At 42.2% G+C, this 60,948-nt stretch overlaps 2 protein-coding genes across 2 annotated transcripts; one reads left to right on the forward strand and one right to left on the reverse strand.

Annotated features, from left to right (window-relative positions):
* Positions 1–867: 867 nt before the first annotated feature.
* On the reverse strand, positions 868–1,901 carry LOC136460488 (protein argonaute 4A-like). The gene is made up of 5 exons (XM_066460159.1): positions 1,859–1,901; positions 1,568–1,641; positions 1,293–1,387; positions 1,146–1,177; positions 868–1,058 (listed from the first exon to the last, which is right to left on the reverse strand). The coding sequence occupies exons 1-5, from the start codon at positions 1,899–1,901 to the stop codon at positions 868–870; spliced, it is 435 nt and encodes a 144-aa protein (XP_066316256.1).
* A 42,103-nt stretch (positions 1,902–44,004) lies between these two features.
* LOC136460489 (inorganic pyrophosphatase TTM2-like) lies at positions 44,005–57,137 on the forward strand. The gene is made up of 12 exons (XM_066460160.1): positions 44,005–44,091; positions 45,208–45,550; positions 45,883–45,997; positions 46,089–46,284; positions 46,403–46,516; positions 46,655–46,828; positions 47,254–47,448; positions 47,603–47,725; positions 47,823–47,935; positions 48,050–48,164; positions 48,271–48,531; positions 57,072–57,137. Exons 2-12 carry the CDS (start codon positions 45,214–45,216, stop codon positions 57,135–57,137), a joined length of 1,809 nt encoding a protein of 602 aa, XP_066316257.1. The 5' UTR covers positions 44,005–44,091; positions 45,208–45,213.
* Positions 57,138–60,948: the final 3,811 nt, after the last annotated feature.

Raw genomic sequence — 60,948 nt, forward strand, 5'->3', positions numbered from 1 at the left:
AGCAACTCTAGTGGAATGCTCGTGGCTAGTTGGAGTGCACCTTGTGCTTGATTCTTGCGGCACGTGACTTTTATTTTTCCTATATTTTATAATCATATCATTTCGTAACTTCTCTTTTTTCACTGATTCTTTTTTTGAACGCAATTTTTTTGGTGATTCATGTGGTAGTTTTTAGGGTTTGAGAGTGAAAGATATGACCTTGTCCAACTTTCCTTATAATAGTACACTATTTTTGTTTAGGTATTCTTTTTAAGATATGGAAATCATCAAATCAAACTATGTTTTTGCTAATTCTCAATTGAGTTTACTATTTATACTAATTATAATTTATATGTTCGCTTTATTTAGATGTTTTTTCTTCTTATTCATTTGGAGATCAAATTGCCAACTTTCATAGTTTTTTATTTGGATTTTCCATTTACTTTATTTACATAGACTCTTTATCTACACATTTTTGCTTTCCAATTCGTGTTGAAATCAAACTAATTTCAATTCAACCTAATTTCTTTCTTAATTTATTATTTGAATTTACTATTTATCCAACAAGTATTATTAGGCATGGGCTTTTAGTTTAAAATCTAGTCTCTTTGCACGTCAACAAATCCAACGGTATATTTTTTTTATTTTTTCTGATGAATCTTGTAATTGTATATCCTCTTAGTAAACGTGGTCATTTTAACACTACTGTAATCTGCAATAACATAATAATAGATAGATAAATAGATGGGGTAGAAATATAGTAGTAGCAGCTAGGTCCAAAGGCAAAAGCACATTCAGAGCAGGTTCAGCTGTTCGGACATGCAAGCATGTGTCCCGGTCCAAGAAGCACCCCGAATCATCAACATCGGCCCCACCGCGCTGCTTAACTCAGCAGAAGAACATGGAAGACTCGACATTATCATGCAGCCGAGGCAGCTCCGGAACCGGCGGCGCTTGGCCGCCACTGGCTGACGACGCCTGGCCGCCACTGGCCGACGACGCGGTCTCTGATGCGTCATCGAACCTGACGAACTGCCGCACCTGCTTAGCCGCGAAGTGCGCGTAGTAGACCGGAGCAACTGCACGAGTAAAACATTGGCTCTGATCAGTAAAGCAATGAACCTGAAACTGGAAATCACGAGGGCAAGCAAGTAGCTTCTGCATACCGACTGATATGGCTGAGGTGCTCCTCTGGTACCTGGAAATGTCACAGCATTTGCAAATTGCAATTCAGATCACATCATAGGAAATAGGAATGCAATTTCTTCTTGTTTTTCTTTTCTACCGAGTACAAGCAATGTCAGTGAGCATACACATAGGAGAGGCAGTGGACGAGCTCCTGCAGAGCATCGGGAGAGAAGCCGATCTCATCGTGCAGCACTTGGTAATGTGCTGGCCTTGTTGTCCCCTGGAAATAACACAAGCACATCGGCTGGATTAGGAGGGGAGTCGCTGGGTTGGGACTTAGGTTCTTGGGGACACCCATTTAAACCATCACCAATTGCACCAAACGATGAAGCGGCTAGCATGAAGCATGGTGCAGCAAATCATAAGCCACACGTGCATAGAGATTAGAGACCGCACTTACAATCGTGCCGGCATGAGCACACATGTAGAAATCATAGTTTCTGGGGTGGCAGATTCCCGTGTCCACAACAGTACCTGCACAGAGATTTCAGGATGAGGACACACAAGGTTCTAAGGTGTCGCCGTATAGGTACGTTCGACGGTTCGTTGAGAAGATGGAGTCCCTCCGTCCCAAACCCCCCCCCCCCCCCCTGAACCCACCAGCCCGCCGGCCGCCAACCCGGCGCCGCAAGGGCCCCCCCCCCCTCCACCTCTAGAGGTAAGGGTCCGGCTTCCCTCTCTCCCCACGCACCACCCTTCTTCCCCCGCGGCAACCCAGGGCGTTTCAAGACCATGCGTTGGTCGGACAACGTCGTCTACTCCGACTACAAGAGCGAGGCCGAAACTGCGCCGTCGGCGAAACCATCCTTCCTCATCGTTGTCCGCCGGGGCTCTCCGGCACAGGCAGGCCTGGAGGCAGGGACCACTTCCCAGCCGCACACCTGTGCCGTCGAGACGCAGCCAGCGGAGACTGTGCGGGAAGACGCCCTCCCAGCGCGTCGCAAGCGGGGCCGGCGCAAGCGGAAGCCCAGGCGCCCATCCGGCGGGTTCGGGTCGGCGCAACCCCTCGGGCGCATCCCCGCCCAGCAGCGACTTGTTGACTTCCAAAACTTCGGGCTAGGGGCCTGCTTGTTGACTTCCAAAATTTGTCATGCCAAAGATTTGGCAAGATAAAAGTTGGGCAAAAAAATTACCAAAGATTTGCAAAACTAAATGTGAGAGTTTGGCAAGTTTTGGTAGCAAACCAAATGCTAACCAAAATCATAGCTTGCCAAATCTTTGGCATGACAAATTTTGGAAGTGAACCAATCAGGCCCTACGTTTCCCTTTTCAGAAGCAATTCAGTCTAGGATCGTAAAGCCCTTTATGCACCCCAAAAGCTAAACTTGAGATAGGTTGAGTTTCTTGTCCAACTCCATAAAGATAAGTCAGGCAGATCTGTTGGAAGTGGATAGTTAATTAACTTTTGAAAGCAGAGGATAGCATAGAAATGCTCGCAAAGAAAAAAAAAAGAACCAACTATAACCAAAGCACACCATCAGACAGGCTATTTTTTCGGAAGTCAAAACTCAAGGTACTACTTTTTCAGATTCCCACACACCGATTTACATTCAAAACCAATAGAGTTTTCAAGTTCTACGTGGACTTGCAAAATCCGGGAGCAGAGAGAACTTGCAGACACCCACCATTTTTCCAGTACAGGTTTCTCATTTGGGTAAAGATATTACTAACAACGTTTGTTACTCTTGGGAACAAACTACAAAAACCCAAGATCACCACAAATTGAAGCCAAGATGCCACACAGGATATGAAAAGACACGATCCCAAAAACAACTCACGGAATGATGTTTATCCAACAATAGAACGCAACATGTGTGTCATAAGATGCAAGCATCAGGCCTGCTCCAACAAGAAAAGAGATAAGCAACCCGAACCATACATCCAATCCAAGATCGTCTGTGCCGGGAGAAATCAGACCCACGCAGCAGGAGGTAGTAACGCAAGGCGTAGTCTCCTACTCCTACGCGTCAGAGAAACGAAGAAGAACAAGAGCAGGAAGCGGCGATGTACCGAGACCAATGGAGCTCGAGGACAGCCGTGGAAGGCCAGAAAACCCTCCTTGCTCCTCCTCCACTTGTCTTCGGGAGGCTGCAAAACCGCTCCTCTTCCGGGGGCTCGTTTAGTTGCCAAATTTTGTATGCGTAAAGTTGACAAAATGTACTGTAGTGTTATAGTAGCATTTCGTTTGTATTTGATAATAATTATTTAACCGTTGACTAATTAGGCTCAAAATGTTCATCTCGCAAAGTACAACCAAACCGTATAATTAGTTTTTAATTTCGTCTACTTTTAGTATTCTATGCATGTACCGCAAGTTTGATATGACGAGAAATCTTCTTTTTACATAGTGTCAAAGTTGAGAGTTTTGGAGGAACTAAAGGCTTGGCCAGACTAAGCTCCTGTTTGATTTCAAGATCCTAAAATTTGTAGGAGCTAAAAGTTTTAAGAGCTTCTATGATGCTATCAAAACCTCTTAAAAGAGTGTTTAGTTTTATCTCCTAAAACTGACTAAAAGCAATAAATACACTAGCAAATAGACTATGCAGCCTCCTCTTTACTCCTGCTCCTAAAGTTTTGTAATAAAAGAGGGGTAGCGAGGTCAAAGATGGACTTTAGGAGCTTTTAAGAGAGGGTGGAGCTCCTAAAGCTTTTGGCCCCTCCTTTAGAAGCTTTTAGAAGAACATGTTTAATTCTTTAGATAAATTCTATCCAAATTTTAGCTCCTAAAACTTTTAAGAGGGATAACCAGAGCCTAAGCCAGAAAACCCTCCCCCCCTCTCTCTCTCTCTTTTTTTTTTTTTTTTTTTGAGCCTAGACTCCTTATATAGACAGAAGTTGCCTTCTGGTTTCTTGCATTTGTGTTGTGTGTCGTTTCAGTTTGTCTAGTCTCACTGACATGTAGACCCGGGATACCACCCACCTGGCCAACTCAAAATACTCAACTACGTGAAAATGAAGAGGTGTACTTGTATTATTACTACCACCAGGCACCAGTCATCACCAAATTAATCTACGGAAAATCTATATGTCATTCGAGCGATTCCCGTCGTCGCGTCACTCGATTTTTTAAGCCGTCCGATGTGTGCGCGCTTGATCTGGTGCGTGCGTCTGTCTGTTGTTTTCTTGTTTCGCTGACTTGTGGGGCCTGCTTCTCAGCATCTACTGTTTGTAGGGATGCAAACGATCAGGAACTATCGACAGGAGGCCAAATCACTTTCATTTTCATATTTTTTCTCAAAAACAAAATCGATACGATACTGTCGAAAACGAATACGGCACCGATATTCCAGTAATTTCGAAAACGATAGTGGTCGATCGAAAAATACATCGATAATGATCAGAATCCATACGAGCGATATCCTCGAAAAGATAAACATGGCAAACTGTAGAACCTGAGAAGAGCCATAAAACTCAACCTATGTAATATGACAATAGTAACAAATAAAGCCATAATTGACAAGACCACAAGCTAAAACCATAGTTCACACTATCTTAGGGTCTCAAACAAGCTAAACCCCATATTTTCTTCATGTTCGTGGTGACTAAGTTAGGGTGCAATACATGATTGGTTGGTTTCCTTCTTGTTCCTATACAGATGAAATACTTGCCATACATTTCCTTTCCAAAAAATATTTGCCTTATGTGCTTACGTGTGCAGATGAGATGCTTAGATGTGGGTCAACTGGACCTAAAGTATATGTATTACATAGTCTATAAATAAATTAGGATTTAAAGCCTTTGAATCAGTAACTACCGACGGTAAATTATTGACTAAATATGACAATCTTCGAAAACGGTCGGAAGAAGGCAAAATCATTTTCACTTTCATTTCCGATTATTTTTATCGTTATCATTTTCATTTTTTCTATTACCGCTACCATTTTCATTTAGGCCTGAAAATCAGAAAAAAAAACTCGAAAATGATTTCCGAAAATAAAAAATTATCATTTTTGTTTTCATCCCTAACTGTTTGGACGTTGGTAGCACTCGATTGATTTTAGCCTATACTACGCGAACCGTTTTACTCTCCGCATGCAAATCATTAAATATCTCTTTCTATCTAACATTTCCCGCATGCAAATCAGTCTCTTCCTCTCGCCTGCGTTCTTCCTTTGTATCCAAATCTTTCTTTCCCACACTTAATTTTGTAGTTATTATAAACCTATATTGGATTTACACCGTAGTTATATTAAAGTTACAGTGATTATTCTGGTGTAACTTCTAGATAGAATTGTTGTAACTATATATATAACTATTTGGAAATTCTTTGTTTTGTTCATCTGTTCTTTAAAATTTGTATGTATGTCTAATTTTGAATCCATATGGAGTTCTTTTCATCTGTAATCCATAGAAAATATCTGCTTAATTTGATAATCTTATTTTTGTTAATTTGATTTTGAGGGGATAAATCGAGTGTTGGTAGGCTCCAAATCACTCAGGTGGGGTGTCTTAATCTATCCATAATAATTCTCATCTAATTTTTTTACCCACCTCATACTAGGATCCTTGAATTTTGATAGTGGGTCATGGTAAACTCTTAAAGTGAAAATGAAGAGGTGTACTTGTAGTATTATTACTGCCACTCAGGCACCAGGCACCAATTAATCTATCCATAATAATTGTCACATATTTTTTTACCCACCTCATATTAGTCCAGTCTCGGTGGGAGTTTCCAATTAGTCCAGTCTCAGAGGAAGTTTCACGTCATAGTTTTCAAGACGGTTGTGACAACTTTTTAGATGAACGAAACAATCTCTCTCGGTGCACAAGTTTCTTTCACTGTTTTATAGACTAATTGTAGCATTTAATTCGTGAATGGTGTCATGATCAAATGTGCAATATAAACTATGTAGTTATTTTATTCTTGCACTAAGTTAAAAAGTACTGCTTGAACCAAAGCCAAAAATGTCGACTACTCAAAAAGATTGCATAAGAAAGAAGATAAATCTAGAGCCACAAAGGTTGCTTCTTTACTCAGTTTTATTAATTGTTTTTCAGCAGAGAGGAAGTTTGCTACTTGAACAATCATGGCTTCTAGTACAGACGATGGCCACATGCCTTTAGTAGACGATGGCAGCACAGGCTGCTGGCGACTCATCCCTTGGCTCATTCCATGATGGTGCCGGAGAGGATGTCGGCTTTTGGTTGCAGCACGAACGCGGATCGGGGAATGGCACGAGAACGGGCACCATGGTGCGGCCAGCCACACTGGATCGGGGAAAGCAACGAAGATGACACGGAAAGGCCTCAGTGCACGTTTCATCCGGTTTCCAACATCTTGGAAACGGTGTGAACTCGTCTCACCGTGATGGAACAATCGTCATCTCTCCTCTCGATTTCTTTGCCATATCATCATTTTGCTAAGGTGACATCTTATTTAATATGAATGAAACTCCTATGAAATACTCCCTCCGTCCCAGAATAGAAACATTGTGGGATATGTGCAGGTTAAACTTTCTTAACTTTATTAGGTTTGTAGAAAATACGTGCAACATTTATATCTCCGAATAAATTTATTATGAAAGTATATTCAACGGTCTATCTAATTATACTAATTATATAATATAAATATTAATATTCTTTTATATATAATTGGTCAAAGTTAAAAAAGTTAACTTTTCGGAAAGACTTCTATTTTAGGACAGAGAATAGTCATTGAGACTGGCGACAGGATCCTTAGATTTTGACAGTGGGTCATGCTAAACTTTTAGGCCTTGCTCGCTTGACTTATAATTCGTACTTTTCAACTTATTTTTTTAGCTAAAATAGTATTTTTCTCTCATAACAAATCAGCTGAATGATATTTTGGATTTTTTTTTCAGCGAAGCCTTAAAAGGGCACGCTGTACTGCTCCTGCCATTCAATTTTCGGATCGGCTCTCTGGTGAAATTCTACTTTCTGTACCAACCGACGGTACCTGTTGATTTGCATGTCTCTGCGTGGCTTATGTACACATTGAGTTCCGTCCTCAATTACCTCCTTCAGTGCGTCTTCCCTTCGGAGACGATCGTTTCGTTTGGGTTTGTTTAACTTACTTTTTTAAGCTAATAAACAGTATTTTTCTTTCACAATAAATCAGGCAACAGTATTTTCAACCATAATTTATTAGCTAAACAAACCTAAATAAACAGGGCGAATGTAGATATATGAGTCTCGGGAATCTCAAAACCATATATGTATTTAGTAGGCACCGTACCACGTAGTAAAAATAAGTATGTCTATAAAAAGTTCAAAATAGTTCTTAGTTTCCTTATCATACAATGTAAAGTACATCGCGCATTCATGTTTTAATAAAAAAATTATTTATGTAGTGTATCATTTTCTAAACATACACATACACATGTGCCTGTAATGAGGTTTTTAATAATAAAAGAGATATATAACATGTGTATGTCCACTAATTACAATAAAAACAAATATCTTTTATGATTTATTAGCAAACATGCTCATACATTGCAATAAACATTGATTATCTATTATTGATCTCATCTACCACCATTGCTTCTGGTTATAAAAGCGGCATCCTGACGCCTCCAATGCCAAAGGTGAGGTCCCCTTCCGTTGACCGACTTACTATGTAAGATACCTCATTATAATGTTTTTGCCACTTATATTATCCACATATATGGGCTCTTTTGTGGGAGAGAGTCCTGCGTACATATATGATGCACATATATGATGCACACGAGAGGTACTAGAAGAATGTTTGTGAAGATGGAGAAGCACACCAAAGGTTGGATGCTATAGGAACCTTTATATTTCTTCTTTGGGCACTGGTTGGTTGTCAGACTGTGTTTAGCCAGATAGATCATAGGAACCTTTACTCACTCGTTGTCCTCCCATCTAGCTATACCTTACTAGTTATCTTGTGTGAGTCATCTCTATCTTCGTGTCTTTGATATTGTTTCATCGCCCTTCCTATCCATTATTCATTTTACCCTGCTATACTTTAATAGCTAAGTTATGGTAACACTAATATCTCTCATTTATTATTGTTCCTAGCCATCATTTTCCTTATGGCTTAATAATGATACCTTAGAACATTCATCAGGTGAAGTGCTATAACGGTATTCTATGCGCTTACGGAATCCTCTACTTGAGCATAAGAAGTGCCAACAAAATGCAAGAGAGAAAGAAAAGATGAGAGGACCTGTTTTGATTTAGAGATAGCTCGGGGCCTCCTGATGTGCTAGAATCCATCGCACTGGACCGGTTCACCATAGGTTGAGCCGAGCCATGGCCTATTTGTTCTCTTTTTATTTTTTTTAGAATTTGTGTTTTCTTTTTAATCGATTGAAACTTATAAAATACTATACCCTAATAAAGAGCAAAAATTTCATCCAATTTTTTTGTCCACCTTCTCCTTGTGTCCTGTCTTTTTTACTTGATCGGGACTTATAACCCATATTCAAACGAATTAGAACAACTGGCGTCCTAGCGACAATGGATATAGGATTCGATTCTAATATGTATTGGGTTGCACCCAAATGTATCTGGTATATGACCTAGACTCATGACCCAGTTCTTATATAAGTTTGAACAACTTGCGCCTAGCGATGATATAGGAGTCTTATTCCTATACGTATTGGGTTCCGTTGCAAGGTACGTTTGCTAGTTGATAATAAATTATAGAAAAATCAGGAAAAAGGTCAAACCAATTTTGTTGAACTCCTAGTTTACTAGTTCTACATAGCGAACATATAAAACCATATGTTTTAATACAATTTGTTTGCTGAAGTTGTAGATCTATGCTTTTATGTAGTTAAATCATATAGGTACTTTATGTTGTCCAAATGTATTCAAATTTTTTATGGTAGAACAATGTTCATGTGTAGGCTTTATGATAAAAATTTCATGCCCTAGTAGATGCATATTGACTTAGTTTTATCTTGTGATATGTTGTTTAATACCACCCTCAATCCCAAATTATATGTCAGTTTTGGCTTTTCTAGGTATGTAGATTTTGCTCGGCAGCCTAGATATACCATATGTCTTGATACATAATAAAAATTATATATCTAGAAAAGCCAAAACGACCTATAAATCGGAATGAAGTGAGTAGTTTTAAATTAGTTAAAAATAGGTAAAAATGGGAAATGTGATTCCACTTTGTAGTGTTGCTATTGTTGTGCCTTAGGAACACAAAATATGACTATAGTGTTACATAAATATTAAGTTATAGATTTATCAAGGTGTTACATGCTTTATTGCATTTAAATCTAGTTTTAATCATAGTAATTAATCTATTCATCAAAATTTTGAAATTCACACATTAGCCATGTTTAGTTTAGATGTACCACCCATAAAATTTTCATCTTCGAATAGATGTTTGGTGCACTAGCTTTTTATTAGTGTTTATGTTTAATTAAGCGATTAAGGATAACATATGCTTATAATAGGCTTGTGTGCCTGCCTTCCATACCATTGTGCCACATGTCCACATGTTTTTTTTTGAGAAATACACAACACAACGCAGACGCCCACAACATGCACGCACACTCACCCCTATGAACACACGTACGCAAACGCTACCCCTATAAGCAACTTCGAAGGACTGAACTGGCATGTCTCGAGATTCACGAAGTCACCACTGACATCTCGCTATCGACGGGGATGTCGCCTACCACTGAAAGCATAGCGTCGTTAAATCCTGGAATAAATCCAGGAAAATGCGAGCACACGTGCCAAGTCAAGAACTTGAATCCGGGTGGGTAGGTATCGACGAAATATAGTCGGCAGTCTACCAATGGGTATGCCCATAGTAGTAGATAAATTGGTGGAGGTGTACGTGATGGGAATTAGATGGTGACACAGAACGCAAGAGACAACGATTAGGCAGGTTCAGGCCGTCAGCTTGACATAATACCCTACATCATGTGTCTTTGGTGGATTGTATTATGAGATGAGATATGAAAACGAGGGGTCCCTACCTGCCTTATATAGCTCGGGGGTAGGGTTACATGTCGATTGCATCTATCCTGATCGGTTACAAGATATGTGTTTACAAGGAATACGATATCTAGCATATCCGATCAAATCTTCCTTCATCATCAAGCATGCTTTACGTAGTCTTGTGGTGCACAGCCGACCTATGCCATGCCCCATGCGGCTTGATCTTGTGGGCTGGGCCTCCCATCACGACTCGGCTCATGTACAGTCGGTGAGTATCGGGGGTCATACCCCCACAGTAAATCCCCGAGCGCCTTGTATCCACTGAGCAACACCGTCTTGAGCTTGTTTGAGCTGTCCAACTTGCTGGTGATCACTAGGAGCAAGCTTCCGACCAGTTTAACTGGGAGCCAAACTTTTGAAAGAAGCGTCCGAGCAGTTGATCTTGCGTCCGGGCAGTTCAAACCGGTGTCCGAGTAGTTCAAACCGTTGTCCGAGCAATTCAACTAGGAGCTAAACTGGGACTTGCTCGAAGTTGAGGTTTGTCAGAAGGATATAAGGAGCTCAAGTGAAAAAATTTGAAGCCTTCACCTTAGGTGAAGTATGCCCACTTAGGTTCCAGGCGGTGAAGTTGGACGCTTAGCGTCCCTGACTTAGTCAGCACGGAGGAACTTAGTCCCTTGTATGTGACGGTAGATGCTGAGCATCCATGCCTTAGGCAAAAAGGAGGCTCTTAGAGCCAAGCATAGAACTTGTCATCCATGACTTAGTCATGGAGGAAAACATTGTGTCCTAGAGATAATCACATTTACCGCGAGGTGAAGTGTGCCCACTTAGTCCCCGAGCCTGACAGTAGGTGATTTTTCACATGGTGCTAGGGTCCAAAACTGTAGACTCTAGATGCCAAACCAGTCCCCAGCTTAGCTAAAAAAAAATCAATGTAGAAAAATAGTACAACCATCGCTAGATGACATGTACACACATAGTCCCCTGAGCCTGCTAGAAGATGAAAAAATAAATCTTATAGCAGGGTCAGAGAAAAAATCTATCCAAGATTTCCTAGATAAATCTACGAAACAGTGCTTAGCACTTAAGTTCGCTTGGCGGCCCACGTGTGATGTGGCTTTAGCTGTGGATCCACTAGGCCCATTTAGCGTCCCAGTGGCACATGGAGAATATGGGGATGGACGTGGCGCGGTAGGCACGGTTTCCCAAAAACCCTAGAAGACAAAGGGTCAGGGGTCGAATCACTATAAATCCACCGTGGCTTCGGGGCGCACACTCCCCATTTCTCCATCGCCTCATTATCTTCCTTGCGCTCACACATGCACGCACATCTCCCAATCTGCAACTGCTCCACCACTAGGGTAGATCCAAACACCAAGTGACCTCCACTCCTAGATCTGTTCAATGTGCCGAAGAGAAGCCATGGGAGTTCGAAGAAGGCAGCCCGCGAGGTCCGACAGGACGAGGAGTGGGTGCTGTCCGTCAGCAATGAGATGGCATTTAACCAACTGGTGGTGCACGGTGTGCTGCTAGACTGGGTGATGGTGGGGTGGCGCCTTGCGGCCGGTGAGGACTTTCCCTACACCTTGGACCGATGAGTTGGTCGTGTTCAAGGATTACTTCTTCCGTAGATTTGGTGTTCCAATTCATCCCTTTCTTCATGAACTGATTGCCTACTATAGCATCAACCTTTGCAATCTAGGCCCCAATTCCATCTTACATGTCGCCATTTTCATCAATCTTTGTGAATCATACATTGGAATATGTCCCCATTTCAATCTGTCCCACCACTTTTTCTGTCAAGTCAAGGGAGGGACTGGTTCTCGAGTGGTCAGGGGAGCTTATCTATAGCTACAGGATGGGATGGTGAGCTAGTACATCTTTGTTCCCTTGAACACGAACATGAAGTACTAGGCTTCAAAGTGGTTCTATATCAGGCAGGAAGAGCCATATGTGGCATGCGACATCGATTAGGTTCTGATGAGTAACTCTCGTTGGTCGAACAGGCCTAGTTCCAATGGGATGGAGTAGGTGAGGGAGCTCCTAGGTTTGATAAACCGCATGAGGCTCAATGGAGTCATTGTGGCGATGAACTTCACCTTCCAGCGGATCCAGCGCTGTAAAGAGAGGGCGCACCCCGAATTTGAGTTCTAGGCTGATACTAATAGGACCATGAGGTGCCCAAGGAGGTTGATCGGGACAAAGTCAAGCATTGGATCACGACATTGTTCAATCTCACTAGTCAATTGTCCGTTAGGGATCAACAGAGGGCCTTCAGCATCGAAAACCTTCCCCCAGCGGTAAGAGTCTTCTTATGGTGTTTACTTGGTCTTTTGGTTATGCAATATATTCATTTGTACTATTGAAGATTCATGGCAGGACCAGGCTATGTACTTGATAGGTACTGAACTATTTCAGTATGGGGGTTGGCCTGATCTTCACGATAGTAGGTCATGTTCAAGATAACTTGCAACAAGGTAGCGGAGATAAAAGGGTAATTTCCTGAAGAACAGCGGAGTAACTAGCTTTATACCTGACCAAGGTTGGAGGCGACCAAGCGATGGGGAGAGAGACACCGAGACCATGAAGACTTTGACTTGATCTCTGAACGACCGCAGAACCACAACCGGAGCTAATCCACATAAGGCGGGGCAGCCGTACTAGAACCCGCAAAGCATGAACTAGTGGATTCTAGAGGAATCTCTTCATAAGTCCAGGAAGAACAAGGGTTTGAGTAATCATTCGGTAGCTTGGCTGCAATATCACTAGAATTATCAAATCATCAAAAGTTCTTTTCTAATAGCCTAGAGGTGGTATTTATACTATGAGAAGTCTCTAAGATAGATGTGAACTGAAGAAGCCACGTTAGGAGGTGGAAGGTCAACTGGCTAAGCATTTACGAGGTGGTCTTCAGTTTCTGTGCGTCTTCTAGGCTTCTGTGCAATCTTTAATGTTTTGGTCATAACTCCTTCGGTTTTGCACGGGATCTTTAGCTTCATGCAGACTATTGAGTTTCGGAGCAGTCTTCACTAAAACTGGTCGGACGCCATGCTGGATTGACTCGAACATAGCTCTTCTCTCTAATTCATCCTTGATGTATCCTTGTCTTCCTTCTCGTAGAACCTGAGTAATAACAACATGCACGACTTAGGTAGCTCGAAATTACCATCAATGTTTAATTGAAATGCACAAAGTAGCGCGTGCACCTCTTGCTGTATCTTTTGGGCATGGCTATGGGTGATTGGTCCAGTATGAACTTGGAGTGGTGTATCAGCTGGTGAGGTGGTCGAAGAGGTCACCGAGGTGGTCGAAGAGGTCGCCGAAGTGGTCGGAGAGCTCGCCGAAGTGGTCGGAGAGCTCGCCAAAGTGGCCGGAGAGCTCGCCGAGGTGGTCGACGCTGGCGTGGTCACATCATCCTCCCCCCTTGAAAAAGAGTCATCCTCAACTCTTCCAATCCAAAGAATGGAGATAGGTCAGCCATATTAAAACTGGCACTCACACCATAAGTACTAGGCAGATCAACTTCATAATCATTATCATTGATCTTGCGTAGCACTTTGAATGGACCATCAGCTCGGGCTTGCAACTTGCTTTTGCGTTGTTTAGGAAATCTGTCCTTGCGTAGATGCACCCAAACCAAGTCTCTTGGTTCAAATAACACCTTCCTTCGACCTTTATTGGCATGCTTCTCATATAGTCTTGTCATCTTTTCAATGTTTGTCCAAGCTCTATCATGAAGGTTCTTGACAAACTCGGCTCGCTTGCTTGCATCGAAGTTTACACGTTCCTACATAGGTAAAGGCAAAAGATCTATGGGAGCAGTGGGTTTGAACCCATATACAATTTCAAATGGACAAAATTTAGTGGTCAAGTGTACTGCCCGGTTGTATGCAAACTCGACATGTGGCAAACTTTCTTCCCAAAGTTTCAAGTTCTTCTTGAGGATAGCTTGCAGTAGCATTGATAGAGTATGGTTCACAACTTCAGTTTGTCCATCTGTTTGTGGATGACACGTCGTAGAGAATAGCAACCGTGTTCCAAGTTTTCCCCACAAAGTTTTCCAAAAGTAACTCAAAAATTTGGTGTCACGATCAGAAACAATGGTTCGTGGCACTCCATGTAGTCGTACAATTTCTTTGAAAAATAATTCAGCGATATGTGAAGCATTATCGCTCTTGTGGCATGGGATAAAATGTGCCATTTTGCTAAAACGATCAACCACAACAAAGATGGAATCCCTTCCCCGCTTGGTTCGAGGTAAACCAAGAACAAAGTCCATGGAGATATCTTCCCAAGGCACACTAGCGATAGGCAGAGGAGTGTATAATCCATGAGGATTCACACGAGACTTAGCTTTGTGGCATGATTCGCAATGAAGAACATGTCTCTCCACATCTCTTCTCATCTTTGGCCAAAAGAAGTGGTCGGTAAGGACTTGTTCTATCTTCTTGGTGCCAAAATGGCCCATGAGTCCTCCTGCGTGGGCTTCCTGCACAAGTAAAATTCGAACAGAGCAATCTAGAATACATAGTTTGTTAGCTCGAAACAAAAACCCATTATGCACATGAAAGTTTTTCCATCCTTTGCCATCTCGACACTTAGAATATGGTTCAGCAAAATATGAATTAGTTGTATATAAACCTTTTATGCTTTCTAATCCAAGAATCTTAGTGTCAAGTTGGGTTAGCAAAGTGTGACGTCGAGACAACGCATCTGCTACAACATTCTCTTTTCCTTTCTTGTACTTGACAATATAGGGAAATGATTCAATGAATTCACACCATTTTGTATGTCTTCTATTCAGTTTCAGTTGTCCTTTAAGGTGTTTCAATGATTCATGATCTGAATGTATCACAAATTCTTTAGGAAAAAGGTAATGTTGCCAAGTTTTCAGACTTCGAACAAGAGCATATAATTCTTTATCATAAACTGAATAATTTAGAGTTGGACCACTTAGCTTTTCACTAAAGTATGCAATTGGCCTTCGTCCTTGCATGAGCACACCTCCAATCCCAACTCCACTTGCATCACATTCTATTTCAAATGACTTACCAAAATCTGGGAGTGCAAGGACTGGGGCTATTGTTAACTTCATCTTCAATTCTTCAAATGCCTTCTGTTGTGCTTCTCCCCACTTGAAAAGCACTTCTTTCTTTGTTAGCTCATTGATTGGTGTAGCAACAGTGCTAAAATCCTTCACGAACCGCCGATAGAAACCAGCAAGTCCAAGGAAGCTTCTTACTTGGCTCACGTTCTGTGGAGGCGCCTAGTCCCGGATAGCCTTGATCTTTTCTTTATCTACCTCCACTCCTTGTCCTGTAACAACAAATCCAAGAAAGACTATCTTGTCAGTGCAAAAGGTGCACTTTTCAAGGTTAGCATAGAATTTCTGTTCACGTAGGACAGCAAGCACACATTGAATATGTTCAACATGTTCATCAAGAGACTTGCTGTAAATTAAGATGTCATCAAAGTAAACAACAACAAATTTGCCAATGAAAGCTCTAAGCACATGATTCATCAATCTCATAAATGTACTTGGTGCATTGGTTAACCTGAAAGGCATTACTAACTATTCATGCAACCCAAATTTTGTTTTAAAGGCTGTTTTCCATTCATCTCCTTCTCTCATGCGAATCTAGTGGTATCCACTTCTTAAATCAATTTTAGTGAATATGATAGCACCACTAAGTTCATCAAGCATATCATCCAACCGAGGGATGGGGTGTCTATACCTTATGGTAATGTTATTTATTGCTCGGCAATCCACACACATCCGCTAAGACCCATCTTTCTTAGGAACTAAAAGGCCAGGAATAGCACATGGTGACAGACTTTCTTGTGCGTACCCTTTTCTCATCAATTTTTCCACTTGTCGCTCAATCTCCTTGGTTTCTTCCGGGTTGGTGCGGTAGGCAGCACGGTTTGGGAGTGAAGCACCGGTCATAAGATCAATTTGATGTTCAATTCCTCTCTTAGGTGGTAGTCCTAGTGGCACTTCATCCAGAAAGACATCCTCATATTCCTGTAACACATCAAAGACAACACTTGGCAAAGTAGAGGGTAAGTCATTAGTGATAAGAAAATTGAATTTGTACAGGAGTACATAGAACACAGCATTGGGTTCACTCAATTCTTTTAAATCCCCCTTCCTAGCCATCATCACTAAACCCTCTTTTCCCTTTGGCTCGATTCTTTGTAGCTGTGGAGTTTTATTTGGCTTTGGAAACACTCCTTTACTATGTTTGTGTGTCACTCGTAAGTGGTTCTCGCTCTCTCGCTGTTTTCTTTTTAGATCATGTCTCACAATCTCCTCTGGTGACAAGGGAAGCAAAGTGATGCGCTCTCCTTTGTACATGAGAACAATCTTGTTGGCGTGACCACAAATCTGAGCATCTCAGTCATACAACCAAGGTCTTCCTAACAGCAATTGGCATGCTTCCATTGGAACCACATCACACTCCACATGATCATTATACCGCCCAATAGAGAAGGGAACGGTCACAATATTTGTTACACGCAGCACACCACAATCATTTAACCATTGCATCTTGTATGGAGAAGGGTGGCGCCGCTGTTTCAGTCCCAATCTTTCAACTAATTCTCAACTTGCAATATTATTGCAGCTGCCATTATCAACAATGATTTGACACAACTTGTCCTTGATTATGCCCTGAGTGTGAAAAAGATTGTGCCGCTGATTATTCTCTTCTTGTACAGCAGTAACACTAAGCACTCAGTGAGAAATGAAGCAATTGTTGTCTCCATCATCAGGTTGAATTTCATCACCTTTATCTTGCATAATTTCTTCATCATATCTTGGAGCTTCTTCCTTAGGTTCACTTTCAGATTCCCATTCACCTTGCTCATTTATAATCATGGTCCTTCGACTAGGACATTGAGCAGCAATATGTCCTCGACCTTGGCACTTGTGACAAATAATGCCTCAGGTATGGGAAGAAGAAGCAGTAGCTGATGCAACAGAAGGGGTTGCTGTGCTTGCAGCAGGACGTCGCTATTCTTGCTGAACTATAGGTGAAGAAGCAGTAGAAACCATGGTCTTTGTAGCACCAATGGATGGAGAAGGCCTAGTAGCAACTCCTTGTGATCTTCCCCCACCAATAAAGGTACCGGACTGCTACCGACGCCATGGAGCTAAAATTGATTGGCTCCCATAAGACCTTCGTCCCTCTTGCTGAATTTTTCTCTCGGTGCGTATAGCTTGATAAACAAGGTCTTGCAAATTATGATATGGAAATATCTCAACAAAACCTGAAATTTATTCATTGAGACCATTCAAAAATCTTGCCATTTTTACTCTTCATCTTCTCTAATTCCAGATCTCACCAAGAGTAACTCTATCTCCTTGAAGTAGTCATCAACAGATTTTGATCCTTGTCTCAATGTTTGTAACCTACTGTGGAGGTCACGCTAATAGCTTGATGGCACAAAGCATCTTCTCATCACTCTCTTCATCTCAGCCCATGTGTTGATATGTGTACGTCCCAACACACATTGATTTTCTTGAACTTGGTTCCACCATGTGAGAGCGTAACCTAAAAACTCAACAGAAGCAAGGTTGACATGTCTCTGATCAGAAAGATTATGCACTCTAAAAATCTGATCACATTGCTCCTCCCATTCAAGATAAGCATCAGCATTTTCTTTCCCTGAAAATTTTGGAACACTCAACTTTACACGAGCAATGCTATCCGGATCATCTCTATTGCGACAACCATGATGATTTTCCCCTTCAGGACCAGCACCACGATGATGTTCATGTGGCTATCCAAAATGCCCATGGTGACCAAAAGGATTTTCATTATCATCAAATCCCACCTCATACTCATCATGAACCTCATCTTCATTTTCAAATCGTACACGACGTCCATGTGCACGATGACCACCACGCTGATTATCAAGACTAGCACGGCGACCACCACCATGTCCTCCATGGCCATCGTCGAAGTGATCAAATCCATGGCCAAAACCAGAATTCTCATCACTAGACTCCTCCCGGTGATTTTCTTCATGACGACGATGTGGTCCTCGGCCTCCCTCCATGGGAAGACGAGCATCAAGCATCCTCTCCATTGCCTCCACCAGCGAGTTTGCCATGTGGCGCACCTCAGCCCATGTGACAGGGGGCTCCCCATCTCTATGGTTTCCACCATGAATACTCGAATTGGATCCTGCCATGTTAGACTAGTTGCAAGAAAAAGTGGAATAGGTAAATTTGTGAAAACACTCGTTCTCACCTTTTACTTACCCAAGTTCTTTCTTGATCTCAAGGACCATGACAGTACTAGTGTGGTAGCTTCAACGGAGGTGGTAAAGAGGTCGTAAGGATTATGAATCGAACGTCCTGGTTCAGGTTTTTGGTGGAGCTATAGGCGGCTAACAAGGAGGGCTACGGTACTGCCAACCGAGTGGTTTGATGTGCTCAAAGATACGACGTTGCTGCTAACAAGATCACCACCAACTCAAATATGTAATCTAAAATTTTTAGCAATACACCGCAACACAGATCTTTCAAATTCTTTTCACTTCTCTCTCTTTTTTTAAACTAATCTTTCTTTCTTTTTTTTGATCTATTTTTTATAACACTGACAGTGGTAATGAATGAAACAACTCAATATATATATATAAACGATGGTGACTAGCAACTCAATGAACACAAAACACAACGTAACAGTACCACAAAATGGTTATAGGTTTTTTTTGGTGTGGCTTTGGGCTATAGGATATGATTAAACACAAATATATGAAGTAGATTAAACAAGGATAATGATGTGGATGATGGAAAGACCTACCATGTCAATCCGAAGCTTTGATACCAGATGATAGGTACTGAACTATTTCAGTACGGGGGTTGGCCCGATCTTCACGATAGTAGGTCACGTTCAAGATAACTTGCTATAAGGTAGCGGGGATAAAAGGGTAATTTGCTGAAGAACAGCGGAGTAACTAGCTTTATACCTGACCAAGGTTGGAGGACCAAGTGATGGGGAGAGAGACACCAAGACCACGAAGACTTCGACTCGATCTCCAAACGACCGCAGAACCACAACCGGAGCTAATCCACACAAGGCGGGGCAGCCGTACTGGAACCCGCAAAGCACGAACTAGTGGATTCTAGAGGAATCTCTTCACAAGTCCAGGAAGAACAAGGAAGAACAAGGGTTTGAGTAATCACTCGGTAGCTCGGCTACAATATCACTGGAATTGTCAAATCATCAAAAGTTCTTTTCTAATAGCCTAGAGGTGGTATTTATACTATGAGAAGTCTCTAAGATAGATGTGAACTGAAGAAGCCATGTTAGGAGGTGGAAGGTCAACTGGCTAGAGCATTTATGAGGTGGTCTTTAGTTTCCATGTGCCTTCTAGGCTTCTGTGTAGTCTTTAATGTTTTGGTCATAACTCCTTCGCTTTTGCACGGGATCTTCAGCTTCATGTAGACTATTGAGCTTCGGAGCAGTCTTCACTAAAACTGGTCGGACACCATGCTGGATTGACTCGAACGTAGCTCTTCTCTCTAATCTATCCTTGATGTATCCTTGTCTTCCTTCTCATAGAACTTGAGTAATAACAACATGCGTGACTTAGGTAGCTCAAAATTACCATCAATGTTTAATTGAAATTCACAAAGTAGTGCGTGCACCTCTTGCTGTATCTTTTGGGTGCAGCTACAGGTGATTGGTCTAGTATGAACTTAGTGTGGTGTATCAGCTGGTGAGGTGGTCGAAGAGGTCACCAAAGTGGTCGGAGAGCTCGCTGAAGTGGTCGGAGAGCTCACCGAAGTGGTCTGAGAGCTCACCGAGGTGGTCGACACTGGCGTGGTCACATCAGTACTTCTCGGTTATGCCCGGCTGAATAGTCCCTAGTGTTAGACTAGCTCAGATGCTAACGAAGAGGGGTTGGAGCACCACAGAGTCATAGATGAAGATGAGGGGTCATCGTACGTCCACAAGAAGCTCCGAGGGAAGCGACCAGCTGAAGAAGAGCCATCCTTGAAGAGGACAAAGATGGTGTGGTCCTCCTAGGGTGAGGAGGGGCCAGTTAGCATTAGTGGTTTCAGCTAGCCTCGGAGGCTGTAGATGGTTCTATTGGATTCATCTGACGATGATAGACCAGCGGCTCTGCCACCTCCGAGCACCAAGGCACCTCCACCGGATGTTCTAGCCAGTGTAGAGATGTGAGGGAGGCAGCAAACATGTGAAGCTGTGGTGGCAGTCCCTGAGAGTGCTCAGACAACCCTAGCACTAACAGCCAGGACGGCCCCCATAGTCCTCAAGACTGCGTGGGTGATGCTAGTGGTGGTGGTCAGGGTTAGGAGCTAGAGGGACACGGAGATGCCATCTAGCTCTACTACTAGATAGGGTGGCTTAGGACAGGGGCGCTAGTTAAGAACCATGTGGCAAGAGTCCGAATTGTAAGTTTCCCCTTTTTTTGCAAAGTCTTTGCTTAATGAACTGTTTCCTTGTTGTAGCGCAGAGTCAGCTAAGGACCTATAGGCATTAGCTGCTAATGACGGGCGACACATGGTAGAGCTAGAGGCTCATGACACCAAGTAAGGTCAAGTAAGAGTGGACCTAGTCGCCCCTGTTGTGGAGCAGTCACCTATCACAGATCCCATTGGTCCCACCATGGAGGAGCCACTAGCGGTAGGGCCAACGTCACCTAGACATAGGGCACATGACGAAGGTGACTTGGTAGACATGTCGGGCTATGAAGAGGCGTGGACCATAGTGGAGACATCAGCTAATCCTACCAGAGTAGGGATAGAGACCGCAGGGAATGCACCAAGTAGCGCTGCGTAGGATCCTCCCATGGTTGCTGAGCAAGCGACGCCTACGGTAGCGCCGGTGATGGGGATGGGGCTCGGATGTCCTGTTCGAGCACAACAGCGACCAAGGAGGTCACCTCCGAGGGCAGCTACTGCAGAAGTTGAAGAAATTGTTTAGGAGCCTGCTTAGCCACCTCAGGTCCTCCGCACAGTTATCCGACGTGGCGATGAGTTCAACATGCTAGAGGAGGAGGAGGCGAGCGCGGAGACGAAAAGGTTGAGAGCCGACTTGTTAGTAATGATCAGCTAAATTAAGGCAAGCCTAAAGTAATCTTGTGTTGATGTCTATTATAGAATGCAGTTCTTGAACATTTGCTTCTACAGAATGTGATGAAGAAGTCCGAGCAGCGCCGGCGGCAATTAGAAGAGATGACCCTGGTGCTAGAGGAAAACAAAAACCTACAGGCATCGGTGATTGACCTCCAGGCGCACCTACTCCAAGAACACCACCGTAGGGAGGATTTGGAAGTGAAGGTCCTGGTGTTGGAGAAGGATCGTTAGCTAATGGAACCGGAGAACCAGTCACTGGCCCAGTGGCTTAGCCATAGCACCGACTAGGAGAAAGGTATGACCTTGGACCTTGCTCTATTGATGCTTAGTGTTATAAAATGGCTGCCCATGGTGTGTAGCCCTAGAGATGGAGCTCAGACTCTCCCATGAGACCATCAGCCAGCTCCTTAAGGGAAAGGAGGAAGCAGAGGAGAAAGCCGACAAGGTCACCGTGGATCTTAAACGTAAGTCCATCATCTTGTCGTATCCGTTCTTGCAGCGTTAGGAGCATGCTTAGCATACTATTGTTAGTGTGTTGCTGAATACCATTATTAGGCATAGGTGCAGTTCAAGGTCTTTGGAGACCAGGTGAAAGCCTAGGATGACAAATTGGAGGCAGTAACAACAGGGATCAAACCCATGCTCGACTGCCTGGTGACATGGCTTCGTGCCACCTGAAGGGGCAACATGGCTGCCTGGTGACTTGCCATCTCAGATGATTGTGGATCAATGTTGGATGGTGTGGTCGGACTTCAAGGAGTTCACCCGCAGCACTGCCCACAGAGACATCGTCCATATGCTCGTGGTGCTATGGTCGTATTATCCTTCAGTTAAACCTAAAGTGATAATGACTGGCTTCGCCCGAGGGATGAACACGTAGAAAATCACGAAGCTAGAAGATGAGGTAGAAGAAGCAGCGATGAAGCTTGCCGGAGATGTTGACCTATTCGGCGAGGGACAAGACAATGTCTAGTAGATTAGGAAAAAACTTGTGTTTGAATGCTGTGTAAAAGTGCTTAGCAGCTTTTGGTGAAAACTTAGTGTTATTACAAAGTTGGTGTTTATATTTAATATAAACCATCCAGGCAGTAAGTTTGTACCTGAGTCTCTAGCCCTAGCTAGTCTATTAACCATGATGTGGAGCGCAGGGCCCATGTACGTGTAGGAAGAATAAAGCGTCGCCAAGGAGCCACTGTCGGCCACCCATAACGTAGAGGGTAGACGCTCGTGCACGTGTAGGGAGGAGCCAGAGACTGAGCCATCTCTAGGGACATCTGAGCATTAATATGACTGTTTGGGGATTTGCCTTAGGATTAATCGTATGTCATCTTTAAGATGTTATACATGAGGAAAGATCACGTAGCGAGTAATCATGGAGGCTAACAACATGAAGAAACATCAGAGCGAAAATTGTATTGAATACTTGAATATGAAAAGGTACATATCTTTGTATGGAATGTTTCAAGGATAGAAACGCTAAAGGAGATCAATGTGCCAGGAGTTTGGGACATCTACTTCATCCATATTGCACAATCTATAAGACACTGGTCGGGTGACTACCTAATGATGAAGGGGCCCTCCCATGGTGATGAGAGCTTGTGCATGCCTTCTATCTTCTACTTCTTGTGGAGTACTAGGTCTCCAACCACAAAGAATCTATCATTGATGTTGCGGTTATAGTATCTACACAAGCCATTAAGGTATTTTGTTGTCTAGACACATGTGACCAGACGCTCCTCCTCTAGGTGATTGATATCATCGGCCCAAGCTCGGTTGGAGTTCTCCTCGTCGTAGTGCTCCACCATAGGTGCTTAGAAGGCGATGTCAGCAGGTAGAATGACCTTGGAGCTGAAAACCATGAAGTATGGGGAGACACCAGTGTTGTGACTAGGTTGGGTCCTTAGTCCCCAAACCATGGCTGGCAATTCCTTGAGCCATTTGCCCAGGTGCTTCTGCTCCTTCTCGTGGAGCCTTTTCTTAAATGCATCTAGAATCACGTTGTTGGTGCATTTAACCTGGCCATTTGCCCTAGGGTGTGCCACCAAAACATACTTGACTGAGATGCACCTTTCATCGCAGAAGTCCTAGAAGTCGCTATTGGTGAACATGGACCCTAGGTCAGTGATGATATTGTTCGGCAAGCCAAACCTATGTATGATGTCATCGAGCAGCTCAACTGCCTTCTTTGTTGTGGCCTAGACAAGTGGTTTGTATTCGATCCACTTTTAGAACTTGTCAATGCAGACATAGACCTAGCAGAATCCTCTTGGCACAGGCTTGAATGACCTGATCATATCCAGTCCCTAGCATGCAAGAAGTAGGAATTGTCTGTAGGGCCTGAGCTAGGACGCAGATTTGTTTAGCAAAAAACTACCAATTCTCACACTGGCGAACGAGTGCTTCTACATCAGTGATGGCTAAAGGCTAATAGAAACCATCTTAGAAGGCTTTGCCAACTAGTGTTCTAGAGGCCACATGATTGCGACAGGTGTCGGCATGGATCTCCTTGAGTATCTTCTCACCTTCTTCTATGGAGACGCACTTTTGAAGTAGCTCCTCCTTGGCATTCTTGCAATGCAACTTTCCATCAATGAGGACGTAATGCTTGCTACAACGGGAGAGGCACTCTCTTTCTATGTTGTTAGTTAGGACATCTATAGTGGTTAGGTATTTGATGAAAGGCACCCTCTAATCACTGCTTAGCCCAAGAACCACAGTGACTATCTACTCGGTAGGTGGCTTTTCTTCAATGCCTTCTTGCTCCTACCTGATGGAAGGGGTTACATGGTCCTAGATAAACATTCCAGCTAGAACTTCTGCTCGGGTTGACCCTAACTTTGATAGCTCATTGGCTGCTTGATTGTCAGCCCAGACCACATGGAGGTATTCGATTCCGTAGAACTTGTCTTCAAGTTTCCTTATTGCCGAGTAGTAAGCATCAATCTTCTTGCTGGTGTAGGTCCAATCTTTGTTGAGTTGGTTGATGATGAGTGCAGAGTCATCGTACACCATGAGGCATTTAACACCAAGATCGAAGGCTATATGGAGACCATGCAGTGCCGCCTCATACTCTGTGGCATTGTTGGATGCCCAAAAGTGGATCCGATGGACATAGTGAAGCTTGTCCCCGGATGGCGAGACAAAGTATACGCCTGCCTCGATGCTGTCGAGGTTTAGGGATCCATCAAAATACATGGTCCAGTGCTCGGGGTGATCAATTGGGACGAGAGTCTACATATCTGTCCACTCGGCTATAACATGCATAGTAAGCATCCTTAGTAGCTAACCATGCTTTGCATCCACTAAAAACAATGTTATTTGGTAGGTTATGCAATGAATGTGGATGTAATGTGTTAAAACCCAAAAAAATCCTTTTAAGGTACTTTGTGACCTATTTTTGAATATCACTAAAATACTTGAAATTGTGCCCTAATAAACTTTGAGGTGTAAACTGTGTACTTTACACTAGTGTCAGGTGTAGGGTATGAATTCAAGTCTGAATCATTAAAACTTGAGCTCTAAATTTGAAAGTAGGATTGAATTCCAGAACTTAGGTAGATTTGGCTAAGTCTTGAGATTTAGTGTTTAATTCAAATTTGAGGGATTTATTAAAATGAACTTCTCAAATAAACTTGCTTCAACCATTATATCATTGATTGGTACAAAGTTTGTGCTAACCAATGGTGGTATTGGTTGATAGGTTTGTTAGTCAATTAATCACTAAATAATTTACCAAAATAGCTAATTAACAATTTTGCTAACCCTAAAAACAGATTTCAAATTCTATCTCCAAAATTCAAAATCTCTTAATCCAGTGAGTTTTATGGGTTGAGCCTAAAAGCAAAGTTGAAGATCTCAAAGAGCTGAGCAACTTTGATTCTTGAAGTTTTTCAAGTTGCAATGTGGAATCGTGAGCAATTGGATGGAAAAGAGGAGAAGCTGTCCTACTACAGTGCATGGCCGGCAACTAGCCTGCTTGTCTGCTTCACCGGCGGCTGCCACCCTCTCACGTCAGCTTCTCGCGCGGAGACACATAGCAGCTTGCATGGCAAGCCCATGTAGGAGCTGGTGAAGCCTAGAGTGACTCCCCCTCTCTCTTAAGCTCTAATGTAGCTATTCTTTCCTTTGTCTTGCTTTCCTGCTCGCCGCCGACCATCTCGACGTGCTGGCGAGATTCACAGCAACCACCACACCACTATCCAATTCCCCACGCCCACAGCTCCGCCTCGCCATGGTACACCTTCCTAACTTGCTCGCCTCATCTCTAGCCACTGCAGTCGTCACTGGCACTTGTTGTCGCCACGATAGCCTGCCGTCGCCACCGAGCTTCACCTCACCATGGCCAGGCCACTCCAGTGAGCCTATCATCGAGCTGTTTTGTGTACGTGCCCTGCCTTGTTGCGCTTTTGCTCATCGGCTCGTCAGTTTTAGCTGTAGGAGCCTAGAAGCACCAGAATGCCATTGTCTTCATCTGTTCATGTCGTCGGAGCCGTCATCACCGTCGACAGCGCCAACTGCTTCATCTCTGCTTCAACTATCAGGACACATAAGTCGCGATGAGATCCTAGTCGCATAGACCATCTCTTTTTTATCTCTACCATGCTATCATCACCGGTAAATCGTCTTATCGTGCGTCGTCAAGCCGCCATGCTATGGACAAGTTCATTTTTGACCGTAGCTCGATCAACCAGTAGCCATTTTCAGCCTACGTGAGCAAGAGGAAACTATTGGTGGTCTCCCTATCGTTGCTAACCCCACCGTTGGACATGTCCACCACGTCGGAGCACCACCATGCCGCCATGGCTAGCATTGAGCTCGCTGTGTTGCGTCCCTCATCTAGCCAATAGCTTAGATGGATGCGCGAGGTTGAGGAGATCATGTAGGTGCAAGCCCCACCGCCGAAGACCTCGCTGGCGATGAGTTATCATCGGTCAACGGCGGTGTTCGCTGTGGTCAGCGCGGGAACACTGTTCTGCTGACCTGGGTCCCACCTATCAGCCTCTATGGCTGACTGCGTGTGGGTATAAAATGATTTTTGATCTTTTTCGATTTTAGAAAAAAACATAAATATGTACTGATCTTGTTTAATTCATAGAAAAATATAGGAATGTGATAAAATCATGAAACTTTCTGTGTAGCCTCTTCATGATGTGCTCTATCTAGGAAAAATATGAAAAGATGAAAATCAACAGTTTTTGTATGCTTAAAAATTACCACTTTTAATTAATAAATGCAACTTCCATGATATTATAGGACAAAATAATTATCTTTTAATCAAGAAAATTTTGTGTATGCTTTAAATGCTTAGACCAGCCTTCAAAAAAAATTGGTACTGTTTTGATGAATAAAAAAAATTATCCACTTAATTCCATGCTTTAATAATTATTTAATAAATGCTTAAATGATTAGGGTTAATCATTAAATGACTTGAGTGCGATTTTGGATTGATTGTAGACCTTGGGACATAAACACCTCTGATGCTCCTTGGCAATTCAATTACTTATTGGTTGTGCTTATAATCAACTTGTTAATAATAATACTAAAATTTCTTTGTGAGTATTTAACTTAATTTACCTTGAAGGAAAGTTGTATTCAAGTTAATTAGTTTTGTTTAGTTATCTAAATCCATGCTTAGCATCTCATCATTCTAAAGCATGCATGTTTACCTACGTTTTGTAATCGAGAGTGGAAGTCCATTGTTGAGCAAGACCTCAAAGTGGATTTCTTATCTGTGGATTTGGTATCTTATCTGTGGTTTCCTGAAGTGCCTGAGAACCCCAACACCGTAGGTAAGCCCCGGAGCATAACCCTTTTTCTTGTGTTTTATAAATGTTATTCACTTAAGTCTTTTGGTTGATGCATTTAAGTAAAATAGGAGTTGTTTTATTACCAGCTGATGCATGCCTGCTTTGATATTTCCATACCTATCCTTGTCACCCTATTTATAATAATAGGTTAATGATGCTTAGTATTTAAAAGTTGAGCAACAAGTTGGTTTACAATGTTTTCCTAGGGAATGCCCTATGGTTTAATAATGATCATGAGTTTAAAATAAGACCGGTCAGACTCTTTGCTTGCGTCAAGTTTGAGTCTTGACATAGTTCCCCGCTGGGGCAGAACCACCTAATCTAATGCATCCTAGGAGTACTTATCTTCCATTAGACACTAAGTACCCAAGAGAGGATACTAAACTATGTAGTTCCGTCGAGTACACCCCAAGGGAGAACTCAAAAATCCATATTTCCTATCAGGATAATAAATGAGAGAATAAAGCTTACAACACTCTTAAGTCATTTCTTACATCACTTTATTACAGTAGTACTAGACTATTACCTCAATTGATTATAACAGCGGAATATAACCAAGTTATCAGAGTTATAGACGAAGCAAGATTAATTTAATGACATAGTGGAGCATTAATATAGTGGACATTGTTATACAAGAAATGCTAGCAAACTTTACATCTTTTCTTATAAAAAACCTTTAGTGAGGGTTATGAATAAACACTATGATCGTAGCATGAAAGGATTCCTCTCTGAGCCCACCAGAAGGTTTTTACACATAAGAGTTAGCTCTATGTATCCTCCGATCACCTACAATAGGAGGAATAAAACTATACGTACTCGATTGTACTCAGCAAGACTTACCCGATAGGAGGAAAATAAAAGACTCCAAAGATATGCAAGGCTATCTGGCTTGCGGGTTATTGCATCTATTGGAAGCATTACTAAACGTGCATCCTTATAGTCAATTTTATTAGCAGTCATCATTAGTTCGTTAACTAACCATTCTATGTAAGCACCTATGCTACTTTCAAGCAGGTGATGAGCAATCAGAACCATTTTATCACCTTTCAAGTTCTAGTTCTTACTACGGTGCTAGACCATAGCCAAGTCATACCATCTCACAAAAATGGTGATTCGTGAACCAATGTATCCTAACTAGGTACCCTAAAACACATGTCCCGTTTGTACCCTAGGCATAAATAAGACCAACCTATTCCACTCCTATCATGGGGTCTAGGTCCCCGTCTAAACTTGGACTCCAAGCCCCCACACTTGAGACCCAGTCTTAGTATGGTGCTTAGACCTCCACCTTTCTCCGCCTCTAATCAGTCAGTCTGGAAAGAGCCAAAACCCACGACAAGAGCATAACGAGCCTTCCCGCTCCCATAAGCAAGTATGTGCTCAGGATAATAAGTCTATGACCTGACTACCATCCACAACAATGGACGGTCCTCAATAGACATAGACAGAACAAGTGCAATCCGAGCCTCGCTCGAATGCCTAACCAAGTCTAGATCCAAAGTACCATTCCACCCAGCCTCTAATTATCATTCATATCTATTCCATGTGATGTAATGACAATAATAATATCTTTCCTATCTCTCGCGGGTGATAGGTAATCACTCAACTTCTACCGAATCTTATAGCAAAGCAATCTACACGATCTTGACATACTAGGAATCATTGGATAAGGATATATATATGCAAGTGGTTTCATTCAACTCTTTAAAACTTAATGCATAAGCATAAATTAAAGTGTAGAATAATAGGGGTTATGCACCGAGGCTTGCCTGGGTAAGATATAACCAAAAGTAAGCATTCCATCATGGTGACATGATCATCAAGGCACCATCTTTTCTGCTACCTCGATCGACTCCATGATCCATCGTTGTTCCTATTATGATATACGTGGATGCAACACAGAGACAAATAAAAATGGCAACTACAACTCTAAAATACGATTACGCTCCGCAAGCTAACGAGCTAGCTTAAATAACTAATGTACTAGTCTACATATCCATATCGTCAAGTAAGGCTTCGCCTCTAGAAAAATATTCTAGTTTTAAAATCCCAAGGTGCTTCGGCATTTTATTGATTAAACATATATTTTTGAACTAGGGCTCATTTAGCTACCTTAGCAAACTAATTATTATGGGGCTATAAATATTACAATGAGCACCTAATAATATTAGGAATTTACTGTGAAAGTTTCCGAGCCAATACTATCACCAATTTATCATAAAAATCCTACAAGTTTATATCTTATAATAATAAGCATCTTAAATTAATTAGATAACTCCTGAAAATATTATAAAACTATGTGAACAAAATATACTAGGAGATAGATCATAATTTTAGGAACCTAACAAAATTGGTTTCACAATTTTATATTGAATTTACAAGTTTACCTTAGAAATTAAATTAGAAAATGCATTAGAAAAAGGAAAGGGCCGGCAGCAACACCGTCTGGCCTGACCGCCCAACATGGCGCGGCTACACGTGTGTCGTGGTGGCCTAGTATAGCTCAAGAATAGGGGCGCCCGCACGCGTTGGCTATTTTGCAGAAAGGCCCAGAGCTTTCAGAGATTAATACAAGTACTATGAACACTATTCCTACCGTTAGTAACTTTGCAACGAAATGCTCGGATGTTTTCACCTGTACCACGGGGAGATCCCTAGAAATCCCGCACGCACCGGCGCAGCGGTCGACACCATAAGGAGGTTACGTCAGGTAAACTAGGCTCTCTATGATGGAATTAAGGGGTCGAGCACCATCTACAGCTAAACGTGCAAGGATGGGTGGCGGTTAGGGACTTGGAGGCGCATTATCACGGGCTACAGCGGCGAGCAGCTATCTGCGGTGGCGGCGTGACTGTTCCGACAAGCCTACGTATGCTTGGCAGAGTAGAAGTGGCGGATAAGCATAAGTGGCTCACCATGGTGCATGCCCCACTGATGGTTGAAAGAAGGGGAGCGCTATGGCAGTCTGGCCATGTGCGCTCGCACCACGTGGCGGCGTTCCGAGCGCGGCACCGACACGTCCACACTCCATCGATGAGCACCCTAGCCAAAGTAGCGTGAGCACCAGATGGAGGGAGTCAAGGTGAGCTCAGGGTTATGAGCAATTGAACTGCTATCACTCCTACATGCCTTACCTCCCATCCTACCGATTCAGCGGCGCCCACTGCCGGCGGCGAGCAAAATGCCAAACTGTCGGTTGGTAGTGATCAGACAGGCTTGAGGAAAATAGGGCGCCTAGCTGGCTACCTATGCTACCCACTAATGCGGGGAATTGTGATGCGAAGCCCAAGCTGGGGATTTAGAAGGGGATGGTGCGCTACCGTTGCAACATCGTGGCCCATGGCCCTGACTTAGTGCGGACCGGCCAAGACATGATGAGGGCACAGCCATGTGGGGACATGATCATGGAGGCGATAACAGAGGTGCGTTGGTGAGTGAGGGGATAAATACGAAAATGGAACAAGCAAAAGCACCAGGCGCAGCGCGCTAAGGCAACAACGGCGCGTGTACGGTAGGGCAGTGGGGGCGAGATCATAGCGCTACAAGACAGCCGAGGCAGGTAGTGACTCAGCGGGTAGGTGAATTGAGCGGTGAGATGAGCACCACGACAGCCGGACAGTGACTGCCATAGCATCGGCTTGGCCCTATGCATGGCCAGGCAGGCAGCGCGCACGTGGCAAAGACAGTGCCATCGGACAGGGCCAAGCAGTGGCGTACGATTGTAGAGAGTGCGAACGCGGCGGTGACGCGATAGCACCGGTAGTAGGGGCACACCCACACGTATGATGGCGAGAAGGACAACAGCAACACCACAACACGAGGCAAGAAAGGCGATAGTAGGGGCAGTAGCGCGGCGACCAGTCGCTGTAGGGCGATGACAGTAGCCTGCCAGCGCCGGTCACGAGCAAAAATGGCCAGACAGGCCGACCGAGCTCGGCACGGTGGCGCGTGGAACATGGCCGGCCACGTGACGCCGAGAGGCCACGCGCGATGACCACACGGACAGGCCAAACATATGATGTGCATGAATTTTAAAGCATATCTAAACACTAACCTAACACAGTTGAAGCAAAACTACCTCGACCATGCTAACGAGGGTACATCAGTCTACCATAAGGAGCAAAAACACAGCCTTGACCTTTAGCTAGATTTTCCAGAATTAATTCACCAACATGGCATTGTCACACTGTTTTCAACTTAAAATGTCTTCCAAGTCTTGAGCTGAATCTGACTTCAAGTTCTATTTCCAAGCCATTAAAAATACTAGCTAGTCATATTATTTTTCTACAGCAAGAGTTGCATTGTCATCTACAAAGTTTATACTTCAAACCTTATTTAGGTGTCATACACATGTTCTATAATACTTTTGCTTAATAAAAATTGGTTTTCCACCCTACTTGATATAACATAAGTTATCAGATAAATTTCCATTTAACATTCTTATTGGTCATTTTAGGCTACAAGAAATTTATCAACACCTTCTATCACATGCATTACTACGTAAACATGATGCTCATGTAGTCACTTTAATGTAATCAACAATACCAAAACTTGTAGCTAGTGTTTAAACATTTTAGCTAGAATTTAAATGTCAAAATAGCATTGTTTTACTACTTTTCTATACTTAGAAAAGTTAAGAATTTCAGTTGGGGCTAAGTAACCATGAACTCTTTTGTTGCAATTTTTTATAGGTCTAAACTTTGTTAACTTCAACCAACAAATACTTCATGCAATAGTCTATACCTTATACTAACCCATAGGAGCAAAATATTTAAGCACCATTTAACTATTTTGCTCAATATAAATCACCAAAAATGGTATTATAACAATAGTTCAAGTGTTTGCCGACTTAACGAAAAGAGCTTATCTTAACGTTAAATTTGATTTTTTGAGCTCCCAAGAGCATTAGTTAACAATATTTATTTTAATTTTTCTCAACCACGGAAGTGAGTCATATAGGATTCGCTTATCATTTCACGTATGTTATAAATTTTTAAAACTCAAAAATTTCTTTGGCTAATCCCTCTCGGACCTAAATCTCAGTGCTAAGCAAGCTCGTAACACTAGGGGTGTTATAATCTTCCCCTCTTAAAAGAATCTTGTCCTGAGATTTGAAACAAGAATCAAAAAGGAGAAAATGCGATTACACATCGTAGATCTAAAATTACATAGAAGGTTACACGACGTCGAATACTAAACCACACAGGGATTTAGAGATACATGGTTAAGAGAAACCTAGTACAACCAAGGCTTAATCCAGAAGTCAAGATAGATGAGGACAATGGAGAAACAACAAGAAAATCATTATCCAAAATATGGTGTATGTCCAACAGATCTTGAAACAGGAGACTGAGATCTCAAACATCGTGAACCATAAGACCAACACTAACCAAAGATGGTCTTGAACTCCTTTGACAAAAAAATCCAGATCCCTTCTTCTTCTCATATTACACAATCACCTCTAACCGGCGACCTTAGTTCCATGAACGACGACTGGATCTCATAGAACTGCTTCAGATTCGAGGGGATGAGGATGAAGGAGAGAACAAGGGCATCTTATAGTGACAAACGAAGGTGGGGGTGCCACGCACCAGGAGCGGAGGCGGCGTGGATGGGAGACACTGATGGTTTACGAGGTGAGGAAGAGGTCAGCCATGGTGTGCTCCCTACACGAGCTTGAGTGGAGGGAGGAAAAAGGAGAGGAGAGGGGGTTCGCTCGATGAGGGAGGCGTGCGGACGGCCGTGTCCCCCAATAGAGAAAAATAGGAGAGGGGGGTCTAGTATGTTGACGAGGGCGAGGATTGAGAGCCGATAGGATGCCGAGAAAAAGGGAAACGCACAGCGCACGAGTACGATGGAGGTGGCATAATGTCGTAGTTACATGAGAATGGGGTACTAGTGGACCCTAACACTGATGGCGTCCATAGGGCACACGGCAAGAGTGACTGGTGTGCGTAGTGTGGTCGAGCTAGACATAGGGCTTGAGACATGACATGCACTCAGGCTTTTCCAATCACTCACTACTATCCGGGGGCTAACTTTTCCTTGTTGTTCATCTTTTCCTTCCCTTTCATGTTCATAATATGCGCCAACCTTTTGTATGAAGTGAGATCATGACATACATGCTTCCTCTAAAACCACCTTCTCTTGTTTACCTGAGGGAACACTATTTCATCAACACAATGTGGATTTTCCGTTCGAACACCCGAATATTTCAAAAATAATATTTTGTATCAAGAGCGGTATGGCGGTGTAACTTGACAAAGGTACTTGATCAACAACCTTGATACCAGCGCGTGCTGAGCAGCATCACCATGTAGCAGCTATTCCACAGGGGCCCTCAGTTTCATCATGAGACCATAAACTATTAACCAGACAACTATTATCAACTTACATGCAATGAAGGCGGTAGGGTCATAGATCACAGAATTAGAGGAGTATTGCAAGAAAAGATTCAAACAATAAGGGTTCCTTTCGCAACAAGGGACATGGAATTCGAATCGCACAATGGATTTGATTTAAAGAGATTCAAGTGTCCTGCTGGGACATCCACAATTAGTCGATACAGTGTCCTATGTTATCCAATCACGGCTGGTCTACTCGGAATAGTAACTTCTCTTGTAACCCACTTAATGTTGCCCTTGGAAACCCTAAGCACGTCTAATGAGACCTAAGGGTAGATGGAGGCAGTAAACATAGCGAAATAAATAAAATGCACATTCCAAACATCCTTATGCTGATACAACATACAGGCACTCACTCTCCCTTTGTCGACACATCGTTCACCTTCCTTACGACCAGACGATCTCAATAACTACGGACGAAATACAATGAAAAGATTACAATACTTGAGGACAGCGATGAAAAACAGCACTAACTACGGGTACATCTTCCCAAGGCAACTAATCTACTTTGTTGGACCACACATCTTCATTCTGGGGCTTGGTGTATTCTTTTACTGCCCTAGCTATGGATCTGCCTCCTCTCTTGACAGTGGCTGAGTGAGGGGAAGCAATGGCTCTACTTCTAATACCTTTGAGGGTGGAGGTGCTGGCAGTACTACAACACTAGTTCTCCTTCTTTCAGGCGGGTGGACAGGGATTCCTTCTAAGACCAAGGGATCCTACCTTTCAGCGGCCAGCGTCCTATGCTTAGCCCTTTTGACAAGGTAGGCCTCTCCCAGCTGATGGGCATGCTGATCTTTGGTCTCCTTTAGGGCTTTCAACATGGTAGTCTCATGACTCTCTGTGGCTGCCACACTAGCATGTGCTTCAGCAAGCTTCACCTAGAGCATCCTGGAGAAGATCTTGGCTTCCTCGGCTCGCTAGAGGCACTTCCATAGCTCCAAGGCTTGCCAGTCATACTGCTCATCTAGAGCAAGCAGGTACATGGTCAAGTGCACCATGGTTGGACTATTTTCTTGTGCATCCCTCCCTTGTAAGGCCTCCATGCGAGCCCTCCATACCCATCGATCCTTTTCTAAAGGTGAAAAGAACCTCATAGGGGTACGAGCAATCGTCTCTTCATAGATCTAATAAAGGTGCCGTAAGGCTTTGTGGGCCACAACTTGGTAGGTGTCGACGAAGCAAAACCTGGTTGCGGTCACATTCTAGGCTTCAGTGATGTCGAGAAACTCCTCACTCTTTCTAATATAGATAGTAACTTCACACCGCTTAGTGCCATGCTTTTCATACTCATAACCCTCATACTTGCGATGATCTTTGACCTCGAGTTTTTGCAGGGTGGTATAAAAGATTTTGGGGAAACCCTCAGTGTTCAAGCAATAACTGCTAACCTAGGCTCTTGCCATCCCTGGTGGGTGGTTGCAAGGGAGGATTGAGCGAAAAGCTTGCTCAAAAGGAAAAGCTAGGCGAGCTGGAGTGCACCGAGTGGTGGTACCAATGGCTAGGCCAGGCCCTGCTTATTATGGCAGAGTGGTCAGTGGTCCTAGCGCAGTCCACCTTTAGTTCCTATGCAGGGCCGCTACAAATGAATCGACCAAATTTTTCACGCGCTCGAGGTGACTAATGTCCAAGGCCATTAATGACTAGTATAGTTGTAGGGTAAGGATCCGACAAGAACGTAGGGAGACATGGGTCACGGCGGGCTTGAACCACAGGTGAACGCGAAGCACGAAGCCATAGTTCAACATTAATTCCCAAACAAGGGCTGGTCAGTCGTGCACAATACAACTCGCGTGACAGCTATGAAGGGCGCATCTACCAGCAATACGGTCACAATGACTAAGGCATTACTAGCACGACTGACTTAAATATCATATACTACACGAGAGTCAGCCCACTAGAGAAAACCTAGTTAAACCTATTCTGAATACTTAACCATAACAATAGGGCTACTTATATATTTCATAGTTAAACGCCCTAACTTTTTGCAAAAATAAGTTGTCAAATTTTAGTTTAGAAAAGGATTAAGCTTTATTTCCTTATTTATGCTCTAATACCACCTATGGCAGAACCGTCTAATCTAATGCCTTCAAAGAATACTTGTCTTCCATTAGACACTAAGTACCCAAGAGAGAATACTAAACTACGTAGTTCCGTCGAGCACACCCCAAGAGAACTCAAAAATCCATATTTTTCATCAGGATCATAAATGAGAGAATAAAGCTTAAAACACTCTTAAGTCATTTTTTACATCACTTTATTACAGTACCTCGATCGACTCCATGATCCATTGTTGTTCCTATTATGATATACATGGATGCAACATAGAGACGTAAATAAAAACGGCAACTGCAACTCTAAAATACGATTACACTCCTCAAGCTAACGAGCTAGCTTAAATGACTAACATACTAGTCTACGTATCCATGTCGTCCAGTAAGACTTCGCCTCTAGAAAAATGTTCTAGTTTTAAAATCCCAAGGTGTTTTGGCATTTTATTGATTAAACATATATTTTCGAACTAGGGCTCATTTAGCTACCTTAGCAAACTAATTATTATGGACCTATAAAAATTACAATGACCACCTAATAATGTTAGAAATTTACTATAAAAGTTTAAGAGCCAACACCATCACCAATTTATCATAAAAATTCCCACAAGTTTATATCTTATAATATTAAGCATCTTAAATTAATTAGATAACTCCTGAAAATATTATAAAACTATATGAATAAAATATACTAGCAGATAGATCATGATTTTAAAAACCTAACAAAATTGGTTTCACAATTTTTGGTTAACTACACAATTTTATATTGAATTTACATCTTTACCTTAGAAATTAAATTAGAAAATGCATTAGAAAAAGAAAAGGGCCGGCAGCAACACCATCTGGCCTGACCGCCCAGCGTGGCATGGCTACACGCGTGTCGTGGTGGCCCAGTACGGCCCAAGGTCAGGGTGCCCGCACGCATTGGCTATTTTGCAGAAAGGCCCCAGAGCTTTCAGAGATTAATACGAGTACTATGCACATTATTCCTACCGTCAGTGACTTTGTAACCAAATCCTCGGATGTTTTCACCTTTACCATGAGGAGATCCCTAGAAACCTTGTGCGCGTTGACACAGCAGCTGACGGCATAAGGAGGTTATGCCAGGCAAACTAGGCTCTCTACGATGGAATTAAGGGGCCGACCACCATCTACAGCTAAATGCACAAGGATGGGTGGCGGTTAGGGACTCGGAGGTGCATTGTCACGGGCTACAGCGGCGAGCAGCTATCCATGGTGGCGGCACGACTGTTCCAGCAAGCCTACGTATGCTTGACAGAGTAGAAGTGGCGGATAAGCATAAGTGGCTCACCATGGTGCACGCCCCCCACTGACGGTTGAAAGTAGGGGAGCGCTGTGGTGGTCTGGCCACGTGCGCCCGCACCGCGCTGCGGCGCTCCGAGCGCGGCATCGATGTGTCCACACTCCATCGATGAGCACCCTAGCCAAAGTAGCGGTGAGCAAAGGATGGAGAGAGTCAAGGCGAGCTCAGGGTTATAAGCAATCGAACTGCTATCACTCCTACATGCCTTACGTCCTATCCTCCTAATTCGGCGGTGCCCATGGCCGGCGGCGAGCAAAACGCCAAACTACCGGTTGGTAGTGATTGGATGGACTTGAGGAAAATAGGGCACCTAGCTGACTACCTATGCCACCCACTGATGTAGGGAATTGTGTTGCGAAGCCAGAGCTAGGGATTTAGAAGGGGATGGTATGCTACCGCTGCAACATTGTGGCCCGTGGCCCTGACTTAGTGCGGATCGGTTAAGACATGATGAGTGCACAGCCGCATGGGAACATGATCATGGAGGCAGTAACAGAGGTGCGTCGGTGAGTGAGGGGATAAATACAGAAATGGAACAAGCAAAAGAGCCAGGCGCAAGCGCGCCAAGGCGACAACGACGCGTGTACAACAGGGCAGTGGGGGCGAGATTGCAGCGCTACAAGACAGCCAAGGTAGGTAGTGACTCGATGGGTAGGTGAATTGAGCAGCGAGACGAGCACTACGATAGGCAAACGACGATTGCCGCAGCATTGGCTTAGCCCCGCGCACGGCCAGGCCGATAGCGCGCACGTGGCAAAGACAGTGCCACCGGGCAGGGCCAAGCAGCAGCATAGGATTGCAGAGAGCGCGGGCGTGATGATGACACGATAGCACCGATAGCAGGGGAACACCCATGCATTTGATGGCGAGAAGGACAACAATAGCACCACAGCATGAGGCGGGAAAGGCAGCAACAGGGGCAGTAGCGCATCGGCCAGCCGCTGCAGGGCGATGATAGTAGCCCGCTAGGGTTGGTCATGGCCAAAAATGGCTAGACAGGGTGATCGAGCTCAGCATCGCGGCACGTGGGACGCGGCCAGCCATGCGACGCCGAGCGGCCGCGCGCATGGGCCAAACATATGACGTGCACGAATTTTAAAGCGTGTTTAAAAACTAACCTAACACAGTTGAAGCTAAACTACCTCGACCATGCTAACGAGGGTACATCAGTCTACCATAAGGAGCAAAAACACAGCCTTGACCTTTAGTTAGATTTTCTAGAATTAATTCACCAACATGGCATTGTCACACTGTTTTCAACTTAAAATTTCTTCCAAGTCTTGAGCTGAATCGGACTTCAAGTTCCATTTCCAAGCCATTAAAATACTAGCTAGTCATATTATTTTTCTACAACAAGAGTTGCATTGTCATCTACAAAGTTTGTACTTCAAACCTTATTTAGGCGTCATACACATGTTCTATAATACTTTTTCTCAATATAAATTTATTTTCCGCCCTACTTGACATAACATATGTTATCAAATAAATTTCTATTTAACATTCTTATTGGTTATTTTAGGCTACAAGAAATTTATCAACACCTTCTATCACATGCATTACAACATAAACATGATGCTTATGTACTCACTTTGATATAATCAACAATACCAAAATATGCAGCTAGTGTTTAAACATTTTAGCTAGAATTTAAATGTCAAAATAGCATTGTCTTACTACTTTTTCATACTTAGAAAAGTTAAGGATTTCAGTTGGGGCTAAGTAACCATTAACTCTTTTGTTGCAATTTTTTATGGGTCTAAACCTTGTTAACTTCAACCAACAAATACTTCATGCAATAGTCCATACCTTATACTAACCCATAGGAGCAAAATATTGAAGCACCATTTAACTATTTTGCTCAATATAAATCACCAAAAATGATATTTTAACAATAGTTCAAGTGTTTGTCGACTTAACGAAAAGAGCTTATCTTTTTTTAGCTCCCAAGAGCACTAGTTAACACTATTTTTTTATTTTGTTCTCAACCACGAAAGTGAGTCACATAGGATTCGCTTATCATTTCACGTGCATTATAAATTTTTAAAACTCAAAAACTTGTTTGGCTAATCCCTCTCAGACCTAAATCTCGGTGCTAAGCAACTTGTAACACCAGGGGTGTTACACCCACCTGTGTTGATTAAGGATCATTCATTGTAGGATTGTTATGTGTTTAAGACTTTGTAGTACTAGACACATACTCTGGTAAGCCTAATACCTTGGCTATTCCATTATGTGAAAAGACAACTATGCACTGGGAGTGGGAGATGGTGAGAGTAGCGTCTACCCATCCTATGAATCTGTCTAGGATAGCGCAGGGAGGTGGAGTACTGTATTCTTGGGTAGCATAGACCAGTTCACATTCTAGAGGATCTGAGTGAGGGTTGATATACGTAGGTTTGGGACCTGCGTATGTCATGTGGTAAGGAAACCCTAGCTAGGCCAAATCGATTCGAATCACCACTGCTTCTTAGAGAAGAAGACTCGATCCTCTACCCTGCATCGTAGTTAATAAATAAAACAATGATACTAGTGATCTTGAGTTGCGATGAGTAAAGAAGTGGTTGCTTTAGATTAGGTGCAAATTGGAGACTGATAATGATTTAACTTGAGTTAAAACATTGAAAGTAAGGATCAATCATTAGTAAGCTTTTCTGCAAAAGTTAGTCTTGATTCTTGCTACAGACTTACCTTGATTCTCATAAAGCCTACATATCCTTGGAGTATTTCCTTTTAGTCGATTAAGTCTTGTTGAGTACCTTTGTACTTAGGGTTTGTTAACCCTTGTTGTAGGAGGAGAGCCATCAGTAGAGAAGTTTGTTGTGCACCCTTGGGCAGGGTAAATATCTCTTATGTGTACTAATGTGGTACCTGTCATGCTACCCTACTGCCTAGTTGGCTAAACTTATAGTTTGTAACAACTAAATGAATGATTTGTAAACTTATGGTTATAAGTCTTCCATGGTTTACTACAATGTAATCTATTTGTTTAAACTATTGTAATACTATAATGTCTTCTATAATGTGTCCTGCTCAAAAAGAAAAAGTGGATGATTCAGGTTTCCTGAGGACACCCAACAAACTACCAGGATTGTGTGGCTTACGTGTTCTTTAGTCAGAGGTTTGTGAGACAATGACGGGCACATGTGGGCCATATAATTCAGATGTTTCTGCCACATCAGCAATAAAATCGATGTGAGCCTGTGACATGATCGTCTGCGGGGCCAAAAGTCGAGGGTGTAGGTGCCAAGCTTGATCATCCATTTAATGATGCGGCCATTGGCTTCCTTGTTACGGAGGATGTCGCCGAGTGGGTACTCTGTAACCACTGCTATGGGGTAGGCCTTGAAGTAGTGGCGGAGCTTCTAGGATGTGATCAGAATGGCATAGAGCAACTTTTGGATCTAAGGATAGCGAGCCTTAGACTCATTTAGGACTCCGCTGATGAATAGACTGAGTGTTGGACTTTATAGGCATGTTCGGCCTCTTCACGCTCGATAACAATGGCCGTACTGATCACCCGGTTGGTCGCCGCAATGTCGTTGAAGACGTTGGCACAATCGACACAGGGTGATTCTGCACCGTCTCCATGATTTCCTCGACGCCGTTGGTGTCGATGACCCAGGTGATAGATCCAATCATGAAGGTCTAGCCTAGCTTGGAAAGGATCATGGAGCTCAAGAAGCGGACATTCTGGCTCGCCATGGAATCACCACACACCCCCCCTACCTGATGCGCCACTGTCGATGAAATATGGTTGGTAGTATACCGAGGGGTATGCCCATGGTAGTAGATGAATCGGTGGAGGTGTGCGTGATAGGAACTAGATGGTGACACAAAACGCAAGAGACAGCGATTAGACAGGTTCAGGTCATCAGCTTGACGTAATACCCTACGTCCTGTGTCTTTGATGGATTGTATTATGAGATGAGATATGAAAATAAGGGGGTCCCTACTCGCCTTATATAGCTCGGGGGTAGGGTTACAGGTCGGTTGTATCTATCCTGATCGGTTACAAGATATGTGTTTATAATGAATACGATATCTAGCATATCCGATCAGATCTTCCTTCATCATCATGGATGCTTTATGCAGTCTTGTGGCGCATGTCAACCTGTGTCATGCCCCGCGTGGCTTAATCTTGTGGGCTAGGCCTCCCCTGGCGGCTCGGCCCATGTATAGCCTATGAGTATCGGGGGTCATACCCCCACAATAGGTTCCACCATAAGGAACCTAACCAACTGATCTATTATCAGTTCGCACATGCCCACATGTTGACTAAGCAAAGTGTTACTAGCTCTGTTTAGTAATGGTTATGTGCTTAACATGTTGTTGAAGCTTGCACTTGTATGTTTAAATGTAAAATTGTTATTTTTATAGTTTGTGTTATGATTGTTAACAACCACCAATACCTGTGCGCTCCATTAAACATGAAAAGCGGGAGAGTATCCCTCTTTACACCCTTTTTGACTTACTACTATGCTTGTGTCGCACACTAACTTGTTAGTAAAGCTTAATAATCAACTCATAAGAAAGTCATTGTCAGAGAAGATGAGAGTTGAACCTAAGAACGATTAGTTATCCTGGTTCATCATTATGACATCTTATTCTTGTCATCTTTAAAATATCTTATTTATGCATAATTCCTTGAAGCATGCATCTGCATCGATGCATGTTACTTAGGTACGATTGAGAATGGATGGATAAGCACATGGGAGCCAAAACCAAAGAAGGTGTAACGGTGGCCCAATCCTAAAGATGGTTTGATGGGGATAATGTACTGAAGATGCTGGGTGATCACTGTCCTAAAGATGAAGCAATGCTAACTTGATATAATGATGGTTTACCAAGGCAAGCCCTGGTGCATGACCCCTATTTTACAAGCATTTTTTATTATGTTGGTTGTGCATTAACTTGTAGAAGTTGGTTGGAAACCACCTGCACAAATGTTCTTATCCTATAGGTCTTACTAGTATGATAGGATTTGTGTAGGCCCTATGTTTAAGGATTCTAGTAGTACATGAGTAACCTGCTATTACTCAATAGGTATTATACTAATTTTACTATCATATAGTTTGGAGATGGATAATAACTGGAGACCGAGCGAGAAGTTGGTGGTTGGTGAGGCAACAAGACATGGAGGTCTTGGGTGCACTTTTAGTCCCGCCTATGTCAATTAAGGACCATTCGTTGTTGGCTATATTGGACATGTCGAACTAGTGCCAAACACATATTTGGTATTATGAAGGACAAAAAAGCCAACATACCTTTCTTGCCCTAAGTTTTGGGTTTACACTGGGCAATGAGGTAGGGCAGCAAGGTAGGTAGAGGTCAGCAAACTTACGGCAGGGCCATAGTGTTTTAGGCTTGGCTCTCTCGGTTGACCGGATAGGTTCAGTCTTAGTTAGCAAATTAGAGAATGATCTACCTAATTAATGTGAACCCGACCAGGTTTGTATGGGCATATGTTTGGAATACTCTAGTTTTGGATGTACATCGATTCGAATCGCAGCAAGTATCTCTCGGTTATGAGTACCTTGATCCTTCCCCTAACATCATAGTAACAACTGAAACATGGAGATGATGATGAGGATACTAATGGAACATGATATACTCTAATTGCTTACCACATGCTTGAAAGTAGTACAGGTGCTTACCTAGACTGGTTAGTTAATGAACTTAATCTTGATTGTGAAAACATGAAACACAACGACACACTATTAGTAACCTTCTTTACAAGAACAACTAAACTAGCTAGAAAGGAAGTCCCTTGCATATCATTGAGAGTCGAGAAGTTATTCCCACCTAATCGGGTAAGTTTTGTTGAGTATATTGTGTACTCCGGGATTTTATTTCTACTATTGTAAGTAATAAGTGGATGTCGAACCTAATTGATGGCGTGTGTGTATGTACCTTCTGGTGGGCTCAGTAAGGCCCAGTCGTAGGCTTTAAAATTGAAAATTAGTTTAATACTTGCTGCTTTTATGAAAACTTGTTTTGTAATAACTCTGATTCAAAAACTATGAGATGTTAGAAACAGTTAAGATGTTGTAAGCTTTTTTTCACTTATTTATGATCTTGATGAAAATGTGGATTGTTTCGAGTTCTTTCTTTGAGTGTGTTCGACAGACTACCGAGTTTAACTTGGTCTCTTATGTACTTAGTGTTAAATGGCTGATAAGTACACTTAGGATTAGATTAAATTGGACAGTTTTGGCACATTAAGTGTCTAAATAAAATAAATATGATGTGGGTTTCTTTTTTATTTTTAATTTAGACACATTTAGGATTTATCTAAGACCATGAGATTAAAGATGATTTATTATACTTTTTTTAGCCAACATCAAAGTTGATATTTTTTAAGCCAACGTCAAGATATGGACATTGGTATCATATAATTCTTTTGGCACGTGGTGAGCAAGCCCCCATATGTCTGAATCCTAGCTCCGTCCCTGTGCATGTCCCTAATTAAACATGTACTATATGCACTAACCGCATACTAGTAAGGGGTGTTATGAACATGCACATTACAATAATATATTTGCTATGTTGGAGAAGAGGATAGTCAATAGATTCTAATTATGTTTGTCCAATAACAATTATGAAGTCCATTTAAAACTTGGTGTAGACCAATATCATCATGAAATCCATTTTTCACCTATAAAAGATAAAAACCATCTATGATCAAGTGCTCTTCTTTTGTTGTGGTTGGTTGTAATTCTTGGTTGAATACAAGTGTTGAAATATACCACATACAAGAATATCACTTGTTAGTTAAAAGAAGGTAAATCAGGCTCACACGATAGTGGTTTTGTGTGTGTGTATGTGAATGGCTCACACGATAGTTGAGGAAGGTCAAAATGGCCCAATTCCTCCTCTCACGAAAAGATGTGTATGGGCCGCACCGTTGGCCATTCTAATTAGGGCCTCTTTGTATAGATTGCCTTTCTGGTTGGATTTCTGCAGGCTCTCACCGGGTCGTATAGCCGCTTGGTAGGCCCAAAGCGGCCCAAGGGGGCCACTCGCGGACGCCGCCCACCTCTCCCCACATCACCCTCCCCGGCACGTCGCAAACCTCGACACCACCGCCTCACGCCGCGTCTCCCCTCCTAGCGCGGCCGCTGCGGCTCCCCTCTTTGCTCGGCCGCGGGCCACCGCCGGCGTCTCTCGTCCGGTCGGTCCTCTGAGTCTCGGTTACCTGCTCCCTCTGCCGAATCCTCGGGGCCCTGCTGTCGGCCACCGCGGAATCCTGCTGCACTGGCCGCAGCCGGGGAACGCGGCCTGTTGCGGGAGCCGGCGCCACCTCCTTCTCGGTGCGTCGTCACGGAGGGTATTTTCCCTTTTATTATCTCCATCTCCCTAAGGATCGGTCATGGTCATACTCGGCTTCTTTGGGATTTGGACCGTTGAGCATTCTACCGAATCTAGGTCCCCAATCCATAACCGAAACCGCCTCATGGATTCTAATCCATGGTTGCGTCGAACACCTACGGGGTTTTTGTTTTCGCTGGCGCAATTTTGCTGCACATTGAATATTTTTACTGGCGCAATTTTACTCCACATTGAAACAGGCCGATAGGGTCTTATGATACATGGTATTTAGTGGCCCTGGTATCCGTACGAAAATGCCACAACATTTGTGCAGTTTGCATGCTACCATATGACATACCCTCCTGTTGAAATTTTGCTGTAGCTAGACCAGAAAAAAAAAAGGAGAGCCGCACTGCGAATTTCATGCATGTAATTCAAATGAACTTTACTTGCATGGTACTAGTAAAAATGTGGCATATTCGTTAATTTAGGGCCTGTTTGGATCACTGGACTAAAGTTTAGTCCGTCGTTGGATAATAGGCTAAACATGGACTAATTAAAATTTTCTTTTTTCTAATGAGTTCTACTCATCAATTAGCCTCTATTAGTTTTTGTTAGACCATGGTCAGTTCATTTTTAGGCCTTCTATTTGGCATCCAAAACATGAACTATATCTTATTCTCCTACTGCGTGTTTGTTACTAGTCTGTATTTGTGTGACAGTGCTGTCATACATGACCATTTATTTATTATGTGATGCCAACTGTTGCTGGGTGTAGGAGTATGTACAAGTGCACACCCATGTCCTTTACTGGGTCTGCCCCTGTTCTTCATTGGAGCTCAATTAATGCTATGCACCGAATAGCTGACCTTTCTCCCTGCATTATAGAATTTACGCTAAAAGTAAAGAAAGTAGAGAGTTACTTGAAAGTATGGTACAAAAGTTGGGGAAAGGAAAACAGTGAAAGAAATAGTGACAAGGGGCTCAGAAGTAGGAAGTATAATATCATTGGATTCCGCAGCTAGGTGATACCGACCTTAAAGCCAATCAATCTATGTTTTGAGCCTCTTAGGGAATCCCTAAATTTCCATAGCTCTTTTATATCTTTAATTTTCTCATTCCATCTGTTGTGCAGACTACAATGGATCAACATGATTCCATGGCTGACTCACCAAGGAGGCGTCATAACCTTCTGCGTGACAAGGTCCAGCTGGTGAAAAGGAAGGACTCAGATCGCTATGAGATTGTCCGCTTCCATGATCCATTGTCTTTTGAGAAAGGCTTCTTTGTTGTGATCCGTGCCTGCCAGCTTTTGGCGCAGCACAATGACGGATTAATATTTGTTGGTGTTGCTGGCCCCTCTGGTGCTGGGAAGACGGTGTTTACTGAGAAGGTGGTCAATTTCATGCCCGATGTTGCTGTTATATCAATGGACAACTATAATGACGCAACTCGCATAGTCGATGGCAATTTTGATGGTAGTCCTAATCATCAAACATTTTGCATATTGTCTTATAGTATATTTAATATGTATATGCCACTTCCTTTGCATCAACAAAATTTCTGAAAAAAAAATAAGGGATAGTTATGTTACGTATATGTTGAGCTGTGTCTCTTGCACATTTGCTCATTTGGAAACTGCATACCACTGCATTGAGGCATTGATAATGGCATGGTTATTATCTTATACTATAAGATTTATGAAGCAATGTTAGTATCAGAGCGCTCTATTATTACAAGCTGCATTCTCTAAGGTGATAATGTTTACAGCCAGAGAAATTGATATTTTAACCTCTTAAAACCTGCTCAGATCCACGTCTAACAGACTATGACACACTGCTGGAAAATATTCATGGTCTGAAGGAAGGACGATCGGTTCAAGTTCCAATATATGATTTCAAGTCGAGCTGCCGGATTGGTTATAGGTAAATAATCACTGCCATCTTTCAATATTAGAAGCTAAGGTCCGCATTTTCATCTTTCATTTTAATATCATAATTTCTTATGTGCAAACAGAACAGTTGATGTCCCTAGCTCCCGAATTGTTATCATTGAAGGTATTTATGCACTGAGTGAGAAGTTACGGCCTGTGATAGACTTGCGTGTTTCTGTCACTGGTGGTGTTCATTTTGACCTAGTGAAGAGGGTTTTAAGGGATATACAACGAGCTGGCCAGGAGCCTGAAGAAATAATTCATCAGATCTCTGAAACGGTAGGTTGAATTTTTCAACTTTAACTATAGATTTTATGAGCAGTCTTGTGGTTCATGTTAGCATGTGAATTACCTCTTACTGTAATTGGTGAGGTTTATTGAAAGATGGCATTTTCAGGTTTATCCAATGTACAAGGCTTTCATCGAACCAGATTTGGAGACCGCACATATTAAAATCGTCAACAAGTTCAACCCATTCTCAGGGTTCCAAAATCCTATGTACATTCTAAAGGTAGGCATCTCAAGATTCAAGAAAGTTCTAGAATTGTGCACCAATGACATAGTTTCAAGGACAAACTTTTTTTATGATTAACCAAGAAAATTGTTGAATTGTGCACTGCCTGTTGGTTATACTCATACATACTTGCAGTCAACAAGATCTCTAGCACCTGAGAAAATCAAGTCCGTACTTGGTGATGGTCATACGGAAAGCAACGAAGAAACTTATGATATATATCTACTTCCACCTGGTGAAGACCCAGAAGCATGCCAATCTTATTTGAGAATGCGGAATAGGGAAGGGAAATATAATCTAATGTTTGAGGTATATTGGTTTATGTTTTTTCCTATCTTACCAATGGAATTTCAGTTTTATGTTTAGTGGCTACGAATTGTACTTTTGAGTGATATTGTTGGTTGATCATGCTATGATACTACTATTGTATAAGGTTATTTGGATTAAGTCCACTCCTTAGCTGCCATGTAATTTTATTCCATACACATACTTTCCCCTGGAATCTTTGTTAGAACTTGAAATACTAGTTCAGTTCAATTTTCATTATAGTGAGATTCTAAATTTTACTTCTTTTATATTTACTTAGTCTGCTTAGTTTAACAAATGTGATCAGTCTTCTGCTGTTGGCTTAGATTTACCTGTATTTGTTTTCTATTGACCGTTGCTACGTGCAATAAACAAACTCTTGCTGGCAGCCCTAGTGTTCGCTGTCTTATGTTACTTTATGCTCAAAGGAATGGGTGACCGACAATTCATTTATCATATCACCAAGGATCACTTTTGAAGTCGGTGTACGTCTTCTTGGTGGTTTGATGGCATTGGGATATACTATAGCAGCTATACTGAAGAGAAGCAGTCGTGTTTTTTCTGATGGCAAGGCAACTGTTAAAATTGATTGGCTGGAACAACTCAACCGACACTATATACAAGTGAGTATAATTTTTGTTGTTTGGTTGATGTAGTTTCTGTCAATGTCATTGTTATCTCAATTTCTTGAGCACTATTTATTTCATTATTACTTTTTTTTTGGTCTCAATGACTATTTAAGACATGCAAATGTTATGACCTTGCTTCTTTCTTTAGGTGCAAGGAAGAGATCGGGTTTATGTTAAATTTGTAGCGGATCAGTTAGGTTTGGATGGTTCTTATATACCACGCACATATATTGAACAAATTCAGCTGGAGAAATTGATTAATGATGTTATGGTATGTATATTTTGTTAGTTATATTGCTTACATTGTATTTTCACATGTCTTCTCGTTGTTTCGCTTAGTTCATTCATTGGATCTCACTGCTATGCAGGCATTACCAGAAGATTTGAAGACAAAGCTCAGCATTGATGATGAGCTTGTCTCAAGTCCAAAGGAAGCCTTTTCCCGTGTTTCTGCTGATCGGAGAAACAAACTTATGAAAAGGTTTCATACTAACATCCTTGTTTTGAGTTTGAACAGTTGCTCCTGGAAAGTTGAATACTTGGAACTTTGGAACCTGAATAAAGTTAGCTGACTTTTTCTTGTCATGTTGTCCAGTGGCCTATCTCAATCATATTCAACGCATAGAGACAAAAGTGTTGTGAAATTGAGTAAACTGATAGACAGGAGGTTTGGTGGAGGGCAAGACCTTGAACCTCCTGCTATCGACCAGGTGACTTTTGTAAAGAGTTATAACTAGCATGACAGTTGAAAGCCTAAATGAAAACATATGTGATCGTTGACATGCAAATGTTCTGGTTTCCACTTCTATTTTATAGGGTGCTATCACCCAGCTTTCAGAACAGATATCAACATTGAATGAAAGGATGGATGAATTTACCTCTCGAGTTGAAGAACTCAATTCAAAATTTTCATTGAAGAAACATTTGCCCAGTCAGCAGAACTTAACTCTTCCAAATGATGCTTGTAGTGGTTCCACACCTACAAATCTCTTTGTCTCTCAGTTAGGCAATGGTACTCTGATACCTCATTCTTCATCGTCAAACCAACTTTCAAAGGATTCCCCGATGATAGAAGAGGTATCTCTCTCTGCCTCCTCCCTACCTTTTTTATAGCTTGTTGGAAATAGATGTAGCTGTCAACATTGTTTGAACATTAATTTTTAGATCAGTGTGAATTTTTAGACCTCAAATAGATCCTAATAATTTGATAAAAATAGCAAAGGGTCAGGGCTTTCATTAGTGTCCTCAAGTTAAGTGGATAAGTGGGTCACAAATTAAATCCTATTCGAGTTTATCTAGTCTGAAATAAATAAAAAAGAAGTTTTTCATTTCCAGCACAGGTAGTGTAGCAATACCGCAATGGCCAAAAACTATGTAACTATACATCTATGAATGTGAAATCATATCTGGGTTGCCAAATACACATTGTGTGAGAACAATAATTTTGGATGGTTTCATAACATAGTTTGATGTAATATTAGTATTCATGCACAGACTAACAAAATCAATGAAACTAAATATCATCTACTGCGGCAACTAGTAGATAATTGAGACTCGTATGCACCTTCTGCAACATTCAGCTGTATTGCAAGAAACAATCCCATTTTGTGGGCTCTTTCTGTGGGTCTCATTGCTGAATTCTTGGAGCTTTGGGCTGTTATATCAGAAGTAGTTCTTCGTCCCGGAGTGGAGGACCTGCATTCTTGGCGTTTTTCCAGCTATCTGCATATATTGAGTTGTTTCAAGGCGCTGTCCTTTTTGGTCCCTGGGAGAGAATTTGGAGATCATGGGCACCGGGCAAATGTCATTTTTTTATGTGGCTCGTGGGTGGTGGCTCACAACAAATGTTGGGCAGCGGATAGACTTGAAAACAGAGGTTTGCGACACCCAACCTGCTGCCCCCTCTGTGCCCAGGAGCCTGAAACGATCAACCATTTGCTGGTTGGTTGCGTGTTTGCCCAATAATTCTGGTTCTTGTTGCTCCAAAGGGTTAGGTTGGGGTAGGTTGTAGAGCCGTTCTCCGCAGCCTATGGTCCCATCCTTTGATGATTGGTGGTCTGATGCAAGTTCCAAGGTTGATGGGGAGGTCAGACAGGACCTCAATTCAATGATCATTTTGGGAGCTTGGTCTATTTGGAACCTCCGCAACCGGTGTGTTTTTGATGGAATATCACCGAGTTTATCCTTGATCGTGGTCTAGGTTAGAGATGAGTTGAAAGTTTGGGATTTAGCTGGTGCATGTGGTATTTCCTACCCCACTGCCCTAGCTAAAAAATGTGGCACTAATATTCATGTGGCAAAGGTTCTTAATGACAGGACTCTTAGAAGCTTCCAACGAGCATATTTTTTTTTCTTCCCCGTAGATAGTGATGTCGTTGGGTACCTATACCCATTACCCAGATCCACACCCATGACAAACGGACAGGGTACGGTTGTACCCATTTGAAGCGGGTAGGGGATGGATGTACCCGTTCATGAATAGGGTACAGTGTAGGGGACCGTGACGCCTAAGAGGGGGGGGGGGGGGGGTGAATTAGGCAAATTAAAATTCCAATTCTAAGCTATGACCTCTTTTTCTAACCTTATCAAAACATATGTCAAGGATAAACTATCTAAATGTGTAACTATGGTTTTGTTAGTGTGTTGCTATCTCTACCGCAAAAGGAGTAATGTAAACAATGTAAATGCGGAAGTTAAAGAGCAAGGTAGAGATATACAAACTCCCATCGACGACTCTGGTATTTTTATCGAGTTATCGAGAAGCGCGCAAGCTTCCACCTAGTCCTCGTTGGAGCCCCTCGTAAGGAATCCCTCGCAAGGGCCAAGCTCTCGGTCAGGTAACTCCGTGGATAGCCCCGGGTCTTTCCCACGCGCAAGTGGGTCTCCGGTGTGCCTTCCGGCAAGCCTCTCCTGGACTACACCCCGCCGTCTTCACTATCAAGCTTCTGATCGAAACGCCGCGGGTCTTGTTCTCTCCGGTGCACTGTGGCGGCCATACCACAAACGAGGTTGGTGTGATCTCCCAAGACTACAAGCCCCTCCGATGTACAACAATGGTGCGCGCAAGCACCGGGTTGTAAGAGGTATGTAAACCTCACTAAACACTAGGCCTAAACCTAGAGCAAGCGCATAAGCGGTGGTCTAATCAACTTAAGCACTTCGCAAAGTATCTACGCTAATCACCTAATGAATCACTAAGCACTATGCAAGTGGAGATCACTAAGATGGTGTATCAACACCCTAGATATGTTTCCTCATCTCCACACATTTCAAATGGCCGGTTGGGGGTCTATTTATAAGCCCCACTGAGAAAGTAGCCATTGGGGACAAAATCTCGCTTTTCTGCTACTGACCAGACGCTGCTGTCGTCCTGACCGGACGCGTCTGGTCGTCCCGACCGTTGGAGCACGCGATCAACTGATTGGACGCCGATGGCGTCCGGTCACATGCCATCGGACGCGTTCGGTCGCAATTTTGCCGCTCTGAAACCTCTCTGTACTCGATCGGACGCTACAGTTCCTGCGTTCGGTCGATTAGCCGCCAGCGTCCGGTCAGTGCTGAGTGTGTTGCTGGGATGATGAATAGTGCCATTGGTGTGTTCGGCCACTTTCAGTCCTCAGCGTCCGGTCACTGCTGCTGACGTCTGCTGTTACCGAGCTTTTTGATCGGAGCGTCCGGTCGCTATGGCGCCAGCATCCGGTCAGTGCTGTGAAGCTCGTTTCTTCGCGATCTTGCGTCCGGTTTGGTTCCTATGTTCGTGCTTGGACTTTGCTTGATATCTTGGGTCTTCTCTTGTGCTTCTAGGGTCTTACTTATGGTGTTGATCATCGGATCATCACGTCGCCTTCGTTCAAGTCACGTCTTGCATCCTATTGAACTACAAAACAATTACTTGCATATTCATTAGTCCAATTTGGTTGTGTTGGTCATCAAACACCAAAATCCAAAGTAAATTAGCCTAGGTCCATTTATCTTACAATTTTCCTCTTTTTGGTGATTGATGACAACACGACCAAAATAAGCAAATAATAAAAGTTTTGAAATTTAAAAATTATTTACTTGCTAGGATGCCACTAAAAAGATACCACTTGTAAGACTAAAAGATACCAATTGAAGATACCAATTGTAAAGCTAAAAGGTACCACATGTAAACATCTTTGAAAAATTATTTTGCCCTTACAAATGTCCCCATGTGGCATTATGGATTTAAGTCTTGTTTTTTTGGTCCTACAAATTTTCCTCATTTTATAGACTAATCCATAATCTACTATCCTCCATTTCTCGGATCATTACCACTTGTAAATTATTATTATCTTGCTTTTGGTTCTACAAATTCTCCTCCTTTGGAATCAAACACCAAAAAGAGAGACATTAATAGCACAAGGGAGGGTCAAATTTTGTGATCCTTTATATGTGGAGTGGAATATGTCATAAAATTTGACTCTCACATTACATAGACTAAGCTCCCCCTAAATATATGCATACATATGATGGAGAATATAGTTTATGCATAATTGGCAAATTAATGCTAAAGGTAGTGTAATCTATGTAATGCATGGAGAAAACATATAAATATCAAAGTGAAATCAACATGATGATATCGGTTTAGAAATACCACATGTGGAAACCAATTTGATTTCTACCACTTGCAATAGGTGGTGAATATTTGAAGTATGATGCTTAACTTCGGGGACTCAATTTTTCTTGCAATGAGATTACTACACACATGATAAGCTTAAAATATGTTAGTCTTAAAGCATCCAACTTATAGAGTAACCTCTCCCTAAATTTATGCACACAAGTATGAAATACTTGTAGGATACATGCACATTGATTTTAGAATCAACCATACCACTTGAAAGATGACATCACATGAATGTAAGAATCAATTTCGAAGATGATATTCGGGAGAAATTATCCATAATTTGGACTTTGGCACATAAGATATACCATGATACTTCGCTGAAAAAACAAGCCAAAACACTGTTCCGGCTGATTTGTTGTGAGAGAAAAACATTGTTTCAGCTGAAAAACAAGATGAAAAAGACGGATTATAAGATAAGCGAACAGGACCATTAGATGAACAATTGTAAAACAAGTTATATGCCGTGCTCCTAAACAATTTAAACCATGTATGTTTGCTCCAAGGGTTAAGAGTGAAACCAAGCAATCCTACCATAAGATATACCTACTGTATACATGGCTAAAGATATAAGCATGTAAATGTAAACCTAGGCATGAAAAGCAACTAGATGTTAATTATAAGAATTTTAATCTAGATACCAATTGTAAGAAATACCAACTGAAATAAATTACATCTAGTTACCTAATATAGGAAGGGGAATTTAGGTCCTTAGTATTCACTAACCCACTTGGCAATGACTTTGTCCATAATGATGCACTCCATAAAATGCACCCATACTTTTTCAAGTCTCCAAATTTTCCGAAGTCCATTGGACTTCTCACTTCTCTTTCGGGATCCAAACCTTTTTGGTGCTCTTCATGTTGGAAATGATTATCTTTGGCACCCAAATGCGTTTGGCCCCAATGTTGGCTTGCTTGTTCACCCTGATGGCCACTACCTTGTCATTTTTCTTCTTCAAAAGATAAGGTGTGGAGGCTTTTTTGTTCATCTTGTTGGTGTAAGTGTTGGAGAATTTGCTTATTTGCTTTTTCTCTTTCTTCTTTGCTCCTTCCCCATTCTTCACCTTGCACTCATGGGACTTATGGCCTTTCTTGTGGCATACGTAGCAAACCCCAGTTTGTCTTTCATTAAGTTTCTTCACTCCCTTAACGGTGTTATCTTGATAAAGTTGGGCTTGCTTTGTCTTGCCTTTCACTTGAGTCAAGTACTTGGTGAGGCGAGCCACTTCTTGCTTGAGTTGCCCATTCTCCATTGCAACCTCTTGTGTGCATGTATCTACAACAACTTTCTCAACACAAACTTGGTTGTACAAGGGTAAGTCTAAACATAAATCATTGCAAAAAGTAGAGGCATCCTTTTTAGCCATGTCAAAAATAGAACCTTTCTTTTTAGGTGTCTCGGTGGGGGTTGTACCGACGGTTTCAAGATTAGCAACTTTATTAGTTAGCTCATCACAATATTTGCATATGGTTTTCATGTTAGCAAGCAAACATTATAAGCATCTTATGAACTAGCTAACTTTTTCTTTAATTTTTTATTTTTCTTTATAAGTTGCTCATCATTAATTGTGCATTCACTTGTTGTTGCACTAGCCTCAAGGTGCTCAATTTTAGTAGATAGCTCCATATTAAGATTGGCAAAACTTTCATATTGTTCAAGCAAAGTAGCATAAGCAAAGTAGCATAAGCTTGTTGTGAGCTATCTAGTTTTTCTTTTCTTTTTTCAAGCTTCTTTTGTTGACTATTGCAAACTTTAGCAGCAGCAACAACAACAATAACAAAGCCTTTAAGTCCCAAACAAGTTGGGGTAGGCTAGAGTTGAAACCCAATAGAAACAATCAAGGTTCAGGCACGTGAATAGCTATCTTCCAAGCACTCCTATCTAAGGCTAAGTTTTTGGGTATATTTCATCCTTTCATGTCTTCTTTTATTGCCTCTGCCCAAGTCAACTTCGGTCTTCCTCTGCCTCTTTTCACGTTACTATCCCGACTTAGGATTCCACTACGCACCGGTGCATCTGGAGATCTCCGTTGCACATGTCCAAACCATCTCAACCGGTGTTGGACAAGCTTTTCTTTAATTGGCGCTACCCCTAATCTCTCACGTATATCATCGTTCCGAACTCGATCCCTTCTTGTATGACCGCAAATCCAACGCAACATACGCATTTCCGCGACACTTAGCTGTTGAATATGTCATTTTTTCGTAGGCCAACATTCTGCACCATACAACATAGCAGGTCTAATCGCCGTCCTATAAAACTTGCCTTTTAGCTTCTGTGGTACCCTTTTGTCACATTGGACACCAGACGCTTGCCGCCACTTCATCCACCCTGCTTTGATTCTATGGCTAACATCTTCATCAATATCCCCGTCCCTCTGTAGCATTGATCCTAAATATCGAAAGGTATCCTTCCTAGGCACTACTTGACCTTCCAAACTAACATCTTCCTCCTCCTGAGTAGTAGTGCCGAAGTCACATCTCATATACTCAGTTTTAGTTCTACTAAGTCTAAAACCTTTGGACTTCAAAGTCTCCCGCCATAACTCCAGTTTCTGATTCACTCCTGTCCGGCTTTCATCAACTAGCACTACATCGTCCGCGAAAAGCATACACCAAGGGATGTCCCCTTGTATATCCCTTGTGACCTCATCCATCACTAAAGCAAACAAATAAGGGCTTAAAGCTGACCCTTGATGTAGTCCTATCCTAATCGGGAAGTCATCCGTGTCTCCATCACTTGTTCGAACTCTAGTCACAACATTGTTGTACATGTCCTTAATGAGCCCAACGTACTTCGTTGGGACTTTATGTTTGTCCAAAGCCCACCACATAACATTCCTTGGTATTTTATCATAAGCCTTCTCCAAGTCAATAAAAACCATGTGTAGGTCCTTCTTCTCCCTATACCGCTCCATAACTTGTCTTATTAAGAAAATGGCTTCTATAGTTGACCTTTTGGGCATGAAACCAAATTGGTTCATAGAGACCCGCGTTATTGCTCTCAAGCGATGCTCGATAACTCTCTCCCATAGCTTCATAGTATGGCTCATCAACTTAATTCTTGTAGATCGGTACCAATATACTTCTCCACTCATCAGGCATCTTGTTCGATCGAAAAATATGGTTGAACAGCTTGGTTAACCATACTACAGCTATGTCCTCGAGGCATCTCCACACCTCGATTGGGATACCATCCGGTCCTATCGTCTTACCTCCTTTCATCTTTTTCAACGCCTCTCTAACCTCAGATTCTTGGATTCTCCGCACAAAGCGCCTATTGGTGTCATCAAAAGAGTCATCTAACTGAAAGGTTGTGTCCATACTCTCACCATTGAATAATTTGTCAAAATACTCTTGCCATCGATGTCGGATCTCATTCTCCTTTACCAAGAGATGCTCCCTTTCATCCTTAATGCACTTAACTTGGTTGAAGTCCCGTGTCTTTCTCTCACGAACCCTAGCCATCTTATAAATGTCATTCTCTCCTTCCTTCGTATTCAAATGTTGGTAAAGATCCTCGTACGCTCTACCCTTTGCCACACTTACAGCTCGCTTTGCAGTCTTCTTTGCCACCTTATACTTCTTTATGTTGTCCACACTCCTGTCATGGTACAAGCGTCTATAGCATTTTTTCTTCTCTTTAATAGCCCTTTGGACTTCCTCGTTCCACCACCAAGTATCTTTAGCCTCGCGTCCCCTTTCTTTGGTTACTCCACACACCTCTGAGGCTACCTTCCGAATGTTGGTTGCCATCTTGTCCCACATATTGTTTATGTCGTCTTCTTCCTTCCAAGAGCCCTCTTTGATAACCTTTTCCCTAAATACCTCTAACGTCTCCCTTTTCAGTTTCCACCATTTTGTTCTTTCAATCTTTGCTTGTTTATCCCTACGGGCACGCACCTGAAAACGAAAATCTGCCACCAAAAGCTTATGTTGAGAAACAACACACTCCCCTGGTATCACCTTGCAATCCAAGCATGCTCGTTTGTCCTTTCTTGCGAGGACAAAGTCAATCTGGCTACAGTGTTGTCCGTTACTGAAGGTCACTAGATGAGATTCTCTCTTTCTAAAGAAAGTGTTGGCTATCATCAGGTCAAAAGCTACCACGAAGTCCAAAACTTCTTCCCCCTCCTGATTCCTACTACCATACCCAAAACCTCCATGAACTGCCTCGAAACCTGCGCTTGTAGTACCTACATGCCCATTAAGATCTCCTCCTATAAAAAAACTTCTCACTACTAGGTATAGCTCTAACCAGGCCATCTAAGTCTTCCCAGAACTGTCTCTTAGCACTCTCGTCGAGGCCTACTTGGGGGGCATACGCATTAATTACGTTCAAGACCATATCACCAACGACAAGCTTGACTAAGATAATCCTATCTCCTTGCCTTCTCACTCCCACCACACCATTCTTGAGGCTCTTATCAATCAAAACTCCTACTCCATTTCTATTCGCGACTGTCCCTGTGTACCAAAGCTTGAAACCTGTATTGTCCACCTCCTTCGCCTTCTGATCCTTCCATTTAGTCTCTTGAACGCATAATATATTTACACGCCTCCTAGTCGCGGTATCAACTAATTCTCTTAACTTACCTGTAAGTGACCCTACATTCCAACTACCTAAACGGATCCTAGCTGGTTCGACTAGCTTCCTTACCCTTCGCACCTGTCGACTCTGATGCGAAGACCCTTGCTCATTTTTCACTATACCCGGGCGCCGATGTAGCACGCCACTAAGGAAGCGACGACCCGATCCTTGGTTACTTGACACCATGCCCAGATCACGACACGGCGCGTCACGGGGGTGACGACCCAGCCCTTGCCCATTTAACACCATACCCGGGTTCCGATATGGCGTGTCGCTAAGAGGGTTACGCCCCAACGATTTTCTTTCGGGTTTCATCTCCATTTAAGTGGCTAAGTTTTTATATTGGCTCGCCATGCCTAACACAACCCTCCTCCTTTACCAGGGCTTGGGACCTGCTATGCTGGGACACCAAAGGCGCCTTATTTATTTTATTCTTGCACTAAGTTAAAAAGTACTGCTTGAACCAAAGCCAAAAATGTCGACTACTCAAAAAGATTGCATAAGAAAGAAGATAAATCTAGAGCCACAAAGGTTGCTTCTTTACTCAGTTTTATTAATTGTTTTTCAGCAGAGAGGAAGTTTGCTACTTGAACAATCATGGCTTCTAGTACAGACGATGGCCACATGCCTTTAGTAGACGATGGCAGCACAGGCTGCTGGCGACTCATCCCTTGGCTCATTCCATGATGGTGCCGGAGAGGATGTCGGCTTTTGGTTGCAGCACGAACGCGGATCGGGGAATGGCACGAGAACGGGCACCATGGTGCGGCCAGCCACACTGGATCGGGGAAAGCAACGAAGATGACACGGAAAGGCCTCAGTGCACGTTTCATCCGGTTTCCAACATCTTGGAAACGGTGTGAACTCGTCTCACCGTGATGGAACAATCGTCATCTCTCCTCTCGATTTCTTTGCCATATCATCATTTTGCTAAGGTGACATCTTATTTAATATGAATGAAACTCCTATGAAATACTCCCTCCGTCCCAGAATAGAAACATTGTGGGATATGTGCAGGTTAAACTTTCTTAACTTTATTAGGTTTGTAGAAAATACGTGCAACATTTATATCTCCGAATAAATTTATTATGAAAGTATATTCAACGGTCTATCTAATTATACTAATTATATAATATAAATATTAATATTCTTTTATATATAATTGGTCAAAGTTAAAAAAGTTAACTTTTCGGAAAGACTTCTATTTTAGGACAGAGAATAGTCATTGAGACTGGCGACAGGATCCTTAGATTTTGACAGTGGGTCATGCTAAACTTTTAGGCCTTGCTCGCTTGACTTATAATTCGTACTTTTCAACTTATTTTTTTAGCTAAAATAGTATTTTTCTCTCATAACAAATCAGCTGAATGATATTTTGGATTTTTTTTTCAGCGAAGCCTTAAAAGGGCACGCTGTACTGCTCCTGCCATTCAATTTTCGGATCGGCTCTCTGGTGAAATTCTACTTTCTGTACCAACCGACGGTACCTGTTGATTTGCATGTCTCTGCGTGGCTTATGTACACATTGAGTTCCGTCCTCAATTACCTCCTTCAGTGCGTCTTCCCTTCGGAGACGATCGTTTCGTTTGGGTTTGTTTAACTTACTTTTTTAAGCTAATAAACAGTATTTTTCTTTCACAATAAATCAGGCAACAGTATTTTCAACCATAATTTATTAGCTAAACAAACCTAAATAAACAGGGCGAATGTAGATATATGAGTCTCGGGAATCTCAAAACCATATATGTATTTAGTAGGCACCGTACCACGTAGTAAAAATAAGTATGTCTATAAAAAGTTCAAAATAGTTCTTAGTTTCCTTATCATACAATGTAAAGTACATCGCGCATTCATGTTTTAATAAAAAAATTATTTATGTAGTGTATCATTTTCTAAACATACACATACACATGTGCCTGTAATGAGGTTTTTAATAATAAAAGAGATATATAACATGTGTATGTCCACTAATTACAATAAAAACAAATATCTTTTATGATTTATTAGCAAACATGCTCATACATTGCAATAAAACATTGATTATCTATTATTGATCTCATCTACCACCATTGCTTCTGGTTATAAAAGCGGCATCCTGACGCCTCCAATGCCAAAGGTGAGGTCCCCTTCCGTTGACCGACTTACTATGTAAGATACCTCATTATAATGTTTTTGCCACTTATATTATCCACATATATGGGCTCTTTTGTGGGAGAGAGTCCTGCGTACATATATGATGCACATATATGATGCACACGAGAGGTACTAGAAGAATGTTTGTGAAGATGGAGAAGCACACCAAAGGTTGGATGCTATAGGAACCTTTATATTTCTTCTTTGGGCACTGGTTGGTTGTCAGACTGTGTTTAGCCAGATAGATCATAGGAACCTTTACTCACTCGTTGTCCTCCCATCTAGCTATACCTTACTAGTTATCTTGTGTGAGTCATCTCTATCTTCGTGTCTTTGATATTGTTTCATCGCCCTTCCTATCCATTATTCATTTTACCCTGCTATACTTTAATAGCTAAGTTATGGTAACACTAATATCTCTCATTTATTATTGTTCCTAGCCATCATTTTCCTTATGGCTTAATAATGATACCTTAGAACATTCCTCGGTGAAGTGCTACAACGGTATTTTGTGCGCTTACGGAATCCTCTACTGAGCATAAGAAGTGCCAACAAAATGCAAGAGAGAAAGAAAAGATGAGAGGACCTGTTTTGATTTAGAGATAGCTCGGGGCCTCCTATGTGCTAGAATCCATCGCACTGGACCGGTTCACCATAGGTTGAGCCGAGCCATGGCCTATTTGTTCTCTTTTTATTTTTTTAGAATTTGTGTTTTCTTTTTAATCGATTGAAACTTATAAAATACATACCCTAATAAAGAGCAAAAATTTCATCCGATTTTTTTGTCCACCTTCTCCTTGTGTCCTGTCTTTTTTACTTGATCGGGACTTATAACCCATATTCAAACGAATTAGAACAACTGGCGTCTAGCGACAATGGATATAGGATTTGATTCTAATATGTATTGGGTTGCACCCAAATGTATCTGGTATATGACCTAGACTCATGACCCATTCTTATATAAGTTTGAACAACTTGCGCTTAGCGATGATATAGAGTCTTATTCCTATACGTATTGGGTTCCGTTGCAAGGTACGTTTGCTAGTTGATAATAAATTATAGAAAAATCAGGAAAAAGGTCAAACCAATTTTGTTGAACTCTAGTTTACTAGTTCTACATAGCGAACATATAAAACCATATGTTTTAACACAATTTGTTTGCTGAAGTTGTAGATCTATGCTTTTATGTAGTTAAATCATATAGGTACTTTATGTTGTCCAAATGTATTCAAATTTTTTATGGTAGAACAATGTTCATGTGTAGGCTTTATGATAAAAATTTCATGCCTAGTAGATGCATATTGACTTAGTTTTATCTTGTGATATGTTGTTTAATACCACCCTCAATCCCAAATTATATGTCATTTTGGCTTTTCTAGGTATGTAGATTTTGCTCGGCACCTAGATATACCATATGTCTTGATACATAATAAAAATTATATATCTAGAAAAGCCAAAACGACCTATAAATCGGAATGGAGTGAGTAGTTTTAAATTAGTTAAAAATAGGTAAAAATGGGAAATGTGATTCCACTTTGTAGTGTTGCTATTGTTGTGCCTTAGGAACACAAAATATGACTATAGTGTTACATAAATATTAAGTTATAGATTTATCAAGGTGTTACATGCTTTATTTCATTTAAATCTAGTTTTAATCATAGTAATTAATCTATTCATCAAAATTTTTGAAATTCACACATTAGCCATGTTTAGTTTAGATGTACCACCCATAAAATTTTCATCTTCGAATAGATGTTTGGCGCACTAGCTTTTTATTAGTGTTTATGTTTAATTAAGTGATTAAGGATAACAGATGCTTATAATAGGCTTGTGTGCCTGCCTTCCATACCATTGTGCCACATGTCCACATGTTTTTTTTGAGAAATACACGGTACAACGTAGACGCCCACAACATGCACGCACACTCACCCCTATGAACACACGTACGCAAACCCTACCCCTAGATTCACGAAGTCACCACTGACGTCTCACTATCGACGGGATGTCGCCTACCACTGAAAGCATAGTGTCGTTAAATCCTAGAATAAATCTAGGAAAATACGAGCACACGTGCCAAGTCAAGGACTTGAATCCAGGTGGGTATGTATCGATGAAATATGGTTGGT

The sequence above is a fragment of the Miscanthus floridulus genome, chromosome 6, assembly GCF_019320115.1.
Source record: "Miscanthus floridulus cultivar M001 chromosome 6, ASM1932011v1, whole genome shotgun sequence".
Lineage (NCBI taxonomy): Eukaryota > Viridiplantae > Streptophyta > Magnoliopsida > Poales > Poaceae > Miscanthus > Miscanthus floridulus.

Bases quoted from the DNA above. Each gene is read 5' to 3' on its own strand.
- LOC136460488 (XM_066460159.1), bottom strand. From the start codon at position 1,901: ATGGTCTTGAAACGCCCTGGGTTGCCGCGGGGGAAGAAGGGTG. The intron at 1,388-1,567 runs GTAAGTGCGGTC...TGTTATTTCCAG, and splicing joins GTGCTCATGCCGGCACGATT to GGGACAACAAGGCCAGCACA. The intron at 1,178-1,292 runs GTATGCTCACTG...TGACATTTCCAG, and splicing joins GTCCACTGCCTCTCCTATGT to GTACCAGAGGAGCACCTCAG.
- LOC136460489 (XM_066460160.1), top strand. From the start codon at position 45,214: ATGGATCAACATGATTCCATGGCTGACTCACCAAGGAGGCGTCATAAC. The intron at 46,285-46,402 runs GTAGGTTGAATT...TGGCATTTTCAG, and splicing joins TTCATCAGATCTCTGAAACG to GTTTATCCAATGTACAAGGC. The intron at 48,532-57,071 runs GTATCTCTCTCT...CTCCTTTACCAG, and splicing joins ATTCCCCGATGATAGAAGAG to GGCTTGGGACCTGCTATGCT.